At 49.9% G+C, this 70,357-nt stretch overlaps 2 protein-coding genes across 2 annotated transcripts; both read left to right on the forward strand.

The window, feature by feature from the left end:
* Positions 1 to 1,501: 1,501 nt before the first annotated feature.
* On the forward strand, positions 1,502 to 19,709 carry EXOC3L4 (exocyst complex component 3 like 4). Its single transcript, XM_035551479.1, has 11 exons — positions 1,502 to 1,853; positions 5,429 to 6,074; positions 8,516 to 8,633; positions 9,954 to 10,079; positions 11,155 to 11,255; positions 12,839 to 12,934; positions 14,787 to 14,901; positions 16,226 to 16,348; positions 16,977 to 17,129; positions 17,733 to 17,854; positions 19,544 to 19,709. The coding sequence occupies exons 1-11, from the start codon at positions 1,502 to 1,504 to the stop codon at positions 19,707 to 19,709; spliced, it is 2,118 nt and encodes a 705-aa protein (XP_035407372.1).
* A 10,444-nt stretch (positions 19,710 to 30,153) lies between these two features.
* On the forward strand, positions 30,154 to 50,739 carry TNFAIP2 (TNF alpha induced protein 2). Its single transcript, XM_035551369.1, has 12 exons — positions 30,154 to 33,359; positions 38,442 to 38,793; positions 40,939 to 41,566; positions 43,057 to 43,171; positions 44,432 to 44,557; positions 45,035 to 45,135; positions 45,223 to 45,321; positions 45,506 to 45,629; positions 46,754 to 46,876; positions 47,642 to 47,797; positions 48,394 to 48,515; positions 49,020 to 50,739. The coding sequence occupies exons 1-12, from the start codon at positions 33,078 to 33,080 to the stop codon at positions 49,159 to 49,161; spliced, it is 2,370 nt and encodes a 789-aa protein (XP_035407262.1). The 5' UTR covers positions 30,154 to 33,077; the 3' UTR covers positions 49,162 to 50,739.
* The last annotated feature ends 19,618 nt before the right edge of the window (positions 50,740 to 70,357 follow it).

The raw sequence follows: 70,357 nt of genomic DNA on the forward strand, positions 1-70,357 counted from the left end.
AGGGTGTGTATCTCTCCCTTCCCTTGCCCATGGGTTTGCTCTAGGTCCTGCTGCCCTGTCTCCCTGCCCCTTCCACTGCTGCTAGTCCACGACGCAGGGTGTGAGCCAGGAATTCAGTTCCCTTCCCGCTGAACCCCTGGGAACGGGGTACACCCCCTCCCGCCCTTCTTCCCTCCCCTGACCAAACATTTCCTCCAAAGGAGGATCAAGGCAGGGTCCGAGCCCTGCTGTGCCAGGAGCTCAGCCCACCCACGGGAAGATGCAGACCTTGCAGCTCATAACCTGGGCAATAATTGCGCACAAGGGAGTGGAAATCTGGCCATGCTAGGATCAGGAAGGGCTGAGAAGTATTTTCAGAGTCCCAGCAGGTCTGTTCTCTGTAATCGTATTTCAATCTCTGGCTCCTGTGAGCTTGACAGACCTGGGACAGGCCAAGGTGACCTCAAAGCATAGCTGCTTCTAATGATTTAAACTGATTGCTTGAGTCTGCTCTGGGGGAACGTGGCATTTCCCATCCTCAGACCTGCAGTGCACAACGTTCCCGTGGCCTGGCCGTGCTGGCTGGTGACCTGGTGGCAGACGGGGATGGAAAGGAGGACACAGCCTCTCCCACCGCCCCTTCCCAGGCAGCCCTCAGAGGGCAGAGAGGAGCTGGTCTGTCTGCTGCGGGGTGGGAGCCAAGCAAGTGCAGGGGTGCCACTGCTGCCCAGGAGCACTTGCAAGGGTATTTCTGCTGAGATCTGGATGCTCTGGGCTCCTGGAGGCACAGCACCCCAGATCACCCTCCTCAGCTCAAGCAGGAGCTCGGTTGAGATACCCAGCCTCAGCACCACACGAGGCAGATGAGTGATGTGAACCTTCAGGGCATCGTACAGCCTCCTGTGCTGTAACCATGACGATTTGGGGAGGCGAGCTTGCGGTGGTTGGGATGGAAGGGGCAGGAGCGGAGAGGGGAGATCTACTCAGCCCCCTTCCCCAGGGCAGCGCATCGCCCTGGGCACCCCCAGAAGCAGCCAGCTGGGGCTCCAGCAGGGCAGGAGCAGCTGCACGGCCCACACTTGCCACATCCACGTCGGCAAGTGGGAATACCCCACTGAGACACAGCCTACGGCGCTGGAAATCCACCTGGAAGAGGGGAAGTGAAAACACGCCTTGTTACCAGCTGAAATGGTATGCCTAGCAGCTTTCAGCATCCTTGGCATTCAGTGATTGCTTGGTGCTGGAGGAATAGCTGCCGCGTGCCTGATCTAAGGAGTTAGCTGGAGCCTTGCAGGGCTACAAGCAGGCCAGCACATGCACAATGTGGGTAGAGAGACTGTTTTGGTGGTGACAGGCTAGAACCACTTTCCATGTCCTTGAATTAGGTACGGACCAGATTTTCCAGTCCAGGAAAACGCCACTAAGCCGCTAGGCCGCTAGGATCCTCTTCTCTCACTCTGTGGTTTTGTGTATTTCAGTGAATACTGCCTACTTTTTGGAAAACCTGTTGTTGAAAGACAAGATGAGTATAAAAATGAAATTGAGTCCAACAACAGTAGCTTCAGAACCAGCCTCTCCAACAAAGAGTGAAGGGAACGAGATGGAGGTCGCTCCAGAACTGGGCAGCCCGACTTTGCATGACGAGAACATAGGACTCTTTGAAAGAGGTCTTAAAACAATGCTAAGCATCCGGAAATCCAAACGAAACATGAAGAAAGAGAAAGAACAGGAAGGCACCGGCACTTTGAGGAAAAAAAGACTTTCTTTTCTGTCCTCCAAGAGCTATGAAGAGAACAAAACCACGGTCCCTAACGATTTGGAGGAGGTCATTGATACAATAGAAACGGAGCCCATTGAAGGAAAGCCTCTTTCAGGTAAGAAGCAAAATATATGTAACCTTCAAGCAACTTACACTTTGCAAGTCTTGGGCCCTACAGAGATGTTAAAGAAAGAGGTACCCCATTATGGGGTAGGGATAACCATTGCCCCTTGCACAAACTCATCGGGGCAGGTCACCTGCAGCCTCCACTGTGCTGTGATAACCTTACCAACCACCTTTGTAGGATCAGTGCACCAACCCGTTGGTTCATGTGTCAGTGGCCATAGCACACACCACACATATCAGTCACCAATCTGCTGAGCACGGTTTGGGAACTGCTTGTCTGACAGCATCTACAAGCACAGTGTGGGCTCTTCCTACACTGTTGCCTGCGTTGCACTTTTGGGTAATTTCTGCTCAGCAGCTCTCAGACTGATGATCCCCAGCCTGCACTCAATTGGTTACTGCAAGGCTTTGATAAATAGTCCCATTAAGTAAAGTCCTAAAATAAAATATTTGGATGAGAGGCAGATGTGGCTGGCCATGAGAAATGCAGTGAGTCAGCCACATTCGCAGACCCCAGATTTTCCACTCTCGCTGAATGCAGAGCACTTCAGCAATAAGTGCAGTTGGTTAGTCCGGTTGGGGCTGGGAAGAAAGGCTCCTTCCTCCGTGGTGGGAGAAAAGATGGTTTGGATGTGGTCTGGGCTGGCACCTCCACCTTGGTTCTCAATCTTGCAGCCTTGCAAAGGGACTTCCACAGAGGTTTTTGCTCCGTTATGCTGGCTTTCCATCTATTCTCACAACTGTGGCACTGCAAGCGTGTGCTTGTTTTGTTTTCCCCAGGCTGGTTTCTCTTACGCATTTTGTCAGCATTACATAGACAGGTCTTGGTCAAATTTTGATTCCCGGAGTGTGGATAGACTGCAATGACTTTTATCTTTTGCACTGTTCTCTTCCACGTTTCTGAGGCAGAGATACAGCAGCACATCCAGAAGATAGACTGCAGTGGGTCAACGCAGGTTGACCTTTCCTCAGCCTAAATTTCTAGAAATAAATTCTTGTTCTACCACATCAGATGCCATGGGTATCAGACAGAAGGGCTGCAGTTGTCTCACTGCTATAGCGTGCTCTGCAGTGCCATGGAGTTATTTACTGCTTTGCTCTGATACATTGTGAGGCTGGTGAGCTGGATCCAGGCCCAATCTCATAAGCTGCGCCAGTCTGTTCCTAAAGGGTCACAGAGGAGGTGTTACAGGAAATGTTACCCCACTAAAACCCTTTCAAGTCCTGCAATCCACACGTTGAGGAATTGCACAAGTAAGACCCGTCCTGTGCCCAATAACTCGTGATTGGCCTGGACTAGGGCAGCTCTGTCAGAAACGCATCCCATCCTGAGATAAATATGGCAAGTGATGAAGACTCCACCATGTGCACCATTAAGCTGCATAATGGTTAATTGCCTTTCTATTGTCTTCCTCCAATTACCAGCTGGCTGATCTTGTACTGCTAAATTAAAGATCCATTTAGCACCCAACATCACCTCCCTGAATAATTATCCTAGATGGTGATTAAATGGTGTTTTCTCACTTTGATAAACAGAACAAAATGTATTCCTCTAGTCTCTCTCTGCAAGAACTTGTGCAAACACAGGTTTTATATTAATTTATATAGAAGAAACTAAGTTAATTGGCACAATCTTCCTTCCGAGTCCAGAAGCAGCAGCAGCTCCATACAGGCACTCAAAGCTCCATGTACTGTAAGCAGCAGCTGGGTTATTCGGTGTGTTCTGTCTTCATGCAGATAGCTCCACACTGTGCAGGTTATTTGGTGCATTTGGTATAAAATCTGTGTGCAGAAAGGCCCTGGGGTGTAAATTATGGATTATGAGCCAGTCCTTCATCTCTTCTTTGAGTGCTCTTCAATTTCTCCATCTCACTTTATACGTGTGCACAGCAAAAGCAGTGGCCACACATGCCTAAATAACAGCATTTCCTTCCTCCTCTCTCAAATTTGCCTTGTGCCCAGTATCTCGGTGGGATCTCCTGTGCAGAGCACCTGTTACGATGTTGGAGGTGGTGGGGGCTTCCCATGGCCTCTCAGCAGTGCTCTTGGATCTCCCCAGCCCACGGCCAGCACCTCTTGCATTGCTGGCAGATGGGTCGTGGCTCTTGCTCAGGTAAGCTTTTCAAAAATAAATGGAAAACCCAAAAGCCCTCAGGCACTTTGGGGCAACCAGTATTTGATGTTTTTCCTCCAGCCTCAGCCAACACCAGCCAGCACTGGTAGCAGCTTCCAAAGCCACGGAGATATGGAAAAACCTGAGCTGCAGGAGGACGTACCCACACGCTGGGATGCCCCTCTCAAAGCACACAGCCTCCCCAGGCCACCCGGGGACAGCAGTGCTCACCTCCAGGGAAACAAACGCTGCTGGTGGGAGGCAGAGGAGATCTATCCCTGGCCAGGTCCCCCCTGCACTGCTCCAGGAAGGCAATCTCTGCATACCAGGCATACTCCGCTGTTTCTCATCTCCTCCCGCTGGCTCCCCTGGAGCTGCATTCCTGCCACTCCTCGGGCTTCCTGGGGCACAGGCTGCCTTTCTATTCCCACATCTTCCTCCTTCCCAAGCCCTCCCATGGCCCCTTTATGCCATGCTCACTGTTGCAGGGAGGTGCCTGGGCACCATCCCAGCGACCCTTCTCCCTCCCTGCTCAGAGGGTTATTGCAGATTGCAAAAAACATACAGCTGAGATTGTGGCTTCTGGCCCTCTGATCCCATTTTTTTTTTGAGTGGCTGAAGACCACAGGTATTGACAGAATATCTAAATGTCTGGAAAGGGTAAGGGGCATCTCTCAGAAGCCATCTGCTGTGTAATGCACAGGCTGGAAAAGGCAGCGAGCCGCAGATGGGCCGGTCTCTGGCTTGTTACCTCGGTCCCTGTGTCTCAAGGAGTCCTCGCAATGCAAATCACGAGCGACAAGCTCTGCAGGATGTGTTAGCATTTTGCTCAGCTCTCAGAAATGCAGGAGGCAGTTTAGCCATGATGTCAGTCGGGGTTGTCTCTCAGGAAAACCTAGATATTGTGAAAGACACAAAATCAGGACAGGAGGGGAGCCCAGGGTTAGCCCAAGGTTACATCTTAACTGAGATATTCGCAAAATATCAGGAGCTTCCCCCAGGACAGGGTCTTGATATGCTGGGAAACAAGAGTGCCTCTGCTAGCAGGATTGCTGGGAGGGTGTATCAAGAACTGCCCCCACTGCCAGTCCCACTTTGGCTCCAAATCAGCAGAGGGGCAGAGCCCGAGGTGGTCTTATACACCCCGAGATTGCAGTGCCCCCTGTGCAGCCTTGATAGCCACTACTTGGGGTTCTCCTGCAGGGCTATGATGAGGTTTTTTGGCATTTCCCATGTCTGAAAACAGTGGTTTAGAGATATTTGACTGACTTCGCAATCGCTGTGAAGTGATTCTTTCCTCTAGCGGAGGGAGCAGTCCCACGTGCACCGCTGGGATCTGGTTCCCCAGAGCAGTCCTGCACGTCTTCCTCTGGGATATCCCTTTTTGCTGGTCGCCTGTCCATCGCCTAACACCTGCTTCATCCTGACCCCTTTCCCCCTTCTTTCTGCAGTAATGGAGATAAACGAGCTTATTCAGAAGCAGAAACTTCTGGAAGCATTTGCAAGCATCAAGTACATGGAAGACGAGACGATAGCCGAGCGGGATGCAGACAAATACAAGGACAACCCCCAGGAGTTTGTGAGGAAAACCAAGGATGTGGATTTGCTTTACAACTCCATCAAGAGCATGATCCAGTCCATCGTGGTGGGAACACTGGAGCATCCCACTGTTGAAGAGGCCACGCTGGCCTCCCTGGTGACTTTAATTGCCCGTGAAGAGGCAGCGCACCCCAACGTGGGCAGCGCTCCTGGGTTGGACTTGCTCGGCTCCCCCAGAAGGTGGAGGGAGGAGTGGAGGGAAGCTATCAATGAGAGCGCCAGAAAGAGAGTCCTGAGGGTACCCATGGCCTCTAAGGAAGAAGAGAGCTCCTGGCTTGACCTCCACTTGTGTTTCCTCCAGAAACACCTGAGCGAAGACTTGCTGAAGATCAAGTTGTCGGTAAAAAAGTGCTATCCAGAGGAGTACCAGGTGTGTGACACCTACGTGGAGGCTTTCCACAAGGCCATTGCCTCACACTTGCAGGATCTCTCCCAGCGGGTGCTGGAGTCCAACGAGCTCTACTCCTTGCTCGACTGGGTGGCCAACACCTACCGCAGGTAAGCTACTGCCATCACCCCTGCCTCAGCCTCCCCGGAGAGCAGCAGGGCAGCGGGGCTGCTTCAAAACCACATAGCTGTTTTCGGTTTCCTGAGCAAGCAGAGAGATAATTGCTTGTACAGTAGAACCAGATAACTGATCTACCAAATACGGGGACAAAGGTTTGTGGATAAAACGCTCGCTGCTCTTCACAGAGCTCTGTTTCCCTGCTTCCCCCTCCCTCTCCAAGTCGCTGGTCTCACAGAGCAGGAAGCTCCCCCTTGCAGCTCTGATAAACCTCCTCCCTTTCTGGAAACGTTTTGCCACGTCCAGCAGCTGCTCGGTGACTTTTCCAGGCACAGGGAGGGACCTGCAGGGGAGCTCTGCCTTCTTCCTGTTTAATTAAAACCGTGATGCTTTTGGAAGCAATCCACCTCACCCCTATGCTCAGGGGTCATGTTCGTCTTGAGGAGGTGCCAAGATATCACTGTGTGTAATTAGACACATTCAAACAAAGGCTGTGGCTCAGATGTGTCCACTAGTTGGATGGGAGGCCCATGATTTGGGGACCTCTTAAAGGTCCCTGTACCTCAGGGGTGACTAAAATATTCTGGGAGCTGCATAGACATATCAAACACCATCCTTAGGGCACCCTGGGTTTGTGGGGTAAAGGCAGGAATTCTTTACAAGAGCAGTAAAAGCTGTGCTGTTGGACATTGCCGCCTTTTAAAGCCGGAGGAGATATCTAGGACAGGTACCCACAGAAGTTCACGGCATTGCATGTCCTCAGTTGTTCACTGGCCCAGATCACAGGCCATCACCCCAGGCTCAAAGAGTCACCAACACCCCAGTGTCCGCTTCCAGCTGGTCACCAGGAATGGCCGTAACCAGGTGCCTGGGGATGGGACAAGCACAAACCAATGGGCACACCTCAAACAAGTGAAAAGGGGAGTAAAGGCAGGACCACTGCCTTTTTATGTCAGTGAACAAAACTGGACAGTGAGGGAAGAGAGGTGGAGCAGGGCAAGCAGCAGTGGCACTTAGCCAGAGCACCCCTACCCTACAGGAGGTTTTGTCTCAGGAACATTTGCACTGCAGGTGGTCTTTGCTTTGAATAGCCCTCAGCAGATTTCTTTTCCGAACTTTTCCATTTGCTCCTAAAACCCCATTTATGATGTGTGACCCCTTCAGCAGCAGGGCACTGGCTGAGCAGCACTATGGCAGGATCACTATGGGAACGACCCTTGCAGGAGTGGGGGAAGACAAGAGCATCAGCAGCCAGGTTCTGCACCCCAGAAAAGTGCCCTCCTCATATTTTTCCATCTTGCTGTGAAAAGGCTTGTTGAGAGCTTGCAGAAGATTTGGGCACTGCTTGCAGTCACTTTGCTGTGTTGGATAGTTTCCATTTACTTTCTCATTCTAAAGGAACTCCATCCTCTTTTGGGGCCCGTCCCAAAACAGGAGAAATTGCCTGGCCCAAGCTCATTATCGTTGCTACAGTTCAAATAAATGGAAAAAAAGAAAGAAGGCTGTGGGAACCCTTTCTGGTGGTCAAGCAAGTAACAGGCAGTGTATAGGGCGCTGCCTTTGCACCTCTCTTACTTGTTAAACAGGTGACTGCTTGCAATTTATGCCCCACATTAATCGAGTTCCTGAATATTTTCTTCCTTCTCCCCACATTCATCACGGTGAAAGATGCAAAGCCTCTGTGGTCTGCTGGCAGGTCTCAGGGGCAGCACATTCAGCTGTAGGGGCTCATAGCAGGCTTCTTGCCATGCAGGCAGGAAGGCAGGCACTGCCTCCTGCTCATCAGCTGGCCCTGCTGATGCCAATCCAGATGAAAGCGAGCGGCCAAGCCACGTGCCAGCTGGGCACACTTTGGACTCAGAAACCATAGCTCAATGTCCACCCACCGCCGCCTTATGCGGAGGACACATGGTACCGAGATTGCCCACATCCTGGGCATGCGAGGGCTTTCCAGAGGCTGCCCTTTGCCACCAGCCCTGCTCTGCCACCTCTCCTTGGTTTTGGTCACATACGGGGAAAAATGACAGGCTGGCATCTGCTGTGATGGGACACTGGGGACATCAGCTGCAGCACACAGCACGCTGCTGCAGGAATCACCCCAAAAGGCACTGCACAAGCTCATAGTCAAATGAATCAGCTTCGTGTTGTTTATTTAAAAAAAAATAAATTCTCATAGCACTGTTCGTGTCCAAACAACTCAGAAGTCTCATGATTTCTAAGGTGGGCTGGAACCTTAGATCATTTTGATTTTGAATAATTAGGATTTTGAATAGTGAGGAAAGATTTTCTTGTTAAAGCTTGAAAACAAGCATCACAATTTAAGCTCTAAGTATATTTCTCACGGCTTAATAACTATGCAGCTCATGCCCCATGAATATTCCATTGGTTTACTCATGCTCTGAGGCAGCGTCATTTGTTCATTTAATCTTTCCAGTGAACTCTTTCTTGGTCACCCTGATCTCAAACCAGAAGTTAAGACAGAAAACCTGTCCCTGCTGCTCACACCGGCGGATTGGGACAGACTGAAAAATGACTACATCACTTCTGTGAAGGTAGGATTTGAGACCTTGTCCTCATGGGCCTCTCAGGAGGGGATGGGGACTCCGGCCTCCCAGGCAGATGTTTCTCCTTGCTGTATGATGGTGTTGTGTCCCCTCAGCACCACACAGAAAAACCTTTAATAAAAAGCAAAAAAGTCCTTAAGACCAATGCCAGGACCAAAGCAAGCCACCTAAATGTTAGGGCAGAGCCTGGATGATGGCAGGCACATAGGTCCAGCGTGATGGTACCAGTGGTACCAGACCCACAGAGCATGGTGGGGGCACACCGCAAATTCATGGCTGTGCTTCATCAGATGGAAAGCATTGCCAAGCCAGACGTACAGAAATGTCGGCTGCTACTTTTACAGCATGTGAGTTCCCCCAGCACAGCTGAACCACAAGGGGTGCTACAGGCAACTCTGGGCATGTTGCCCCCAGGAGATGTCCCTGTGGTCCAGCACCTTCTAGGAAGCTCCTTGGTGGGCTCAGACATTTTCTTGCAAACCATTTTTAAAACGGTTTTCGTTCCAGAAGTTTCTCCAGGTGAGCTCAAGGTACCCAGATAAATAAGATCAATATTGTTCCACCGTGCTGGCAAGGACTGTTTTGTTTCACCAGCAACAACACTGAGTTATCGGCCAGGGCTGACCACTTACACAAGTGCTGTGCAGCCAGAAAGGACCGGTCTGATCGTTCATCCTGACCTTGTGCACAGCACATGCTGGAGGAGGACTTTGAACGAGCTGTAAAACAGCTGACTGAGCTGCAGCTATGGCAGGCAGTCTGTGTTTGGTCAAGAAAATACCGCTGCCCTAAGTAAATGATCTGGAGGATCACATACCTTTCCTGCAGAGGAATAGCATGCATTTCCCTGCCAGGGGAGCTGTTGCCTGTCAGTTTGGAAGTACCCTGTGCCCAGGGTTTTTCTTCTCAGTTTTTCCAGAGCACATTGACAGGATCTGGAGCAAGACCTTTGAGTCCGCTTATCTTTTTGCCCTGCACGTGTGCATCTCACGTGTGCCAGCTAAGCAAAACGTCATTATGCCAGCTCTGCGCTTGCAGCTTTGGGTGAGAAAAGGTGCCGGGGGCCCTTGTTTGCCTCCTGCAAAAGCAGTCATGGGGGGAGCCCAGAGGGAGGGAGAAGCCCTGGGGGAGCACAGGGCTCGGGACAGCCTTGCACTACATCTATCCCCTCCATCACCAGTGCCCTGGTGGGGGACGAGGTCCTGTGAGCCCCCAGCTCTGCCCATCCCCACATCCCCACCGGCTGCTTCACCCGTGCTTGCCTTTATCCCCTGAGCTGCGTGCTTCCTTCCTACGTTTAACATTTAGGGGAAAATCAAGAGCTATTTTGGAAACATCCTGAGACTGGAGGTGACGGAGAAGTGGGAGAAGGAGGTTCACCCAGAGGTGGAGGACAACCTGTACCACTCCTCGCTCTCCTTCGACATACAAACGGTACTTGGCGAGCTCGGGCAGGGTGCTGGGTGCTCCGGGGCTCCCGGGGGAAAAGAGCCAGTGCCTCCCAGCACTGCCTCCTGCCGTAACATGTGCGAGTCACGCGCCCGCAGAACGCATTGCAGCCGAAAACGCCACTTTTTACAACTTTTAGCTCTACGGCTTGCCTCCTAGCTGCAAATTAAACCCGCTGTCAATTGTGTCAGCAGCATAATAGGCAGCTGATTTGAAAGTTCTTAAACCTCTTTGATTGGAAAGAAGAAAGAGGGGGCAAAGAAAGGTGGAAAGAAAAGGGTTGGTAGAAAAGCCCCTGCACTGAAAGGGTGACTTTGTCCCGGGGCTGCGGCAGCCGCGCAGGGGCCGTAGGCAGTGACAGCCACTCCAATTTAAACAGCACGAGAAAACAAAAGCTCCTGCTAGCGTTAGGGACCACGGGGTAATAAATCCAGGAGGGGCTGGGATTCATTCTCCTCACTTTTCAAAGGGTTGAGTCATTTCAATTAAATAATACCTTAAAATAAAGAGAGAGTGAAAGAGAGAGAACGAAAGCCAGCAAGAAAATGAAAGACTTTTGCCTGCTGCCGTGACTCATTTCCACGGCAGACTGCTGCACGCTGTTCGGTCACCGGGAAGGCAGCTCTGAGCTGGATCAGAGGGGAAAAAATGATCAGAAAGCACCCGAGCAGGGCCACAGCCCAGCTCCAGCGAGGCAGGCGAAGCCGGTGCAGTGGGAATTAGGAAGGGCTGGAGCAGCGAGTGGGCACGGCCTGGCTCCCCTGGGTGCTGTGCTGGGGTTTGGTCCCTGCTGCAAACCCCCCTAAAGGATCCAGGTGGCACTGGGGAGCTGCAGCCCGCACACAAAAACCTGTTTGTGCCTCTCGGCACAAACTTATGGATTATTATTTTTGAAACTGCAAGGGGATAATGAGAACTGCCTGGCATCAATTCGGCTGCTTTCCCCTCTGTTACGCTAGCTGTTAACATTTTTATTAACCAAAGCTGCACGAGATCCTTGCAAAGGATGTCCCTTCCGTGCCTGTGCCATTCACTGGAACTTCTTCTTGCCCTTTTCTAGATCATTGGGGAGCACATGAAGATTTCTGGAGCCATCAGCAAAAGCCTGAGAGCAAAAACACTTGAGCTGTGCCTGGCTGAATTGCACGAATTCATACCAAGGTCATCACCACTCTGGGCAGTGCATTCCTTCCAAATGAGTGCCAGATTGGTAAAAATAAATAAAAATTAAAAAAAAAAAGTCCATGCACTGGGCCAAATGCTGGCACAGAGCAGGCACGGGCCTGTTCCTAGGAGAAACAGAGATCACAATAAGCCCGGTAATGAGCAAGCTGCAAAACAACTGGGAGGGGAGTCACAAACAGACCAAGATGGGACTCTTGTGAGTCCCAAAATCCGAGGCAAGAGCTTCAGCCTGGAAAGGGAGCGTGGTCCCACCTACCCAGGACCCTTGCCACATTAGACATGAGCGTAGTCCCCAAGTTATGGCCCTGGGGATGCTCCCAGGGAAGGTTTTTGCTGGCAGATGAAGCCACCCCATCCCCTCGGCACAGCTGTGCCTGCCCCTCTGCACTGGGGGGGAGGGGGGGGGGTGTTTTTGGGGGGCTACAGCCGCTCACCGGCGCGGAGAAGAAAGGACGTTCGGCATGAATCAACTCCAAGCGAGCCTAAAAATAATTTTGCATTAACCTTTGGAGTTTCACACCTCCAGCAGGCGCTGAGTGGGTAGTTTGCTAATAGACGCTTTGCCGGAGCGCGTGTGGGGGAGACCAAGCGCTGCCTGCTTCAATCGTGAACCTGGGGCATGGCAAGCTTTCAAAATATGCTAAAGGCAAGGCTTTCCCTTTTAAACCCTCATCCCCCAGCCATCTCAACTTGTCTCTGGTACCTTGAGTGAGCAGGGCAGTTCAAACCAGCTGTTTGGCTTTGAAGTCTGCCTGCTTTTTTAGAAGAAACGCAGTGCTTACTGATGTTCCTTTCTTTTTACTTTATTTTTTTTTTCTTTTTAACAAAATTGATGTAAAGTGCAAGCTGGGGCAGCAAAGGCTCCCAGATGAAAGTTTTAGGTCACTAAAACTGAAGCTTTTCCTTAAACAAATGCAAGCAGCAAGTGCTGAGGCTGCTCCGAGCAGGTTGCTTTGGACTGCCAAAGAAATGAAGATGTGGAGAGCCCGCACGAATCCTGCCCCAGCCCCCTGCGTGTTATGGGGACCTGGCTGTGGACGGGCTGCCAAAGCCCTAACAGCTGCGGGGTGCAGAAAACAGATCCCCAGCACAGCATGCTGAGAGTAAAGGGGGGCAATGCAGGTGTGCTGCCTCGTTCATGTTCAGCTCCTGTTGGAAAGGGTGCTTAGGAGGGCATGATTTACACTGCCCCAAAGGATGGAGAAAGGATGGGGCAGATCGACCTGCATATCCCAGCTGCAGAGAATCCTTCAGAAGGAAAAGTCAGGAATTTCACCCAGGAGCTCTCATGTGCAGAGATCCTTGGAATCGCTCCAAATCTGCACTGCTTACGCATTCAGGCAAGCGCACCCCAAACCAGTAATTATCTGCTATGTATTCCCCTCTCATGCACTTGCATGTTAAGACAACCGAACAAAAAATGTCCGCATACGCAGAGGAAAGAGATGGGGCCAGCAAGGAGCGTGTGTTGACACCCTGTGCACACCCGGCACGCGTACTCCTCGCCTGGCTCAGCCCCGTTCCCACCGAGGATAGCATCCCTTGTGTTTCTCCTGCAGGTTCGGGGAGGAGTTCATGGAGTGGAACGCAGCCCGCGACAGCCCCGTGTTCGTGCCCTACTTGGCTGCCTACATCAACAGCTTCCACCACCTGGTGTAAGTCCTCTGTCCCCCCATCATGTAGCCAGGGCAACCTAGGGTGATGAAGGACCAAGAGGTGCCCCCCAAGGGATGGGGTCAGCGGAAAAGGGTGTCCTTGGGTATCGCAGGGTCAGGCTGGAGCTACAGCAGGGGTGCAGGTGGATCGGGGGGACGTGCCCGCACCTTGGCTAAGAGCAGGGCAGAGCTCCTTTGTCAGCCTTCATGCAGCCGGGGTGCCTCGGGGTGCTCCAGCTTTATGACCCCGCTGGCCAGCCCCATCAGCACGGGGTGCAGTGCCTCTCGCCCTTCCTTCACCTCACGGGGGGGATGTTCCCTAAGAGATGCAGGCACAGCTCCTTCGGGCAGGAGAGGCAGAGCGTGGATACCCGATGCTTGCCTATTCGGCTCATTTTCAGCATTTTATCCTCAGAGGAGGATGGCGGGGAGGAGGTTGGCTTTGATTTTGTTTTAATTCTTGCGTTAAGCAGCCTAACCCCAGCAAGGCACCCTGAGGCTGGAGGAACCCCCCCAGCAGCCCGCAGTACGGCCGGCCGGCTCCAGGCGGCGCCCAGCCTCCAGCCCTGCCTCCCCCGGCCCCCGAGCTGGGAAAGGATGGGATGGGATGGGATGGGATGGGAGATGTGGGGTTCGGGGCCGGCAGGTGACGGGCTGGCTTCGTGCCTGCATCGGGGGCAGTGCCGGTGAGGAGACACCGGGCAGAGCTTGGCTGTAGGGAGGATATAAAATTCAGGCGCTTAGCTTTCGTTATGGAGCTGAGCCCCCAGCTTGGGGAGAGGGGTTTGCTGTTAAGTCTTTTGTAGTCGACTTTTCAGCTGGGAGAGGGCCAGGCCATTTCGCTGCAGGGTGGGAACAGACGTGAGTGTGCAAACACCCCTCGTCTGCACGGTGCTTCCCAGTGAAATGCTCTCTCATCATCAACTTTTCCTTTTCCTCAGGAAAGGTGATACAGGGTAGGGGTTTCCCGACAAAGCCCTTCTATATCTGTTTCTCAAACCCCAAAGCTTCATGGAGAAGCATTAGTGGGAGTGCCACCGGGAAGGACCCCTGGAAGCACAAGCTCCAGCCCGGGCTGCCTGGGCCCCAGCACAGCAAGAACCAGGGGCACAAATGCTCGGCCTCTGGGTCCTCAGAGAAGGGGGCTCCCACCCCCTCAATTCGGCTGGTTTTCCATGCAAACTCATGATCCAATGCAGGGGATCACGAGCAGTTTTTCAGGGCCGCCTCAGTTCCCATAGAGTGTGTCACAGCAGGGCAATGATGTAAAGCGAGGAGAAAGGCAGGGGCTCACCATGCCCCCGGAGCCAACACATATCATTGAAGATCTCATTTACCTCTCAGAACTTGTGCCTTCTTCCTCATTAGACAGCGTGAAACCTCCCAGAATGACACACTTTCCCTCGAAACCTCCGCAGGTTTCGCCCCCTGTAATTCCCTGTCCCAGTCCCTGCTGGCAGTCGCGGCGTGGGGTGAGTCAGCCTGGCCCTGCACGGGGAGCTCAGCCGCTCTTCCACCGGGACCCTCGGCGCTTGCTCAGGTGGCTGGAGATTATTTATCAGAAGTGTTGCTCAAGTGAAAAGGAAAAGGCCCGAGCGATGGCTCCGCATGTTTGAACAGCTCTCATCTGATGAGGAAATAGGTGATTTTGAGTACAGTTAACCATTTGTGATTAATTTTCAGATTGTGCAAAAAGATCCATTATTCTGACCCATTAAGTGTTTCCAAGAGGAAGTGCAGGAGTTACGAAAGTTAAAAAAATGCTGAAGATGCTGATCTGACTAAAAGGCTTAAGGCAATGTAATGGGTTATACTTTAACATTAAAGCCCTGGTGTTTCTCATTCTCTTTAGGTCAGGCTTGGAAACAGTGTTTAAAGTCAACACTGAAGAACTGCAAAAGATTTTGGTGTCTCTGACAAGGAACTTCAGAAACATGTTTCTAAATAAATTGAGAACAAAAACACAGGTAAGAGGATCTCGGCCACACTATTCCCCCTACATAAAGAGTATGTGCAGAAGCTGAGGGCCTTTGCCCTTTCATTGTTTGTCCAACTGGACCTCATTGTGCAGTAAATGATGCTACGGTCTCTCCAAAGTGTGTCATGCCTGACTTGGACAAATCCTCCTTTACACAGAGCAACCCTTCCAGTATCCTGGAAGCTTTTCACTATGACTATATATATTTGTTCAATACAAGAGCAACCAAAAGAAAAGGGTGTTTAGTGGCTTTCAGCTTTTGGGACAAAGCAGAGTGGGAACTTTACCCATAGTGAAGCACCGGGGAAGTCAGCTGGGCAACACCAACAGGGCATTTTTCCTTCTATCAGGACATCTGGATTTGTCAGGACTTTGTCTTACACTTATTTATTCATAGATCTGTTATCATGGTCTGTTATCAACCTCTGCCTAAAAGATGTATCACAGCCCCTTCAGACAGGACAGGATAATTTCTGGTTGGCGTGATTTTTCCAGTCTGTTTCCATGGTGAAGAAAAAAATGATTCTTTCATCATGAAGGTGATGGAGCTCTGGTTTCTGCTGCTCTGGGCTAACTTGTGTTAAGAGGCCTAAAAGGCAAGGTGCTGCGATGCAGTTTGTGCTTCCCGGGTGCTGTAGATGGGGCTTTCTGCTCTCAGCTAGTCGGGGGTCCACTGGCTCTAGCTGGAGTAACAAGAGAGATTGCGGAAATTAAGCCTTTAGTGCCACCACTTCCCACTCATCTTAATTCACTTTCCAAATCACCACGCGTAACTTTCAGAAACCAAGGCAGTCACACATCAAGAGCCCTCCTCCAACTGAAGATAAGCCTGTCTGGCCAAGGGGACTTTCCAGTGACTGCAGGGTTTATGTTGGAGCCCTAGGGACAGGCGAGGAAGGAGACAAGCCAAGGCATTGAGCAAGAGAGCTCAAATGAGAGCTCAAATTTGCTCTCTCAAAAGAGAGCAAATGCTGTGAGAACTGAGAGTGCCAGAGCACAGCAGTTCTGAGCAGCCTTTCAGCACGCTGGGAGCACAGCAGGAGGGCACGAGTCAGGAAATAATTGGGAAGAAGATTGCCAGCAGGAAGTCTGAAGACAGAGATCCTGAGAGCTAAGTGGAGAAAAGCACAAAGGGGATGTGCCAGGGAAGGGGTATTTTGAACTTGGCCCATTGGGGACTTTCTGGGTACCACCAGAAGCCACTAGCAGCCATGGTTCACTGTGGAGGCACGTTAACTCTAGGGCAGGAGCATCATCATGCATCAGCTAGTCTGCATATTCCTAGTGACATCAGCGAGCTGATTTTCTTTCAGCCACTCCTCAAGAAAATCCTGACCAAGGACTGGATTTTGGCAACGGAAAAGCCGGACTCACTGGCTGCAGCGGTCTCGCAGTTCTCCAAGCACCTGCAGCATACGAGGCAGCCCCTGGGGCAGGTACTGGCTCATCCCACACTGGGCACAGCAAAGCTGGGGAGTCCTGCTTTCTCTTGCAGGCTGTAGTCCGACCTGCAGCCTTCTTCCCAGCCGCGGGGGCTGCTTAGAGCCATGGGAACTGCTGATACGGGGCACTTTGGCAATCAACATTCGTGTGAGAATGTGCAATATCTTTCCTTTCTATGGTTTAAATGCGGGAACTGATTTCTTTAAAGAGGAACAAAAAACATTGGTGAATATTAGCACTGACCACTGTAACTCCATGGCTTATATGCCTTCATATGTTCCTTTCACATCTGTGCAGTTGTGAAATAAATGTAACAACAGTTCTACATTTAAAATCTGCAAGCATCATCCAAAACTACTTTTAAAACAATCCTAAATATCTCCCATTGCTACAGAGGAGCCAAATTGCCAACATATAACCATGGTCATTTCAGAGTGAAGAGTATTTCCATGGCATTCCCATGGGCACTGCCTTAGCTTTCAGCCAAGGGCAGGGCTGTGAGCATCTTCTGTATCCCCTCAGCTGCTGCTGAAGACCCAGGGGTTCCCCTGCCTTCCCTCATTGCCATGACCTTGCACAGGAACCACGGAAAAAACATGAGGTTTGCATTTTTTTAAACAGGAGCTTCTACGTCATGTTCATAAGTATGTGGTGAGGGAATACATTGTTCAGGTGATCAAACCCAGGAGGAAGATGAACAGGGAGACACGGCAGCAAGTAAGCGAAAGGATGAACCAGGAAGCCAAAATCCTTAATAACGTGCTCGTCGACCAGGTACATCAGCTCTCTCCTGGCATCCCCTGCCTACCCGTTTCCCAGAGGCACCATGTCCCTGCTTGCCCCCAGGGGACCAAGAGACCAAGACACCAAGGCATCAGGCTCTCATGGAGGGCAAGCCCCACGAAATGTAAAAGAGCTTAAACCAGAGCAAACAAGGTGGTCGCTGCAGGTCAGCACTGTGGACTTCCATCCTGGAGGTGACTCTGAGCTTAGCTCGCAGATCTCAAAGCTTTGCACAGGCTGGTTCTCATGCTGTAGGACCACACTCATCCTGTGGCACCTTGTTCGTGTTCCCTTAGCCATGGGGTGCCACTTGGGTAGCTCATTGGGGATGACACCAGCGAGAGTCCATCCCAGCACAGCCTGCATATGGGAGAGTGATAGAGAGAAATTTGTGGCTCTTTGCAAGGTTTGTGGCTAAGCAACATCAGGCTGGGATTTTCAGGGAAACCAAAGTTGAATTCATTGGGTTCTGCAGAAAGTCTGGTGTCTGGGGCTGTTAAATCCCACTGGGGTGGTTTCCTGGCCAAGGCAGGTCCCTCTCAGTGGTGACAAAGACGTTCCCACCAATGTCCCCTTGCACCTCTTTACTTACAGGGCTCTGACTCCGACTGGCTCCTTCCTGCCATACATCACATCGCCAATATCGTTGGGGAGAAGAAAAAAGACAGGATCAAGGAGTATGTCAAGGAACTGAGTCAGGATTACCCGGACATCAGGTAGGAGAAATGGTAGCAGCCAGAGCTGCACACAGCAGCCAAGAGCTGGGCTCCATCCCAAATAGTGGCTGCTCACCCCATACCTTGGCAAAGCTCCTCAGCATCTCTCTCCTGCTGTAGAACTAATTAGAAACCAAGCTGCCAGCAAAAGGGGGAGCCACACATTTTTCTTTCTGGTGGCTGTATCCCTTCTCTTCTTTCCCCTGTCTGATAGATCTTATAACACACACAAGTTCCCTCAACGCCTTTTCATTTTACTGCCCCAAGCGAATCTTGTTGCACTCTAAATCTCCAGGTTGCTTTTGGCAGCATTTGTGCAGCTTGCCAATTTGCTGCAAACGGTTTGTCTCCTGTTCCCAGACCTCCAAGTGATCTAGACATTGACACAGTTCATCTGCAGGTCCTGAAAGGGGCTCAACGCAACCACTAAGTTTTGGAATAAACCGCAAATTCTTTCTTTTGTACTTTCCATTTGCTGTTCCAAAGCAGCATCTGCAAAATTTAATACTTCTGGAAAAGATTACAAACTCACTAGCACTGTGCATGGATGGGCAGCGGCATATCAGAAGTTACCTCCTCTTCCACAGCAATTTTAGCAGCCATTGAGAAGGATTGTTACAGCTAGAAAGAAAATCCATTTCAACAGAGTCATTTCAGAAAAAGAGCCAAAGTGCTTGTACTGGGTTACACTGTTCCTGCTGGATAATGTTTACGCAATCAGTTTAAACCATAAATTTAACAGATTGCTCAAAACACTGAAGTGGGCCCTCAAATATTCAGAAAAAAAAATGACATTACATTTATTTCACTCTCCCCAAAACTGAGGGTCAACATTTTTCATAGACAAATTCGACCTGAATGGATCAGGTATGCCTGGAGCTTATCTGAGTGGGCTTATTCAGGGAGAGGACTTGAAACAGAAACCTGTTCCTAAGTAATTTCTGTGATGAACACACCTGTTCTACAAAGAGATGCCTTAATGCCAGTGGACAGAGTATGCTGACAAAGCAGGCAGTGCCTGTTCTGGGAAGGATGGGGAGGTAAATGAGGGCTGGTCAGAATTAGCTATTTGAAAATAATTTTCCAGGTAGAAAAGCCATTTACAGGCTTATGATTTGTGGTACTTTTTCATCATTAGCTTTAGAGCCATGACAGGTTTTAAGGCTCGTCCTCTTGGTTGATTTATTTCCTGGCTTTCCATTATTGAGCAATATTATTTGTAAAAATGAAATTTGGAAAACTGGGCAGAACCAGCCAGACCTTCCTTTCTGTGCCTTTGTTAATTCTTCCCCTGAGCTCTTGAAAAGGTTTCTGATTCTGTGTATACTGAGCTTACTGGAACAGGGTATGTTTCCAGACTCACTTTCCTAGCTGTAATCTAATTAATGCTTGTCAGCTTCCTAAATATTAGCACTTCTATTGCGTAACTCAAAATAATGATTAAATAAAAGGTCTGCAGCCTCCTGGGAATGCTTTCAAAAGATGTCACATGTGGGAGGAGACAGAGGGGGAAATTCCCCTGAGCACCAGAGGATGCAGACCTCATCCTGGGGGTCCTGGTGGCACCATGCTCGGTCCCCCAGCATGGCGAGGGGACACCTCCCCGGCACTTTGCTGTGGCACGGTGGTCACTGACCTCTGAGGTGGCTTTGGTCCTTAGGGCTGAGAGGCTTTGCTTGATTTCTGCAGGAAGGAGCACATCCTGGCCATCCTCCTGCTGCGGGGCCTGGGGTACACCAGGAGAGCGGCAATTTTTCGGCAGAGCTTTCACTGCGCACCTGAGTGCCCCAACGGCAGGGGTGAAAACACACTCTTCGATGAAATCGATGTGTCCACAGTCATCAGCTGCTTCTGAAACATGACCAGCACAGCAGCTAGCATCCTCCCTCCTCCTACGCTGCCTCTCCAGTGTGATCCCAAAGCTGCTACCCCTCCTTGCTCCGCAAACACGTTTGAACCACTGTGGGAAAAGGGCCCTGGGTTCAGAAACCAGAAGCCATGGATGCTCCAAGAGCCTGACCTCCTGCAAGGGCCCCTGGCAGCACTGTCCACCCAGCACTCAATATATGGATTTTACCACTAGGAGGCTTGTTTGGTCCAAGTTTGGGTCTCTTTTTGGAGAAGAGGAGAGAACCAAAAGGAGTTCACGCAGGGCTATATTAAGGCTTGGCCTGTGTGATGCCTAATTACACAGCAGCGCAAGAGCAACAGCCTCCTTTGTAATTAGTGTCCCTGAGCAACCCGGGAGCAGAGCTTGGGCAGGGATGTGGTAGCACCCAAACCTTACATCCTGCCCCGTGAACAAGCTGCCCACGCTAGCATGACGCGAGGTGGGTGACGTTGTGACCTGACACCACACACCACCACCTGCCTGAGGAGCACAGCCTTGGAGGGTGACCAGACCCCGCTGCTGAGACACACAGTGTGTGGAGCACCGCGCTCCAGGATGGGCCCCGTGTCCCTTGTCCCTTCTGGTGTTTCGGCAGATTCTCCTCACTGCAAATCTCGTGTCGGACCCAAGACATGTTCATGCCATCACTCCCTCTCTGTGTGGGCAGATGTGCCCGGTCAAACATGCCACATGGAGCGAGGCTGCGTGTCCTCCTTTCCCCGGGGTAAAAAGGGCCACCCTGCCTGTAGTCTGTTTTCTTGCATGTACAAATGTATTTTATCAAATCTGGTACAATCTGACTGTGGTATGAGCTTCACGTGAGGTGAACAGGAATAGTGTTACAGACAGGATCCTTCCTGGCATGGACCAGCATCACCCCTCTGAGCAGGGTGCACCGACACCGATTTATTCTGCGAAGGACTCAAAGCATTACACGCAGCGTCTGCAGGGCAGAATGAAAGAGACAGCCAGAAGCCTACAGCCGTACAAATCTGATTTTATTTAATCCAATTTGTCCTTTAGGTTGCCTTCTGCAGGACTTAATCCAAGACTCTGTACGGAGACATGTTTATGATCTATCAATTAATGTGATAAATGTGGACAGGGCATAGCCTTGAGCGCTAATTTGTCTGTTGCGGACACTGGGAGATTAGATCACCAGCACTGAGCCTCTTTCTTTTCCCTTGCTCCTGTTTTCACCTGAATCAACTTCAGCCCATGCGAGCAGCAGGCCTGGTAACAGGCCAAGGGATGTGCTTTGATGGATAAGAGATTCAGAGTGCACCTTTAATTGCAGTCATCACTTGAAAAAAAAAATCCAAGGCAGACTTGCTAACTTTGCAGGAAAGATGAGGTGTTTTTCTAAAGATGGCTTTGAAAATTGGGTATAAATTGTGAATCTGAGGCAGGAAATCCTGGGAGGAAGTTTCTGCCCTTCATCATTTTTTTACATAGCTCATAGCAATTCCCGCAAATCCTCAGCTTTGGGACTCTCTGTTTGCTATGGAGGAGGAGAACTGATATATCATTTGTAGAAGTGATATATCATATCCTGGAAGATGTGCAGAGCTCTTCTGTGGGCAAGTGTCAGCTGTCCATAGCTTCAGAGAAAATCTTCCTTTATTTGCACATTTACTTGCCCAGTAGGAAAGCTACAGTTCAGAAAGCATCTCCTTGGAGAGAAAGAGGCTTGACTGAGCCCTCTGCGTGTGGGTCACAAGGGAGCAAGCCAGGGAAGAAAGCCCTTTGCAGAGGACATCTAGAGGGGTTTTGCCCACCAGAAATTTCCCTCTGCCCCATGTGCCTCTCTGGTCCAAGCACCTCGGGCAAGGCAGCTGTGGCACAGAAACTTTCTCAAGGACGTTGGGTGTATACAAGATTTTCAACCTTCTTATTTTACTGGAGGTCTTTCCACAAAGCTGTTGCCTTTCTCAGAATCCAGCTGCTGGCCCTGGGATTAGCTCAGGAACTCGTCTCTCATTTTCTAATAAAGGCAAGTTGCAACCCTAAAGTCTCAGAGGAAAGCCAGGCACTGTGACTTTGTCACTGCCTCTCCCGGGACGCTTCTGATGAGCAAGCCGCAGGAGCACAGCCTGCTTCCTCCATGCATTAAACCTGCCAAAGGCTAAATGTTGTTGGGGTGAGCCCATGGTTTGGTATGGTTTGATTCTGCCCTGTCCCCAAGAGGAGAGGGAGCTGCTGGGTGGGGGGTGGGGGGGGTGGGATATCCAGGCAGAAGGATGCTCGGTCTGGTCTACGCTTTCTGAAATAAGCTGCTGCTATCCAGCCCTGTTCTGCAAAGCATCCCTTTTTCATTAGGACCATATTTCACATTCCAATAAAACAGAAGAAAGGCCTCCTGGAGCTTTTATTGGGAAATACACTGCTCTTGTATGAAAATGCCAAGGAGCTCAGTTGTTACCCTGCTAAATCCCTCTGTTTGTGGTTGCCCTGTGTTTTCCCTGTCAGTCCTCTCCTCACCCCAGTAGGCAGCTGCATTCCCTGCCCTGGGGAGACACGGCTCGCTCCAGCCCTGCATGTGCCAAAGGTGAATAAGACTTCCTCAGAAGCATCAGAAGAGACAATCTCTGTCCAGGTTTAGCTTCTCAGGATCTAATGCAGCATTTCAGGCAGAGATCTGGCACACTCACAGCCCTGTGTGGGTGGTGACATATATTTTTGTTTGGGAGCTCTTTGCTCTTTTGTAATACTGTTTGTTTCTAGTTTGGGATGAAAAGAGGTGCCTTCAGTCCTCTCTGTCCGAGGCACCAGAGCCGGCAGCTGGGGTGGCCATCAGGCTGTGGTTTATCACAGGCCAGCCTCTGTGAGGCCAGGCTGGGAAAATCCGGCTCCTGCCAAGCAAGGAGGGAATAAACCAAGATAACATGGTGAAAGGTAACGCCTCGACATATTCCAGCAACGCCCTTCAGCGCAGCAGCACCGTGATGTTTGGCTCCCCGCAGTGTGGTGGTGCCTTTTGGCAAGGAGCTCAGCCGGGTTAATATATTCAGGATGAGCATTGAGAGGTGGATTGCCATATCACACCCACTTCATATGCAGGGAAATGGAACCCAACACCACCCAGCAAGCATGACTGGGAAGAAAGCATTATTATATCAGGGGTAACTGAAAAGTAAAGTTGTATTAGTTTTAGGCTTAATGACTGGAAATTCTGTATCTCGGTTCTCCAAAGTGCTGGTGTTCAGCAAATATTTATCCTGTGTGTTTTGTAAATTTCTCCAGGAAATCTTGTCATGGATGGAGTCACTGCTGCTAAGCCAGTCACCTGGGTTCCCTGTGTGCTGGTGTGACTGAACAACACAGTCTGGGCAGGCTCAGCAGCACCCTGCTCAGCACCACTGTGCACTTCCATCCCTCAGGACATTTTCAGGCAAGGCTGCTAACGATGACACAAAATTAGCGCTGGGACTGGCACACCTCTCCCCCCAAAAGTGCCAGAAATCAGTCAGATCTCTGCTTTAAATGCTGTAGCATTTAAAGTACTTACTTTAATAATTACGAGACAGTATTGGGAAAAAGTCAAGACTGATGTAAACCAATGTGTGGTAAAATGAGTTATGTTTTAAGGAATAATGACAACAAGTCATAAAGAAAAAAATCCTCTAATCCCATGGCCACATGACTGTGACTACTTGCCGAAGGATACAGAAAAAATGTGAGCTTTCACTGCCTATATTAAACTCTGTCAAAGAGAGCACTGCAAATACCCTCTGATAGGCTTCCAGTGCAGTACCAGATGTTTATATTCATAAATTCATGTGAATTCATTCAAATGTGTTATCCCAGAAAATGAATTAAAAGAAAAAAACGCAGGAAACCCCCAGAAAAAAAAAAAAATCTGGTGTAGTATTTTTGCCAGCTGGATACATGGCAATTCTCTGGGAGTGGGGAGCTGCCATGAGCTCCATCACAGGATGAGGGGTCATGCCTGGGTTCCCAGGACTGCAGGGAGGCTGGCATGGAGTGAGAAAAAACTGCCTTTGTGTGAACAGCATTACACGATTACAGATAGAGCAAATCAAGCCTGAAGGCAGAAGAGGGTATTTATGTGACACGCCGAGCCACCCCCCGGCTGCTTCCAGCCCCTGGAAGGGCTTTGGCTGGGAGAAAGATGCTGATCATGAGCAGAAAGCCAAGAAAACTGCATCTGCAGGGAAACACGGGGTTGCTTAACACTTGGAGAGCAGGGGACTTCAACTTTTATCAGTCTATGGACTAAAAAAGTGTTTCCAGGGAAGGCAGAGAGGACAAACACAGTAATCTTCCAATCAGTTAAAAAATGACTGCAAAAGGGAAGGAAGAAGCTGCCTCCATTTTCTGTGGGGATCAGGCATGGGGAAAGGACTTTCTGCTACAGCAAAGGAGATCCAGGTTAGAGGCACCAAAAGCGTTGCTGAGAGGCTGAGGCCAGTGTGGCATCTCTGGAATTGGTGGCACTTAGCAGCCATCAAGGCAGGTGTCTGAGAGAAGAGCCCAATCCCCACCTTGCTATAGCCTCCTTTAAGGCAATTGTAAAGTACAGTAAGGTCTGCCCTGAGCCTCCTCCAGACTAAACAACCCCGGTTCCCTCAGCCGCTCCTCACAGGACTTGTGGTCCAGGCCCTTCACCAGCCTCGTAGCCCTGCTCTGAGCACGTTCCAGGGCCTCGATGTCCTTCTTGTAGTGAGGGCCCAAAACTGAACCCAATACTCGAGATGCGGCTTCATCGTTGGTCGTAGCACACGGTGAGCAAAAGCAAGGTAGGGGAGTTTGTCTCGCATGTATGCATCAAGCAGTTTTTTCTGCTGAAGTTCATCATGGGTAATCTAAGGAAAAACAAAGTTGCCAGAACAGTCTGGCGTCCTGAGCAAGGGACAAAATGATGGGGATCATCTCCGGAGGGAGGAAGCTCATGATTTTTATAATACTTTTTCTGAAACCTGGGAAAAATTACTTCCCGAAGGAGCTGTGCTGTGAACAGAAGGCGCCTGAGTAGATAAGTCATGGAATTAATCATCAGGAGGAGCAAGGCCAAAAAAAAAAGTGGCTTTTGTCTCCAAAAGCACGTCACTTACGCAAATAGACCATCCGCTTCCCTGAGTACAGTGCAAGAACATCTTACACGTGCTTTCATCTGGAGAGCCCTTCAAACCAACAGGCCTTGGGCCCTTCAAAGCACAAGCAAAAGCCCTCGATGCCTCCTTCCCTCGGTGATCTCAAGGCTGAATCCACACGGTGTTCTTGCTAAGCAGCCGTTAGTCACCCTGCAAAACAAAGACCGTCCCCGGGATGATGTGTGTGCTGCCTTCAGCGAGACGCATGGGGAGTAGGAACAGTCCAAGGGCCAGGCTCGATTTGTCTGCAATAAGAAGTATTTTTTTTTTTCCCAGCGAGCTCCATCAAGTAGCAACAGCTCCTACAGATTTGGAAGCCTGTGGCTACCCTGGCCCTACAACTGGATGCACAGCCTGGTGGCATTACATCCCTGCAGCTCTGTTTTACTTGGAAAAAAGAAATCTCTTTTCCTTTTTTTTTTTTTTTTTTTTAAACCAAGTTACTTTTTCTCATTTATTCACTACCGTGGTGACATAGCCCCCACCGCGCAGTCCTACCATGGTGTTTCAGGGGAAGGGAGCTGCTGCTTGCCTCCCCGCCTTGAATCTGAACTCTCAGCTTTTGGCCCTGACCCTCAGTTCTGGTGTTCCTGATTTCCATGTAAACGCCTTTTACGAACGATTATATACTGAAACAACTCAAGGTTGTGTTTCTTGAGCAGAGTAATTAAAAAAAAAAAAAACAAAAAACAACTTGTTTTGCTCACAACAGGGCCAGAATACTTGAATAGGTGCCTAGTTTTGCTCTGTTAAACTATAGCAGGAGAAAATCTTGAGTTAACAAAACTGTTTACAGATAGGCAGAAAAACTCACAGCAATTTCATTCAGTTTGCCAGAGTTATTTGCAACCCATTACAAATGACAGCTGCTATTTCACCACAATCAGTTAGCCTTGGGCCACAGTATATAGATTCAAATTCCATTGTTTTAGTCATGACACGAAAAAATGAATTGCATTGTTGCTTTTACAGCTCTGTTTCTGGGAAAATGCTTGCATGGGAGGTACTGAGCAGAATCCTCTAAGGAACATTCTTTTCCATAGTAAAAATAAAATAAAATTAAAAAAAAATAAATGTTTCTTTAACACTATAAGTAACAGCCCTATTAAGCTCCCATAAGTGAAGCTGCTTCTTCATACTGCAGACAGAAGCCTGAAAGAGTTAAAAGTGCACACATGGAGGATACACTTCAATATTGCATCCAAAATACTGCTCTTGCATAGGCATTGGAATATTATTTTCCTTACCCTTCTCTAATATTTGCTAATTTTATAGCACTGGGGAGTGTTAGAAGTACTATGACAACCCCGGCCAGTGCCAAGGTGGTTTAGGAAAGATCCAGGTCTGGCCTCTGCACTGCTGGGACAACTCCCACAAGAGCAAATATGCACAAAGCACCCTACCCACTGCAGCAGCACGGGCTCCTCCAGGCACATGGGGGTGAAGAAAACCATTATCATCCTGAAGATCTAGCAGTGTTCTTCAGATGTTTCCTGAGGAAACAGGAGTATTTTTTGAAAAGTCGTTGGGAATTTCAGTCCTCAGGAGATGTGCAGACCTCACTCAGGAATATGCCTGTATTTATGAAGAGATGAAGAGCCTTTCTGCCAGTAAACTGGATAGCAAAAACTGTCGATTTCAACAGTGCAGGATTTATTCCTCACTGACTCAGAGGGTTTGAAATGCCAGCTGCTGAGTCCTCACAGCCATTTGGATTTCCCCCAGAAACTTCCCTCTGTGCTACTTGCCAAGCCTGAATTGGCTTGGACATGAGAGGATATCCCAGCAGGAGAGCGCGCCTGGGAATAGAAACGGGCAAGGTTTGGGGACACGACAGGAAGCTTGAAACAGAAGAACTCCTTGGTGTCTTCCCTTCAAGACCTCAAAAAGAGGTACTGCTGTTGCAGTTTCTCACGTGTTTCCCCCCCTGTACTTTCCCCCTCGGGGAGACTTTGTGCAAAAAGAGGACCCAAGGCAGCAAGTGATGGGGAGGACAGGCAGCTGGGCTGGGGACACCCTGCTCAGTCCTACCAGGCCCAAACACGGTGCTGCCACCACCGGAACGGCCAGGCAGGATCTGGCGCCACCCAGTGACCTTTGGGATCAGTGTTCAGTCTCCAACCTAAAATTAGGCACAGCTCTCAGCATCTGGGGAAGAGCAAGGGGCTGAGTGCTTGTGAGGACAAATTTCAACACGAGTGGAAGCATTTCCCCCAAAGCCGCCGGCAGCAGGTACTCGAGCAGCTCCGCTGGCATGGCTGAAGGAGCTCTGGCTGCTGCAGAGAGGTTTTGGCACTGCTGCTGAGAAAAACAACGTGCATCTTGCAAGCACACACACACCATCTACAGAGAGCTGATCACTGTGCGTTATGCTGCTGTCCGTATTCACCGTGGGCATTCAGAAGGTGTCAATAGAGAAGCAGTGTGACATAAAGGAGGAAGTGCGAGCTAGGTAAAAATAAAGAACTGTGGGGTAGGAAGTGCTTGCGTACATTAAAAATGGGCTGATAAAAAACACAGTGCTTTTCTCTCAGAGGACCTGAAGCTTCCCCAAAGCAGCGGTGTGTCCCACCTTGTCGGTGGTACCAGCAGAGGTGACCCTGGGCTCCTGCAAGCGCCTCGCTGAGCCCATCGCAGACATGAACCTGCGGCTGTGCCCCACAGTGTGCCATGCATCCCCTGAGTGGTGCTGGGCAGCAGGAAACATGTGTTCCCTTTCTGTGCGGAGATGACTGGGCTTCCACAACAGGGAAAGGCACTTCCAGTTTCCTTCAGCCTTCACGCTGGTGAAGGGAAGGAGCTACACCCTTCCTCACTGCCCGCTGCTGCTCACCAGGTCACCACAGCACGTGCGTTAATGGTGCCAGCCGGTCTGACAGCAGCTCCTTGCACGGGGATTTGCATTTGTCCCAGGCCGAGAGGACAGGGACAGCAGACAGGGAATGTGTGGCTGGCAGGCATGTCACGGCGAGCAGGCCCCGCTCCAGCACACTGCTGTGTGCTGTGAGCATGTCAGGGACAACTGGGCCCTGAAACCTCAGGCACGGACCCCTCCTGCAGCCCCCAGTCAGGGCAGGGAGGCAGGACAACCCCAGAAATGCACACCTGCCCCCCACAGACATTGGGGAAGGTCCCAGGGCAGCCTCGGACACAGATGCCTCCCCTGACAGAAATATCACGGCCAAGGTGTCATCGGCCTCAGCTACAGACCGCTCCTCGAGCAGAAATATCAGGGTGGGGACGCAGACCACACTGCATGTAAGCCCCTCCTTCAACAAAGATTTAGGGCATTCCTGTCAGATTTGAATTCCTGGTCCATGACTCAGACATGTAGGATTTTTGGCGCCAGTAGAAACCAAAATCAGGAAAGCTCTGTACAGCTGGTTCAATTCAAACGTGGCTGGAGACGGCAGAACTACCAGCTTGTGAGGCTTGTGTCAGCCGTAACAAAGTTCTCAAAAGGGAGTCACACCTCTATAGCTGCCAAATCATAGCCCTTCAGTACTTCAAAACTACTTTTATTTATTTATTTATTTTAACATTCAGGTGTTGAGTTCAGGTGTTACCTTTTAACAGTAAGATATTTTTACTAGGATTAGCCAACTTGACAGTCTCCTTTAAGTTCAGACTGAGCTATTAGAGCTGTAAGGGAAGAGTCTGCTTCTTGCCTACTGCAAAATATAACCCCCACAAGGAGTTCTTCAGAGAAGGCCACAAGCAAGCTTCAAAGGTAGCAGGAGCCCACCCCTTAGCGTGTTTCTGTGATAATTTTGAAAGAGAAGGAGTGTTATACTTAATTATCAAAAAATATCAATTTTGAGCTCAATCCAAAAATTAGATGTTTCTCTGAATACTGAAGTGAACTTACTGCTGACTTCTGCTCACTGTGCAAAACCCTTTCCCACAGCTGCCATGGTTAGACAGTGTCCCAAACTGGCTGGAAACACCAGTCTTATCAGCCTGAAAGCCTTCGGGCTGGTGCTGAAACAGGACTCTCCTCACCTGGAGGTACTCTCCACTCATGGAAGCTGGCCCCTGGGACATCTAGGTGTCCAGATGGCTGCAGCCAAGGAGGATCTCAGTTCACTGACACACAGAGGAGCCACAAGAGGAAGGAAAACTTCATCCCAAATGATCTCATGAATATGTCTGGGAGGAGAAGTCCTGGGCCCACTGTCTTTGCTTACCAATGCTTATGTCTTTTACAGGAAGCGTTATCGCCTACCACAGGACATTTTCTCACAGCAGTTAGCAGTCTGAGACAACCTGCTTTGTTACCCTCACCTCTCAGTTCCTTTGCTGTGTTTCTGCCCTCACAATCTCGCCATCCCTGTGCTCCAAGTGGTATTTGGGCATATCACTGCAGATCTTCTGAGCTTGGTTGCTGATGGAGAAAAAGCTTGTTTCCATTACTTGCAGTCATCAGTACTGGAGAGAAAGGCACTCCAGTCAATCAGAAGCAACATATTTTGGCGAGCACATCATCCAAACAATCCTTTTATGATCTGAGTGGTCTAAGTTAAAATACGCATCAGTCTTCAGAGCTGGAAAAATCTCCTCCAGACCTCCCTCTGCTTACCAGCTGCTTTGCCTCAGATGTTGAGCAGACACCGCCTTTAGAGCCAAAAAGCGCCTCCACAGCTTGCTGACCCCCCATGTCCCTCCACTCAGGGCAAGGAGCTGGGGCTCCAGATCTGAGCAAGTCTTCAGAATTCAGACTTTCAGCCCTTTGCTGATCCCAAGCCATATGAACTCCTGAACTGAGCTGGATAGATATGGCCAGTGTGATCTCTTGGCCTTTCACACCACAGTTTAAATAGCATTCCAAATTCTCTCCTGTTAATCCCATCTGCACATGCACCACTTCTATCAAAAGATCCCAGAGGGAGCAGAACCAGAAAAGGTATTTCTGACTCACCCAGGTGACACCCACCTGTATCCAGCCCTCTTGCTACCTTAATATTGAAGCGTGCACAGCTGGATTTACTTGGGACAAATTAGCTCAGCAGATGGGAAATCCCAAAAGGAAATTAATAGTTTTCCTGTATGGTAATAAAAGTAATTAAAACAAGCTTGAACAAAACTCTCCAATACCATTCATTGTCTAAGTGCATTGAATTAACAGGTTCCAGGAAGAAAACCTTTACCCTAGTAATGATCTGCTTCTTGACACACCTTTAGCTGGCACAGAAGGATATTGGCTTTCCAGCATGCAGAAAGAGGAAATTCAAACTTCTCTTCAGAATAATGTCCTTATCAATACTTCTTGTTTATATTCTCTTCATTTTCATAGGCAGAACAAATTATTCATTCTCTAGTGCAAAGGATTCACAGCATTTTTTATTTTTTTTTTGGTAGACATCCCTTTTGTAGTCTTCTGCCCATCTAAATTTGGGTGTTACGATTGCTAGTAAGAAAGGCTTTAATGCTCAACAGGGAAGAGGTGAATGATCCCATGTGAGTTCAGTGTTCAAACTTGTGGAAGCAACTGGAAAATGAAATTACAAATCTCTGAAGCACCTCTTGCTTTTAAGAATAGGTTACAGCTGAGAAATTTGTCATACATATTAATGAAGAGACTGCAAAAGCCAGGAATTCTCAAAACCACAGACTTAAGATAACTTCTTCAATAGCATAAACTATAAATACAGAAAGTGTAGCCCTATGCAATGCATTCTGAGTAGTAGTTACAGAACACATAAAAATTTCCATGCAGTACCAAAATATGTGCAGCCTGGTATAACTTGGTTAGCCATTAGACAACTTCATATACATCAATACAAGATGCCTGTCTTGGGAAGCAGACTACACAGACAAGCAATGCAATGATCCTGCTGATCAGCAGGGGGTTGAAGTGATAGATTTCTTTTGGGTAAATGCAGCATCTGAAGAATGACACCTAAGCTCTGAGTTGTTAATTTAAGGCCCAATTACAAGATGCTTCCTGTTCCCCTGCATGCTGGCAGAATTACCCTGGCCCCACTGAAGTTAATTTACAGTAGCGAAAGATGAGGCCCAGCAACAGACCCCATGATGTGAATCTACTTTGTAGCTCACATAAATTGTTCTGTACAGACATTTATCCAAGAAAACCAAGGGTGCCTGCAGATTTGCAGCAGCTACATTTGCTAACGCAAGCTGAGCATCAGACTCCCTTGGTCTGTCCCATGTTGCTCGCTGCAGGAGTCTCCTGTGTTAAGCTGGGGGTGAGATACTGGTCTCAGAAGTCAGTAGTGAAGCTTCTGAGCCAGAAGGACGCCCCCGAATATTTAAAGAGAGGTTTTAGCAGGCCTGAGACATGTCACTGAGTCTCCACTGCAAATCTGCTGCGTAACTGGGGACAGACACCTATGTGTCCTGCAAAGATCACACAACCAAGGGCAGGGAAAGCAACGCAGCCCTGGGGTTCTGCTGTGTGCAGAAGAGCATCCTCTGCCTGCAGACAGCCAGGAGCACCACCTGCACAGCCGTGCCCCGAGCCAGGGGTGTGTGCAACCCTCAGGAACCACATCCTCTGGCCTCCTGCACAAAAGGGTCAGCAGATGCAGCACCAAGCTTGCCTCCAGCTGCACCGTGCTGCCCTGAAAACCAGCTGTAACAGCACATTGCCATCACACACGCAAAGTCACTGCTCTTCAGGACCAAATTTTGCACTGTTTCATCTTTCTACGATTTTCAATCTGACACGCAAGCCTGTGTTTTGGTCCCATGACAATGCCACAGACTGTCAGGCAGGTGACCCAGGCTCAGGCAATTGCCCTCAGAGGGGATCCCTCTGGCCAGCGCAGCCCGCAGGCTGCCCTGAGATGAATCAGTGTTTCCCAGTGACCGGAGATCATGGGTCTGAGTGTGCCCCCTGCTTCTGCTTCTTGTTTTGGTGGATATTGTGGGGATTGATTTTCTTTTCCTGTTACTGTGCTTGTTTAGGGGAGGCAGTCCCAGAGATGAAGGCAGCAGCCCCAGAGGGTGGGATGCCAAAGTGGCACAGACCAGGAGAAGCATCTGTTGTTTGACACCATGCCCGCTCAGCCCAGGGCTTCCTTCCAGCACAAACATCAGTCCTCAGCTACATCTTCCACCAGGGTATGCCCCCACACTGGGTTTCCATAGTTGTCCCCCCTTTACCCCCCTGAGACTGAGTGTGAGTGTCAGCAGCCAGGCTGCTGGGACCGAGGGGAGAGCTACAGCAACACCATGCAAGCTCATGGCTCACACTCAGCTTTAAGTCTCTGTACCGTTTTTGGCACTTTGCATTAGACCACAGCTGTACATAAACCAGAAATCATCCCAGGTGCAGTAACCAGGTGCTGAGTCTGCTGGCTGCCCTACAGCAGCTTCCCAGGAGACGAGGGAGGTGACATCAGTAATCCAGCAGTGAGATCAGCCTCTGCAAGAGGCCTATATTTTGATTTGCTGCCTGCAGGGCAGCTGCTTCAGCCAAGGTCTCCCCTAGGTGGATGTAGAAGATGCTCCATGTTGAGGTGGGGGACAGCATGGGCTTTCTGGGTCATCTGCAGTGACTCCCCACAGCCACCCCGCAGCTATGGCAGCATACATGTTTTCCCAGTGCAACAGGCTCACCACACCTCCATGGCCAGGGATGTGGGCTCCTATGAATTCAGGAAGAAAAACCAGGAAAGCGAATGTCTCTTCTGCAAGCAGCAGGTACAGGTGGGGTGTGGAAGGAGGTCCACATCTCCCATTCATAGAATCATAGAATGGTTTGGGTTGGAAGGGACCTGAAAGATCATCTGATTACACCCCCCCCTTCCATGGGCAGGGACACCTCCCACCAGCCCAGGTTGCTCAAAGCCCCATCCAGCCTGGCCTTGAACACCTCCAGGGATGGGGCATCCACAGCTTCTCTGGGCAGCCTGTGCCTTCACCCTCTGAGTGAAGAATTTCTTCCTTATATCTAATCTAAACCTACCCTGGCCCTGCAGGGACTTGCCCCACCACACCGAAGGATCTTAGTAGTTGGTGTCCCGGGCAGGAGGCACTTTGCCGTGTGCGTGATGCAGGTCCCGATGTGCCCAGCTGTGCGTTCCCCTGAGCACCTCATCCTGCCAGCCCACCCAGGGCGATGCCCTGCTGCGGGAGCAGGGATTTCGGAGTAACCTGCCTGCTCCATTCCTAACGCTGAGCTGGGGACCAGCCACGACACATTTACAGCCCCGGTGCCCCATTCCATCGGGATGCGACATTACACGGTCCCGACATGGGACAGATGCCATCACCGCCGACCACCTCTCCTGGCCGGCCGGCCCGCTCCCCCGGCGGGGACTTCTTCCCCAGCCGAGGGGATTTCTCGTTTCCCTTTGGCCCGAGCCCGTTTGGGGAGCGGAGGCTGCGGGCGGAGTTTCCCCGGCTCGGGGCTCCCTGCGAGGCCGGGTCTCCGCCTCCGCGCCCTCCCCTTATAGCCGGGCTGCCCCGGGGCTCCGCAGCCAGCGCCACCGCCGCCCTCGTCGTCCTCGCCGTGGTGCCCGGGAGCCGCAGCAGAGTAAGTCCCCGGGGCCCTCCGTGCCTCCTTCCCCCTGCGGGGCCGCTCCCGCTCCTCCCTCCTGCCTCGCTCCGTGCGGGGCTGGCGGGCGCACGGGCTCTGGCTTGTGCCTGGGGCAGGGTGAGAGTTGAGTGGAAGGTGCTAAAGGGGGGGTTCCTCGACGAGGTCACAGGTTTCGGCCCCATCTCGTGATGGCCAGAACGGGGATAAGGTCACACCGCTGTCCCAGTGAGGACGGCAGCTCCAGATGCATCCCGGGGCTGGGGAGCGCAGGACTGCGTGTCTGGTGATTGCGTCCTGACAGCTGGGTCCGATTTCTGTTGCTCATCCTCCAGACTTCAGGGCATGAACACAGGCAGCGAGCAGCGACTCCTTTTAACCTCCTCTCCCCAAAATCCAGACATGGATCTTGGGCGCCAAAGCATCCTCAACCCCGATCAGGCATCAGGCTCCATATTCAGCGAGGGACTTCCCATCCCTCCTGCGTTCCTTTCTTTTTAGAAGGATGTGGTTTCCTTCCATATCACAGGAAAATGATTGGATTATGATTTATTCATCCCAGCTGCACTGGAAAAAAATCCTTTCCGGTGTCTGGATTGTGTTTGGTCCCAGGCAGCCCTCGTGCCCTGCTCCCTGCTGGGGTGATGTGCCAAGTTGGCACACTTCTGCATGGGCATGCTCGCAGCTTTGGGACTAGAAGTGCAAGTCAGGGAAGTGCCAGTGCTCTTAGGACCCACCTTTCCCCTGGGCACTGAAGAGCCAGCCTGAAATTCCCTTTTTTCCTTGGGCAGCCGCCCCACATCACTGCCCCAGCCCCGAGGTAAAGGCTGGGTTCAACCTCAGGGCTAGGATCCTCGGCGCACTTAGTGTAGGACTTCCTCGGGCTGCTGCGAAGTGAGGACGAGGCTTTCTGTGACTGGAGCATGTGGCTGAACTAGAAGGCACGGTCCCTTGCCATCACACCCAAGTTCAGAGCCAAAAACATGAAGAAACAGTCGTTCTCCAAAGTATCCAACTGCCTGCCCCAGCCAAGGGACTTTGGGGTTTGCCACTTCTGATGCAGGGGATGAAACAGGCAGAGCCCTTTGGAGAAACTGGGTTTGGTTTCGCTAATGCTTCAGTGGCTCTTTCTGTAAAAAGAGGTCTGGAAAGCCAAAGAGTCTGAAAATGATGGTAAAAGGGGGTGTTCCAGGAGCTGTCAGTCTGGCCCTGGAGACTTTGTGTGTCCTCTTGGTCTGTTTATCTCTACCAGCAAACCTGGCAAGATCCAAGCGTGGGTGCAGGATTTGGCTTCAGGAATAGCAATATGAAAACAAAATCCTGGACAGCAGCAGCTGGTTTGTCTTTCAGCCACAGCAGTTTAAAATTATACTGCTGGCATTTGAAGTGAGGAGTAAAAGGAGCAGATAACACTTTCTGGAGCTCAAACCCTCCGTTAGAAGTGCCTGAGTAGCTCTGTGTGGCTCTCCCTGTGCTGCTCCCAGGACAGGCGATGGTTTAAAGGCAGTTTAAGGCACTTCACGCCAGGTTTGATGCCCTGCAACCCTCTGTCTGGTCTGCCACTGCTGTACCTCTAGTTTCCTGGGTACCTTGTCACCCCCAGCTCCCCGGGGGCATTGGTGTCTTGGCTCACCTACAGGTAGTGATTTCCCAGGCAAAACCAAGTGGAAGTCCCCAGCTTCACAGTGTCTCTGTTCAGTATCAATACAGCCAACAAAAATTGGTAGAAAAAAAATTCCTATGAAGTCTTCCCAATTTGCAAAGACTGAGGCTGGCGACTCAGTAGACTCTTTGCTTTGATTTTTTGGCAGCTTATTTAGGTGTCATTGCACAGTCTGAGTACACCCCAGCAGCCACCCAGCCGCCACACTGCAAGGGAAGGTCTGGTCTGCTGCGACTTTCTTGTGTAGGCAGCAGCAATCCCACTTCCAGGGGGAGCAGGGGAGGGAAGGAACGGCTGATGGAAACACAGAGAACAAACTCTGCTAAATAACTTTGGAGAGGCTGCGGGAGCATGGGGCTTTCCACTGAAACCAAACATAAATCCCTCTGACCAAGAATGTCAGCAGACAGGAAAGGACTAAAAATCCAAACAGATGCCTGTTCATATGGCAGCAGCTCAGGAAAAAAGCAGTTGAGAAAGAGATCAGTAAAAATTTTGGAATTGCGTTAATTAGCAGATCTCTGCTGGCATGCCGTGAGCCGCCCCTCGCCAATGAACTCATCCAAAGTGCAGGGCTTCTGCAGAGGCTGTTTAGTTTGAGGATGGAAATGAGAAAATGGGAACCCGTTGTGCCCAGAGTCCAGATTTTGTCCTTGTGCTTCGTAGCACTGCTCCGGGTGCTGCCTTGGCACCTGCTCATCTCGCTGGCCCTTGCTGCCCCCCCTTGATCTGGGGTAGCACAGGATGCTGCGCAGGCTGTGCTGATCTTCTGGTTAGGAACTGTAAAGCTGAATATGCTGTGTCAGAGATAATTGGTGCTGGAAACTCTCCTGCCTCAAACCATAGTGCTACAGAACAATAATGATGATGATGATAAAATCTCTTAATAGTAAATTAACAGTAATGACGAGTTGGGATCTATGTAGAGACAGGATCATAAACCACTAAATTTCCCAAGACACAATTATGAGCATTGTGCCTAGAAAATGATTCAGCACTTCCCAAAGTACTAGCTGCTAAAATGATTAGGAGACGGCTGCGGTTTTGCCAGGCTTTGGTTTGTGAGCGGAATGTAAGGGTGCAAGAGCAGCCTCGGCCACCTGAGCCACGGCTGAGCCCACGGTGTGGTCTGCTGTGGTGGCCCAGGGAGGATGCTGCTGGAGGGGTGCAAGGAGCAACAGACAGAAGGATGTGTAAAACAGCAGCAGCAGCAAACTGATAAACTCTGGATGAGCACTCGAGATGGACAAATCTTAGTGCTATTGCATTTACAGCCTTCCTCAGATGCTTAGCTACTTCAGCATTCATTAGCTCAAGTGGAAAAAGCACACCCTGAGACGCAAATATTACCAGCAGTTCTCTCGGTGCCAATGTGCAGCCCCTGGCTGAACACACTGGAGCTGTTTTATCTTTCTCCTAATTCGGCTGTGGGACTGGGAGCAGCGATGTGCCACCACAGCACGCCCTGAGCCACCTGCCTCGCTCCGAGCATCACCACGTCCCCGTGCCCAGCCCCTGCAGAGCCCGAATGGGACAAAGTTCTGCTGGCCATTAAAAACCAAGCTGTTAACAAGCTTGATCTTTCCTCCCAAAGACTCTTTTATGTGTACTCTCATTTATGTGGTTTTCTAAGACAAATGGCATTCCTCTTTGTATCCAAGAAGCAGCAAAACTGTCCTGAAATCCATCTTTATGATCATCATTCATCAAAACAAAAGGCAGAAGTCACTGCTCCCTGAAAGTCACCTTCTGCTATACGAAAGGGAGAGGTACTTCATTTGTTTAGAAAAACAAAAAGTGCTTTGTTTGGAATAATAAGGGCTCAGTTGATTTTTGTGCTTGCACAAACAGGAAGGAAGGAATTTGGCAGGATGAATCTAAACACAGCGTGGTATTGGGAAACGCAGGCTAGGAAAATAGCCTTACAAGAATTAGAAAAGTCCCGAACACTTAAATAGAATCCCTGTGACCATGAGGGAATTTTAAGATCACCCCATTGTGGCCTTAAAACTGAAGTCATTTTTCCCTATATTTACATCCCAATTCCTCTGCTTTTACTCAGTAAGTGTAAGCCAAAATTTGCCTGACGTTTCTTCATGCAGAATTGCTCTGGTTTCCCAGAAAGCCACTTAGAAAAAGTGTTGTTGGAATGTGGGCTGGAGACTCTCAGTCACTTTATTTATTCATAATCAATGCTAATACTAATAAATCTTGTTATAATTTAACCGTGATGTAAACAAATCTAGAGCAGCATACTAAATGTTAGAGGTAAATAAAGCAATGAAATATAAGTATTTAGAAGACACTGTTACAATAACTGATGCATCTGTTGCTAAATTATTTGCAGTGCAGGAGCACCCAGGATCTTGGTGCTGGAGCAGGACTGTGGCAGGAGAGCGTGCTTACACCAGGCTCAGCCACCCCGACCCTGTGTCCCGTTCCTCTTCCCCCTCAGCTGGGAGAGGACTGCTCTGGTCTTTCATTTCACTGGCACTAGCTTCATGTAACAGCTGTGGAAAAAGTCCAAACTCATTAGTCCCTAGTGTCAGAAACTGACCACCACCACAATTTCTTTCCGCACAAGCCACGGCTCGTGCTGCACCTCCATGCTTCCACATAACAGATGGGACAGAATTGCTCCCAGGTGTCTGGAGAAACCCAACAAGTTGTGCTGAAGTTGCACTGTTTTGGGACGCTGTAGTCACCCCGAGAGCATTCTGAGTATGAGATCACACAGACAGCGAGCGGGTTTGAAGGGCCTGGATGCATCCCTGAGCTTGCATCTGTCGCTGTAGGGCTGGGGGTGGCAAGCGGAGTGTTGAAGCCGTACTTCTGGCTGGGATTTTGGGGCTTACAATAATAATCCTAGTTATGCTCATATCAGGAGGCATTGCTTTACTTTCACTGTGCTGTTGTTCTTCCCATGTTTTTTCACATCCTGTGTTTTTTCATGACCCCGACACTTCTGAACTCTTGGACAGCTTCTCAGGGAAAAGGCTTCTCAGGAAAGCTAAGAATTTTCTTACTTAAGTGGGAAAAGTGTTAAACCAGCAGAAGTTTGGCACAGGAGGACTAATTCCCCAGCAAAGGCAGCTGTGTACCACGCTTGGTAGGCTTCATCTCATTTTCATGCTGTACTTGCAAACTCCATGTGCAAGTAGCTACACGGGGGCTTCCACAACCAGACCTGCAGCCAGATGAGCAGGGACCAGCACAAACAGGCCCTGAGAAAGGCTGAAATTGATCCCATTCCTGTATAAATGTAAGAGGGGGTTGAGTTGCTTTGAACAAGCACAAGACACGAGTCCCGTTCCACCACACAGCCCAGAAACTCTTTTCTTTTGATGGGAATACATCTTGACATGGTAGTTTTTTATGCAAACTGTTATAATCTGACCAGTTCTTTCTGAAATTTGCAGGCTAGAAGGAAAATGATGAAAATGTTACCTTTTTTCCAAAGTGGTCCCATTGGAATACGCAATGGATCAGCAGGTTGCATCAAGGTAAATGGGCAGCTGGAAAACCCTGCAACATCAGTAGCTGAGCAAGTCCCTGCCTGTCCTGGACCCTCTGGAGACGAGATCTGGTCCAGGAACCAGGAGAAGATGAGTGAAAGGCCAGAGGCAGCCGGCAGAACTTCGCGAGCATCTTCCATCACGAGCACCGGGAGCTGCACCTCTGCTGGGGACAGTCTGGAGAAGGGGAAGAAAGGAATCAAGGGAATGTTTACGACTGCATTTAAGAAGATGATAAAGACCAGGACACCCAGCAGTAAGTGCTCACCCTGCCTCCCCATCACCAACCACCCTGTGAAATCTCTTTTTCCCCAGGACAGCAGCGAGCAGCTGCTGTGGGTCTTCCCGGGGTGGTACCTGGGCGTACAAGTCCCCCAGGCCCAGGCTCCAGCCCTGCAGGGTGGTTAGAGAGTCAGGAAATACCTGCTCAGAGAAACCCAGGACTGCAAAGAACTTGGCACTTCCAACCTCACCTGCTAGCTCAGGTGATGTGTCACATTACCTGCTCCATAAACTGAGCCACCTGCACTTTAAAATGAGTCACTGAAGCCAACGTTTTAGTCCTACCTCCTTTACTGGAGGGGTTCTTCCAAAGTCTCACCATTTTAGAGCAAATTAGCTCATATCTAGGCAAACCTTTTCCGTGTTAATTCATGTCTATTTATTCATGTGTCAGCTGTTTTCCATAACTGGTGGTTTTCCTTCTCAGCCTCGAACTTGCTCAGCTAAATAAGCATAGCTTACTGGAAACAGGCCCTTCATAGCTTTGGTCTTAGCTCTGCACTGCCCCATTTCCAATGTCTTTTGAAATAAATGAGTCAGAATTGCAGAAAATACTCCAGCTGAGATACCACCAATGCCTGGTACAACACATTCCCATTTTTCTGTCCTCGATGGAAAATCCTCACCAGATACATCCTGGGATCGGGTCTGACATTTTCACCATTATCTCATAGCAGCAATTTACTTAAATTCTTCCGGCAACTCTCTTCCTCCTCCATTTCAAGCTGATGCACATGCAACTTGCAGCAGAAAATCCTATTTGTTGCTAAGTAACTTTTGTTCTATTAGATTTGTATCCTATACCTTGTGCTATTAAGCTTCAGCCCATTCACTGCTGAAGTTATCCCGTTGTTCCTGTATCATGCACCAAGCCCTCAGTTTCAGTAATGTCTCTGACCTTTGTGTAATCAGCAGATGCCAACAGGGCACTCCCAGCTTTTGTGCTCTAATTGAAATGAGGTTCATGAATAATGTAAGCTTTCTCCACCCAAAGTTTTTAATACAAACCTTACACACCTAACAGAACTTATTTTGGGATACAACTTCCTCAGTTTAATAATTTCCCAGATTGCACCACATCAAGTAAGTGGCTGTAGCTCAGATAGGATATCTCAATTGTGCTTATTTTGCCCACTAAATATGTCATCCAAAAAATTTCACAGGTCAGATCGTGCCAGCCTATTTCTGGAAAACCCACGTGGTATTTCCTCTAGCACTTCTTATTTAGCTACATCTTTCCGTCTACATTTTTTCTAAAGCCATGCTCCTTACTTAAGGTCATATTAATTAAGGGGAGGAACTGGGTGGATGTCAGAAATATAACTAAAGAAGATAAGGCTAATTTTTAATCTGTGCTCACAACTGCAACGTTACACTGCAGAGTTTATCAGTGCTAACCAGCTATTTCTCTACTTATAACCCAACAAAACAGACTTCTGTGGCAAAATTGCACTTAGAAAACCCTAAGGAATTTGACTTTCCTTTCAGGATTAGACACCCATATGCCAGTCCTTGTAGCTGTTTTGCCCTGATTTCCTTGCTTTGGTCCCAGACCACAACAGTCCCTTGGTCTACACATCCAGTCCATGTGCTGACCAACCGTGTTGTGCAGAAAAGGAAAAAATGCAGGTAGCATCTCTAGTGCCAGGTCATGTTCCTTTGAGACTCTTCCTCTCCATCAGCTCCTCTCCAAGGAACAATTATATATTTACATATATACATCTTGTTCTCCCCATTTCTTATTCTGTCTTGGGAAACCTGTAAAATATCTTAAGGGCTATTAAAAAAACTCAAAAGACTCTCAGAGCCTTGCTTGGCAACCCAAGCAAAGGGATAACAAACACAAACAGATAAAAACAAACAAACAAACAAAAAAACACAATTCTAAATTTGGAAAAAATCATGGTTAGCACAGGAATTAGCCTTATAACATTCAGTGGCAGAATAGAATAATCTGATCTTTAAATAAATAGATTTTCTCTGTGGTAAAGGAACCTAAGAGCTAGAATTATAGAAATAAAACTGTTTTAAAAATAGTGTTCCAGAGCCATCTTTTTGTACAAAGTAGAAATTAAAATTTTTGCCATTGGGTAAAGGAAGGGTGTTCTTTTTTCCTTAGTCAAACAAATCATGGATCTCCTTGAAAAGCACAAGCTTTGTGATGCTGCCCAACTTCTGATTGCCCTGGAGAAGAGCATATCCAGCAAAAGCGAGGAGGGACTAAGCACCAGGCAACAAGACATCGAGTCCATCAGCGAAATCCTGAAACACAAAGTCTTCAGCATCTTGAAAGACTCTGTACTTCTAGCAAGAACAAACCCAGAACTGCTGCAGCAAGCAGTAGAGGTACTGAAAGAACAGGAGAAAGAAGATCAGAATTGCCTGTCGGAGAATTCGCCTGACCAAAATGTGCAATTTAGACCCAGAAAATGGAAAGAGCTTTGGATGGCTACAGTGAAGGAGTCAGTAGAGACTCGAATGAAAGACACAAGTCATACTCCCAGAACTGAGAACCTCTCTTCAGTTGGCCAAAACCTCCTGCACATGGGGAAGACGATGAAAGAAGATTTGACAGTAGTTGCAAAATGCATTAGACAGCTTTATCCCCCTGAGTTTAACGTGTTCAGTACATATGCAGAACTCTATCACCATCATTTTGCCTCCGAGGCAAAGAAAGCTGCTGAGTCCCAGCTGGAAGACAAGGATGTCTACCTTCTCCTCTCATGGGTGCACAACATTTACCCAAAGTAAGTGACGCTTTTGCTTTTACACGTGTTTGGTACTGGAGACCATCAGGCTCCCTGGCTGCCAAACCAGAGATTTGCTGGATTTATGTATTGTTGTCACTGCGACTGCAGTCTGATCCATGGCTAGGTTTTGGTGTCACTGGCATTGTGCTGATTTATACCACCTGGCCAGGACAGCCTGAAGGCAATTCCACAGGGCTGCTGCTCTGTAACCAGTCTCATTATACCCCACAGGCCTCTAGGCAACACGTCTACACAGATATTTAGGACTTCACTTGAGGCATAAACTGGGCAGGCCCGTTGCCCTGATCTCTACTCCAGTTGCAGACTTGAACTAATTCTTGGAAAATTTGGGAACTCCAGCCTTCTGGCCTGCTGGAGCAGAGGGCAGCCAGTAAATGGAACAGCCTGGGATGCAATTATCCTGGGCACGGAGGGTGTTGCCTAGGCATTGCCCACAGTCTGTGATCTCCTCTGGGTTAGGAGACCAAAGGGTAAACCCCTGTGAGAGCACATCATGAGCCAAGGGTCACTCTTCAGCCTCACAAGCCCTGTATGTTATAAAACTGAAAATATTCCCTCTTGTGGCTTATTGTACTGGGTGGGGAATTGAGGGTTCTCATTTCTTGGGTGAAAAACAGTGAATTTTCAAGCAATGTTTCTTCTGCTAGACTAAAACTATTCCACCTTCACCTCTTTTCTTGGTTCTCCCCTTGACGGAATATAATGAGTCACTGTTGATCCTGGAAGCTTTCCACAGCTGCTGCTGTGCTCTAGGTCAGGACATGCAGCCTGAACTACTGCATGTTTGGAAATCAGCAGCTGTGAGGAGCAGGACCCAGAAAAAGCAGTGCAGCCGGGTGGTGGGGATGGTGCTGGCCAGGGCAGCAGCCGCTTGGCAGGGTGTTCTCTTCATGAGCAGGAGCACAGGGAACAGGGAGAAAAAGGGAAGGGCCTGGCTGCATAAAAAACAGGTCTGAGGTTCCAGCATCATATCATAAGCAGCCCGTGTGTGGGAAGCACAGCAACATACTCACGTGGAGTTGGGCCTAACGCTAACGTGGGAACCAGGCGATGCTTACCATTGAGCTCTACAGCAGGCCCCCAGGCTGGCAGGTCCCTGCCGGGTGGCTCCGTGCCACCGTGTCCCTCCGCAGCTGCTCAGCATCACCTGGCTCAGCCGGTACGTGGCAGGGAAATAACAGGAGGCATTGAACATCCTCCTCCGCTCCCACAAACCAGCCATGAAACACCAGCTCTTCATCAGATCGCCTTGCTGTATCGATGGCAAGAGGCCATATGCCAGAGCTAGTCCCTCCTGCTGCTTTGGGACCCCATCCCCATCAGTGCAGTGGCCTGCACTAAGGGTTGTGCACATCTACATCTGGTTTCGCACTGGTGGCCTCAAGGAGTGTTAGTGATTTGCATCAACACCTGTCTTGAATTACACTGACCTTGCAAAATGTGATTGTTTGGCTTTTTCATTCCAGAGATATGAGGAAAGATCCTGTTTTAGCAGAGGAGCTGGAAAAAGTTAAGCTTGGAAGCCTTTTGCCATCAAGCCTGAGCAAAGAGCTTGAAAGGAAATACCTTGATAGTGAAGAGGTGAGAGTCTGCTCAGTCCCTCCTCAGCCCTGTACCGCTCCAGCATGACTTCTTGGAGGAGCTCTGACTTGTCCTGAATGCTCCCTTCCCAGCCATCCATGTAAGCCACACATCCTTCAAGAGAGACACAAAAGCGGGAAAGCTTTTGTTGCTCCTTGCAGGACAGGTGGGCCTGCTGCTGGTTGGGACATGCAGAGCAAACTTCCTGCTGCCTTCTGGTTAACCCAGCCCTCTGCCCTGGGAGCCAGCACAAAATTACCACTCTGCTGTTGCAAAACTGGTGTAAGGAAGGTGGGAAAAAGTCCAACTACAGATCTTCATGGGTAACTTTCCAGTTGCGTGTTAAATCCCCAGAAGGAGGATCTTACACTCCCACTTGCAGGTGGTGCTTTCAGCCTTAGTCTGGTCCCTGCAGCAGCGCCAGACCTTGGGTGAGCACAAAGCACACAGGTCTGGTCTTGAAAAGTCTGCCTCTTTGACGGAGAACCATGTGATCTGCGGGAAATTACAGTTGCTCTGATTTTTGGATGACTCTTGCCTTAGCAGACACAAGCAGCAACTTTCACAGCCCTCCCATAGCTCAGTGCTTTTGGCACTTTGGGCTGGAGTTCCTGGAAAATGAGTAGATAAGTTCCAGGTTTAGCTGCAGTCCGTGATGGCTTGCAGATGGGCTGCGAGGTGCACGAAGAGGGCAGAGAGCAGAGACGTACGCCAGCCCCTGTGCCGACCATCTCAAACACCTTGCTGCACAGCGTGCACCAAGGGGGGTCGGGGCAGGGAAAAGCTGGGAACATCCTGATTCATGCCAGAGCTCATAAGACGTCAGAAGTGCTTATGAAAAAGGATTGCAAAACGGCCCTAGCACGGGTAGTAGTGAGTGTTACACGCCAACAACACGTGGCTCAGGGACCCGGGGCTCCAGCATGTGGAGCTGCCTGTGACCTCCCTACACCCCGCTACCGTCCCCCCGCCCCAGACGTCACTGCTGGCGTATCGAGATGGTGGGTCCTGATCTTGGTGCCTCCAGTTCCTTCTCTGGAATATTCCACTCCCTACTGAATAGGTGGATGCTGTGAGGGAGTTGTCCTTGCTGCCGTGAAGTGGTGTGTGAGGTGTCTCATAACAAAGAGCCTTTATTTCTCAGCCAGGGAAGAGGACAAAGTCTGCCGAGCCAGACAAAGGGTGAGGAGAGCTGCACCAGCGCAAGGCAGCAGACATTACAGACGCTTTGTGGTTTCAGACGCTCTTTGTTTCCTACAGGCGACCATCAAAAATTCGCTGAACAAATGTTTAGAAAAGGAAATCGAAAGATGGAAAGAAGACAAAGAGCCAGAGAAACTAAATGGGCATTTTCAGAGTGAACTACTAGCAATATTCGTTATCCAGGTACTACAGATACATGTTTAAAAATAAACAATAGCATCCTTCATGTATTTAAGACTTGAGACCAGCTATAGTTAGTTCAGGAAGCCAAAAGGCCAAGTCCCATGTGTAGGGCTGTAGCAGAAGCGGGTGGCACAAGGGAGCCAAAACCCATGCTCTGGTGTGGTCGTGGTCCAGCAGGTGCTGAGGACAATCCTGCTCACATTCAGCAAAAAAAGCAAAAAAAAAAAAAGGCAAGAAAAAAGGCCTTTTCCCACTTCCTCAGCAGCTTTATAGGCTTGCTGTGTCTATAATGCTCCTTTCTTCTCCACCTCATCTGAAAGTGGAGAGGTGGCCACTTTATTCTTTTGACCGAACAAAAATCAAAAGAATACAAAGAAGGAGTTGCTGGCTTTTTAACCAGAGAACCTGGCCTTTTTGGATCAAGCAGCACTTGAAACCAGTTTTTTTTTTGCTTTGTTTTTTTTTTTTTTTTACTAGAGCATCTATAATGGCCATAAGCGAGCCAAGGAGATCAGCGCGGCGCTGGGTGACGAGCTGTCGCTTCGCCTGTCGAGGGAGCTGGCTGCCCTCCTGAGAAGGTGCGGTAAGGCTCTGGCGGGCAGTGCGTGCTTCGAGGGCAGCCTGCTGCAGCCACTCATCCGCCTCTCTTCCCATCTCCCCTCCAGCGTCAAGGACGCTTTTGAAGACTTTAAGGAGAAAGGCAAGAAGCACAGACACTACAGGCCGATTCTGATTGCAAACATTAACAATTGCGGGAATTTCAGGTAAGGGTTTCTTCCTCTGCCAGCAGCGGGTAATAGGGTCTATAGTAAGGGTCTATAGTGAGACACATTAGGTCTTCCCCAAAGAGGAAGGTCTGTCTGCCATCAGGGAAAGGCTTGGGGACCTCCAAACTTCTCCCCCTCTCTTTTGGGGACAAGTTCTGACCTTGACGATGTTTCCTTTCAGAGACTACGCAGAGAAAAACATGGCAGAAAAGGACGACAACAAAGACAGGATCCTGAGCACCCTCGGGGACATCGAGACCAGCGGCTATGACGTCCTGCTTCAGCAGCTGTTTGTCCAGCTGAAGGTACGGCACCAGCGGGTTGGTTTCACTGGGTGGGAAACGGCGACATGTCCCTGTGCCATCCGAATCTGTGACTCAGACACAGTGAAGTTCAGAAGGGCTCTGGGCCACCTCAGCATCACTCCTGACTTGGGCTGCTGCCAGAAAACCCATCGTGACCTCTCCACGAGCGGGTCCTCAAGGCAAAGCAAGCAGGCCTGCCTGGGCACAGGGAAACGAAAAGTGCTGACCACATCCGAGATAAGTGCTGCAGAGGGGGGAGTCTGAACCTGCACATGTTTACACTGCAGGCAGTAGGAAGCAAGCACAAATGGTGACATGAACTGCAATTGCACTGCTTTTGGCTTCTCCATAAAGGTGTCCTGAAAAGCACTTTTGGTTTCTTTTCTCTTTTCTCTTTTCTCTTTTCTCTTTTCTCTTTTCTCTTTTCTCTTTTCTCTTTTCTCTTTTCTCTTTTCTCTTTTCTCTTTTCTCTTTTCTCTTTTCTCTTTTCTCTTTTCTCTTTTCTCTTTTCTCTTTTTTCTCTTTCCTCTTTCCTCTTTCCTCTTTTCTCTTTTTCCTTTTTTTCTTTTTTTTTCTTTTTCTTTTTTTTTTCTTTTTCTTTTTTCCTTTCCTTTCCTCTTCTGTTCTTTTCTGTTCTTTTTTCTGTTCTGTTCTGCTTTGTAAATTAAGAAAGTGTGGTGGAGGGGAAGGCACAACAGCCAGGAATGTCAGCCACAATCTCTCCTGCTTTTTGAAAGCTATCTGACAGAGCCTTTATTTTCATATTGATTTACTGTGGCCAACATGTGATTGAAAACATCTCATAACAATTCATCTTTCCTTCCCTGATGATGCCGTCATTCTCTCATCAGACAAGATGTGATGGACAATACACTGAAAATATGGAAACAAAAAAAGCATCTTTGATGCAAGCCCCTCAAGCCCTCTGTCTCCTTCATCATGAGGAACCAAGAAGGGGGCACAGACCCAACAGAGCCCCTCCACCCCTCTCCCCATCGGTCATCTTTACACTTCCCTGAACAGGACCACACACCTCACTGTCACTATATAGGATGCTGTACATATAGGAATGCTAAATATATACATGCATAGAAACTAAGCAGATTTTCCTTCTTTTTTTACAGCCAATTTATAAGAAGTTTACAGAAAACAAGTGGGACTGCAGCAATAAAATTATGAATGAGATCATTAAAACCACCAGCAACCACATTTCGGAGTTACGGACCCTGAAGGACCCTTTTTACAACGTAAGTCAAAGAGAACAAGCGGAGGGGTTCTGGGGTGCCAAGGCTGGGCTTTGCCTGCGATTCAAGCTGCCCTGACCTGCCATGATCTGGCAAGCTGCCACGACATCAGCAGCACAGGTCTGATGGAGGAAGTGCCAGCTCTAGGGACCACCCAAAATATGGCTTTGGTCATGGGTGGGCTTGGTTTATCAGCCCTGCTGCGATGCGCGGTGTTGTCTCCTGGCTCCCTTGATCGCCTCGAGGACTGGAGGAGATGTGTGCAGCTGGGACAGATCCCAAAGAAGTGAGAGCCACAACCACATGCTCAGTGCTGCTGGAGTATATATGAAACATCACTATATAAAAAAAATCTTTTATTTCCTGCCTTTGTCTTATTAGTAGTTTAAAAAAATCATGATGTTTTCTTTATTCGAGAGAGGAACAAGAGGAGCAGGGTGAATTCCTGTTTCCCTGTAGCACTGCTCTCTCTTCTCCAACACGCAGAGACCTTTTATAAGCATTGAACTCTGCCCAGAAGGAAGGAACACTTGGAAATTCCCACACCTCATTAGTTTAAGTACGAATGGATTCTCAGCATCTAGGATGTGGCGTTGCAGGCTGCGGGGAGGTTGGCAGTCAGCACGGCTCCTCGGGTGCGAGCAGCAGCAGGCACGTGGTGGGGCATGCTTGGTAGCACCCAAGATGTTTGTCCCCCATCCACACACACGGTTTGTTGTGTCCCTAAGCAAAAGACAGATGGCTGATGCCTCCTCTCCTTCCCAACAGGTCATCGTTGAGAAGATCCATGTCCGCTTGGTGAGAGATTACATCGTGAGGCTGCTGAAGAGGAAGGTCAGCCTGAAAAGTGCAGCGCAACAGCAAAACCTGGCCCAAAGCATCTCCAAGAACGCTGCCGAACTGGAAGACTTCTGCACCAAAAATGTACGTGAGCACTCGCTGCATCTGTGCCAGCACAGAGCACGGGCACGCTGAGAAACGGGAGCATGCCCTTCCTGCGGCCCCTTGTCAGCCTTTCCACTGCAGCTTACTGTTCTGGAAAGACCTGAGGCAGGGAGAGCTTTCCAAGTGCCAGCTTGCCCTCCCCAGATGGAGAACACTGATTTCACCCTCCTTTGTACTGCAAGCAATGGTTTCCTTTTGAAGACTTATATCAACAGGGTCTAAATATTGAGCTAAACACTGAGCTTCTCTGGCTGCAGTACGGCTTGCATGGAGTCTGATTTCCCTCACTCCCCTGCCATCGGGTGAGGCGGGGGCTGGCAGGGGGTCTGGTGCACAAGGGCTCCCACCGAGAGATGCTCAGGCTTTCACAGCCAAATTTCTGCATGGCCGAAACACCCTTCTGCATCCTCTGGGGTCACCTCCTTCTTTTCACATCTCTGCATTTGCAGGGATTTGGGCAGTTCCTGGAGGAGTTAGAGGCAGGGCTGCTCACAGCTCACCGGGGGGCACGGTGGGGCGGTCTGGGCTGGGGTCTGCCATCAGCCACGCACTGCTGACCGCTTCCCTCTCTGCAGGGGTCTCAAGCCACCTGGCTGAATTCGGCACTCCCAAAACTGGCTGAAATCATCCGGCTTCAGGATATAGGTGCTATTAAAATTGAAGTTGCGACGCTTGCCACGGCATACCCAGATATCCGGTAAGAGAAACTGAAACAGATTTGCAGATGTGCATACGGAATTTTAATTGAGCCATGAAGCAGCCAAATGTTAGCGTGGGTGAGGCTGATGTTCCCCAGGTTGTATTGACCCCTATCAGATAAATAATCCAGGTAAATGGTGCCCGGTTAGCTGGATACATCTCCTTTCATCTAGCCTGAACTGCATTTTCCCTAGATATTCCTTGCCCGAATTTACAAAAACCTTAACTTGCCCAGGGCAGAGTGGGTGGGAGGCTGCTGCCAGGTTGTGGCCACCCCAGTGCCATCAGACAAAAAAGTAATCTATTAAAAAAGGCCTATTTATATATTCCAAATTCTGGCGTGGTTTCCTCCTTTACCTTGGATATTTCTCAAGCCTCCCTGGTGGTGCTGGGTCCCATGTAGGATCCAAGCTGCCATCATCCAGGGGGGGCTGACCGTGGGCTGGGGCTGCATCCTGGTGCAGAGCTGCAGAGATGACACCTGCCTGTTTCTCTTCCACAGCAGAAGGCATCTGGAAGCTTTCCTGTATATCAAGGCCAATTTATCACGGGGAGAACTCAGAAGCATCCTGGGCTACTTGGCAGACAGCACGGTGTCCACGCCGCCCAGCAACCCGCTCTTCTCCAGCATAAACCTGTCCTAGGCTGGGGCACCCCTCAGCACCCCGTGTGCCGAGCTGTGGGCAAAGCCAGGGACTGTCCCTTGCAGCAGTGCTCTGCACGGCGCCGCCTTCTCCTACGGCAAGTACTTTGTCCTGGTCTGGTGCTCAGCGTCTCTATGGGAAGCACCATCCACCATGCATGGCCATGGAAGGAAAGGTGCCCAAAAAAAACCAGGGATGCTCCTCGCACCAGACACGGACATTCTCTGAGGTCTCCTTGGTGTCACCATGTTCTCTGCCCAGACGCTGCCCTGGTGCTCTGACCTCTGCCTACCTCACCGGGCGCCGTGAAGGCCACGTCGCTGACTTCCTGTACTGAGCAGGCGCCTCCTATGTAGCTTCTTGTCTGCTAAAGAAAGGGAAGGAAATGAAATTTGAAGCTAAAATGTAGAGATGTTGGAAAAGCCCCATGAGAGCACACTTCCCCCCAGTCTGTGATTCCTGATGTCCCACCATGCTGCAGCACCCCCAGAGGTTTGGGCTGGCCCCATGGAGCCGTGTTACCTGGCGGCATTGGGGTTTCCAAACCAGTCCCAGGAGCCCCAGCTGCCCCCACAGCAGCAGTCTGGCCCGGGCTTCGTTCACCTCCATGAGGTGGGAGCACCTGAACCCTCTGGCAGCCACCCAGTGGCCCCATCCAGCGCATCTCCGCTGGGGTGGCACCCCCCTAACAGAGGCTTGGGATCAAACTGCATTGCAGTAGAACTTGTAGGCTGAGTCCCACCTTCTAGTAAAGCACTTTAGATATTGCTTTAGCCCTCCCTATGGAGGAAAGGACTTTTCCAGACCCTGTTAACATTGTGAGCTTTGAGTGGGTGGTGGATCTGGACTCGAATGCCATCAAAATGTCTTGAGGTCCCCACCTGCATCACCATGCGCTCACTTGCTCTTTCCCCTCTTGCTGTAGGGTAGGTTAGATGTGCAAACACAAGCGTGTCCATTGTGAAACTACGCGCTGTTTTTACAGCCCGTTTTTGGGGGGGAAATGAATCACTTGCCAAAACAACACGTGTTTCGTTGAAGACCTTTCCCTTCTGTTCTTCTTTATTTCAACTTCTGTATCAGCCTGTAGAAAGTCAGTCTGGAAGGAAGACACATAATGACTGTGCAAACCATGCAATGTATTTATATGCATATACAGTATACCATTGGTGTATTTTTGCAACCAATTTTATTTTTTTCTCAGTTAGAGATATGCATTTGCAATGTTTATATTTAAACAGTATTCAAATACGCTAGGAGAGTGACTCACTTATTCTGTCTCTGGCTGTTGTTTACCGTGTTGCCTCATATAGACCTACATACTCCTCCAAAGGGCCAGCTCTTCCACTGCCCCCAGCCTGCTCCGGTGAGCATTACCTGCTGCTGCCAGGTCGGGAGGGCAGGGGCACCCTGTGTTTGTGGTGCCTGTTGGTCCCATAGCCTGTCTCTCCTTACTCTCTGAAGCCAGGACTGCCATATGTGCTGCGTCTGTGGTATCTGGTACAACGAGGTCCAAAACATCAGCCCTGAGGCGCTGCCACGGCCTCAATGTTGAATAATAAAAAGATTTGTATTTGAGATGTTTCTTGTCCTTACTGCTTCCTCTATTTCTGTTTCTCCTCCTGTTGGCATGAGACTTTAGGAAAGACAGGGTTTGGCCCCAGCTGGCACTGCTGGCCCACGTCTGCTCTCTTAGCACTTGCTATTTATATATCGTTTAAAACAGCACTTGGGTTTCAGTCTGCTGTCGGACCTTCTGTTGTGGTACACAACAATCTCAAAGTTTATTACACATTACTTAAACACCTATCCCAGCTACAACTTAAAGCCAATGCCAAAGTAACTTCTAACAGTGCTGAGCACTCATGACAACTGTCACCCATTGTGCAACATTTTCTTTCCCAATTAGTGAAAGGTCATGTTATTGCTATAAATAATTACATTTTGATTTAGAGAACTATTGAGGGCCTAGACAAATGCATCATACAAGTGATTACATTGGCCTTTAAAAAAAATAATTCAACTAAGTACTCAAAGGAAAATAGTAAACCTATTTATATATCATAATTAGGATGGGTAGGAGAAAATGGTTTTCATACACATTTCATAAGCCATATGGAACCACGTTGTGCAATTCCCTTCATCCTGCTACAAAACCCTTAGCTTTCAGCTCTAATGAGCCCAGGAAGCCAATTTATTTACCTTCCTGTATGACTCGACATTTACAATGGCATTTATTCATACGCGGCATATTACACATAGCCAGGTACTTTCAGAGGGTTGCAGGAACGTCTTCCGATGACAGTGCTAGGTTAATACTGATAAATAGCACTCCTGTGAACTGAATAATTAAAATTGTCTGTGGTCAGTGTGGCTGGATTTTATCATGCAGCCTCTGCTGATGTTGTTCTGCCCCTCTTTAGAGGCAGAGCAAATAGGCAGGACGAAACAAATAAAATCAGCTTTATGAAACAGCTACAACAGCTGGTTCCTCGGCAGAGTTGCTGTGGCAGTCCCAGCTCAGTGACTCGGTTGTTATCAGTGCCATGCAGGACAGCAGCCTGCAGCAGCTACTGCAGCAGGCAGGGACACACACTGCCTCCTTGCTCCCTGCCCATCCACCCCAGCAGGCACTTCCATCACCTGGCAGCAGGCTTGCAATTTGCAGCACTAAAGACCCAGGGATGCTCACCACAGCGTACCAAAGGGTGGGCCAAGTCATTGCTCCTCCTCTACATCTGCAGTATGCAAGGTCCCCGATGGCACTTGGGAAACCATCGGCCGTCCTGCAGGGAAGCCAAAACAGCCAAAAAGCTCCTGCCCCTCTGGCATGGGGTGGGGGAAAGCTTCCTTCAGCCCTCAGCATCACCCACCGCTGCAGCAAGCACCAGCCTGGCACTGAGGGGCTGTCTGGAACCCCGTTAGGGCACCAGCCAGCCTTGGCCTTTCTCGAAGGGAAAGCAAAGAGGAGTGGGAGTGTGCAACCAAGCAGGCAGTGCTGACATAGTGAAAAAAAGCAGAAAGCTTCTGCTAGAGCCAGCCAAGAAGCTTTGAGGGCTACAGACCTGGAGAGAGTTAAGAAACCAGAAAGCCTGCGATTCCTCCCCTCAGAGCTGGATCTTCTCACCACGGTCCCCTGAAAGGTGACAGCACTGGACTGAAGGCTGTAGGATGCACTGACCCACAGGTCTGAAGAGAGACACTAGACCCAAGTGCCTGATGGTAACTGGTCATTGCCAGAGTAACAGCGTAATCCATAAAACAGGAGGAGTAAGTGCAATTACAAAGGATCTGGCAGCAATTCGTCAACCTCCATTTAAAATCCTTGTATTTAGTTTAGCTGGTATGAACTTTAATTGGAATAAAACTGGGAATGGCAATCCACTGGGAATAGACTGAGGAGGCTGGCAATGCACAGAGCTTCCTGAAGGCGAGGAGCTGCTGCAGTAAGCAGCCGAGCATCCTTCCCTGGGTGAATTTGGGCACATAGGCTGCAGGCTCCAGCACGTCCCAGCACAGCTGCCCATCACCCTGTCTCTGCTTCATGCAGCTTGGGTCGAAAGCTAGTACTGGGGAGCAAACGGGAAAGAACCAGTATCAGAAAGCACCGAGGAGGAAGGACATTTGAGGAGCAGGCTGGATGCTGGTAAACCTGGGTGTGACACTAGCAGAACCCTGCTTGCATAAAGTGCTGTCACGCTGTAAGTTGAAACCCATGAGAATAATTGCTGCCTTCCTGCATGACTTAAAAGAGGATGTGGCCACAACACCCACACTGATACCTTAAAAACACAAAATAGCTCTCATATAGCCACATGAATTGAGAGCAGCTTATGTCAGGAGGATTTTATGAATTACTCAACAGTGCAGCAGCCACAGATTTCCCCTTTAGCAAAGGTGCAACCCCACATGGCCCCAGAGACCAGCACATCTCACCTGCAGGAAAACCAGAGCAAATGCACTGGAGCAGCTACATGCATCAGGCTGTCCAGGTGCACCTCACTGGAGGAGGGTTAATTGAAGATTTTAAGGTAATATGTTACTGCGAAGTGTTCCCACCTGCTGGACGCTATTTCTGCTTGCTATCCGGGTCTTCCTCCTCTAGAAATCGGGTTTAAAAATTCCTTTTGAACTGACCAGCTTAAAGCCTTCGCAACAAAACCATTTTTCATCTCTGCTCCATGTCTTGTCCCCTTGGAGGTTTTCATTTACTTCTTTTACCACTCCACGAGTTTCAGATGTTCACCCCAGCTCCCCTCCAAATGCTGCCTGGTACCATGTCCTCCTAACATTTCAGCCCTTAATTCAGCAGCTGGGACCCAGCAGGGCATGTCAAGTAACAGCACCCAGAAAGGCCATCATTTTAGAAGGAGGAATGCATAGTTATTTATCTAAGTAGTTTTCATCCAAACAGGACAGAGCACTTGAACTGTAATAACTCTCCTAATGGACTAATAAAAAAGGAAAAGTTATAATTTAGCAGAAAAGCTGAGCCCTCAAAAGTATTCATTAATGTTGGAACAGCTGTGATGGGGAGAGATTAACTCTGAAAGGGAGGAGGTGATAACAAACTCTCGGGTACAACAATATTGGTCCTGGAGTCTTCAAGAGCTTTTGAGTCCTATCCCAAAGGCTGGAGGCCAACCCCTAAGCCCCCCTGGCAAGAGCAGTGCAGCCTGAGAGTTAAGCCATGTGTACAGATTAGATAAACTGTCAGGATAAGGGTAACAGTGCAATGTCCTAGTTAATGTAGGGTTGTTTCTGCCCTTTGGTTTTGTTACCATCCTCTGCCCTACACAGAATCACAGAATCGTCTAGGTTGGAAGAGACCTCCAAGATCACCTAGTCCAACCTCTGACCTAACACTAACAAGTCCTCCCCTAAACCATATCACTAAGCTCTACATCTAAACGTCTTTTAAAGACCTCCAGGGATGGTGACTCAACCACTTCCCTGGGCAGCCCATTCCAATACCTAACAACCCTTTTGGTAAAGAAGTTTTTCCTAATATCCAACCTAAACCTCCCCTGGCGCAACTTTAGTCCATTCCCCCTCGTCCTGTCACCAGGCACGTGGGAGAATAGACCAACCCCCACCTCGCTACAGCCTCCTTTAAGGTACCTGTAGAGAGCGATAAGGTCGCCCCTGAGCCTCCTCTTCTCCAGGCTGAACAAGCCCAGCTCCCTCAGCCGCTCCTCGTAAGACTTGTTCTCCAGACCCCTCACCAGCTTCGTTGCCCTTCTCTGGACTCTCTCGAGCACCTCCATGTCCTTCTTGTAGCAAGGGGCCCAAAACTGAACACAGTACTCGAGGTGCGGCCTCACCAGAGCCAAGTACAGGGGGACAATCACCTCCCTAGACCTGCTGGCCACGCTGCTTCTTATACAAGCCAGGATGCTGTTGGCCTTCTTGGCCACCTGAGCACACTGCTGGCTCATATTCAGCCGACTATCAACCAGTACTCCCAAGTCCTTCTCTGCCAGGCAGCTTTCCAGCCACTCATCTCCCAGCCTGTAGCTCTGCTTGGGGCTGTTGCGCCCCAGGTGCAGGACCCGGCACCCCACACCATGGCCACAAGAAGCAGTGACAGCCCCCTGAGATGTGGGACAGGGACTGTCACCTTCACTCACCTCTTGTTCATGACAAGGTCCCAGCCCCAACGTTATGTGTTGCCACACAGCTCCTTCAGTAACTTTTGTAGGAATATGCAGACCCTCAAAGGTCAGCTACAGCTTCCCACTCCCTGTGTTCAACATGCGGGGAGCGACAGAGAGACAGATCTGAGCAGCCCAGGGTGCTCAATAAGGGGCATCCCGCTCTACCTCCAAGGAATCAGAGGGCTCAGGGTAACTCAAGAGAGGCAGGCAGGACCCACAGACTGGTCCTGAGATTTCACGGGAGCAAAGAGACCCATAAATGTCATTGAAAATAGGGAGCAACTGAACTAGGGTAACTCTTGCATACTCTGGGAGGGTTAGACCTGCTCCTGGAGGAACCTTGGCAGCTTTCAAAGATCTCATGGGTAAATCCATTAATCCTGGAGCTGGCAAAACACAGCCAGCACAAGCAGCAATCCAGATAACCTTTTCTGTATAGCAGTAAGGAAAACATAGGTGGTGCCCTAGAGAAACAAGGCTGCAGAAATAGAGAACGTGAAGATGGGAGAGGAGCCTTCAAGTACCTGCCATGTCTCTAGCTGTGCTCAAAAGTCTTTTGTTAGCCTTTGTTTCACTGTCCGGCTCAGGATCCCCTTCTGATCCATTAAATTATCATAAAGACTAAAGTATTAGTGTGGAATGCATGAACTACCCATGTTCCCGTTTTTGTTTGATTTGGTTTCTCTATAAAGCCTCTCTCAAGGAGCTCAGATTGCATTTACTTGGGGAACATTTTGTCAGATCAGCATGTAGAGCATGAAATCAATAGCAGCTTTTAAAGATAGACAAGATTCATCTGTCATCCAGAACAAACTCTTAAACCACCTTTTCTTGGGTAGAAACTGCTGTTTAATAAAGAAAATTTTCCACCCTTCTTCCACCTACCTCAAAACCTCACTGTCCATGTCCACTGTGGGCAACAGGCAATAGCTCACCTCTCTGTGTAACACTATTTCTGTCCAGAAAAACTACTTCTGTATGAAATAGCACTGTTTCTGTCCAGGTATGATGTTCTTCTTTCCAGTGTGAGTTTCTGCTGTCTCATAAGAACAACTTAACTCGTATGAACACTAAACTGGGAAGAGCTGTTGACTATCTCAATGGTGCAGAGGCCTGGCAGAGAGACCTTGACAAATTAGAGGGCTGGGCAATCACCAACAATATGATATTTAACAAAAGCAAGTGCTGGATTCTGCACCTGGAAAGGGGCACCCCTGGATATCTGTACAGACTGGGGTACCAGAGGCTGGAGAGCAGCCCCGTGAAAAGAGGTCTGGGGGTTCTGGTCGACAGCAAGTTGAACGTGAGCCAGCAGCGTGCCCTGGCAGCCAGAAGGGCCAACTGTACCCTGGGGTGCATCAGGCACGGCACTGCTGGCCAGGCAAGGGGAGGGACTGGCCTGCTCTGAGCTGGTGCGGCATCACCTCCAGCACTGTGGGCAGTCTGGGGCACCACAAAATATAAAATAAGACACAAAACTATTAGAGAGTGCCCAAAGGGGGGCTACAGAGATGGTGAAGGGTCTGGAGGGGAGGGTGTATGAGGAGCAGCTGAGGTCCCTCGGTTGTTCAGCCCCAAGCAGAGCAGGCCGAGGGGAGGCCTCATGGCGGCCTGCAGCTCCCTCACGAGGGGAGTGGAGGGGCAGGCGCTGAGCTCTGCTCTCTGGGGACAGCGACAGGACCCGAGGGAACTGCATGGAGCTGGGACAGGGGAGGGTCAGGCTGGTTGTTAGGAAAGGTTCTTCACACAGTGCCCCCACACATGCTACTACCACAACAGCTGTTGTTCTTACAGACACTCAGTATCCAGCCTTTTGCACGGTTTCAGCCCTTCAAAGCACACTGTCTTCTGGAAATTCAACATTTTTTCTCCATGGAAAGGGGCCAAATCAGGGTATTTAGTTTGGCAAAGTCACAGCTTGCGGGATCTGAGAATTGGTCATATTGAAGTGTAAAACCTCCTTCCTCTTTCCATGTTCTGCCACAGCGTGTGCTTAGATGAGTGTCAGTACGGGTTTTGGTCATTGTTCCTTCTGGTAACTTTCTATTTAATGAAAACATCAGAAATTAAAGGCCATTCATGTTGATAGTGCTGTAGGAGCATTGACATGTTATGAAACAAACACAAATAATATCTAGAGGACTTCTCTATCTTCTGCAGGTTTGTGAGACTTCAGTCATACAATTCTCACCTAATGCACAAAATAATTTAATAACCACAAAATAAGGTGTAATTTTACAATCTTACCTCTATTTCCACCATTCTGGACTGGAATTTTGGAGTCCCAAAATTCTGAATTCCCTGAATTCTAAACTTTTGTTAGACAAGGTGTATGCCCTAAAGGACAAGGGTGGTCATCAGCCCCCAGGGGTTGGTATGATTGGTCTCAGGGCCAGTGACAAGCTATATGCAGCTGTTGGGTTTTGGTGTTTCACTAGGGTTTCACCTCTCCTGGCAGCCCTGTGCCATTTATCAGGCAGTCGCTGCAGGAGGTGAATCTTTGTCTTTGTATGTAAGGATGGGGAACATTTATTGTTGCAGTCAAGCGGATGGTCTACCTTGTGGTTCCCAGGTGGAAGACGACACCTGCCTACATGTCTTGAGACGATGTCAGAGGACGATGGTTGTACTGTGGGAGGGGAGGGTGGTCTGATATCAGCACCAGAAGGAGAGACCCCAACCTGGTCTCTAAGCAAAGGTCTTCAAATGTTCCTGCAGATGAGTCTCTGCTGGAGGCTCCCAACAGAGCACAGGAGTGGGAAGAGGCAGGGAGCGGTGCTGGTGTTGCGTTAGTGCAAGCAGAGACTCTTACACATCTTTCATCGTGCTTGTGCTCTTACTTTAACCTGGCCTAGAGTAACTGCTGTGTGAGGTGACTGGGCAGCAATTGGCCACCCTGACAGACCACAGCACTCCTCCTCCAAAAACGGCAATTCCACAAACCGGAGCTAAGACACCATAACAGGGCTCCCCCAAACAATTCCAGCCGCAAGCACTCACAGGCAAGGACAGCAGAGGCCTCTTCCAGGGACCCAGTGGCCTCAAGGGCTCTCTAGTTCATAGCACAAGCCTGGCGCAAGCACTTGGACACAGGATGGACATCACAGCTGCATCTGAAAGCCCATGAGACACAGCCTTCAAGGTCAGATGACGACTGGCTTTGTACGTCTGCCTCTGTATTCGTCAGTGACACAATTAGCTAGAGGCAAATATTCATTTTCCATTGATCTGTAGGCAGGGCAACCGTTGCCAAAGGTAACATTAGCACCGTCAATGATAAATGATACGTTGTGGAGGTTCAACTATCTGAATCTCCTGTGTTTCCACATAGTCAACAGTTCTTAATGCAGTTTCACTTCTCGCTTGGGAAAAAAAAAAAAATGAGCAGAGAATGGATAATTTCCCTTTCACTGTATAGTACCAAGCATGCCAAGGAATGTTTCGGTATTTCCACCACCTGAGGGAAAAAAAAAAAAAAAAAAGAAAGAAAAAAGCACCACAGAGAAAAAAAAAAAAGCACTCTTTCCAGCTATAATTTCTTTCTCAATCTGTGAAGCTTTGGTGCTGTCTGAGGCCAAAACACCTTCAGGAGTGAAGCTTTCAGCAGTGGACTATGTCAAGCCAAAATTTAGCTAAACAGCCATGCTACCCTGGCAGGGGGGGTACCCTGCCCTCTCCTGCCCCAGAGCATCAGGGACCACAGCCCTGCAGATGCACCTTGACCAATCTGTAAGACCAGTCTCACACGCACCAGCAACTTGTCCTAAACTCAACCCTGTATTCAGACAGCTTCCAGGAAACAGAGGCCCTTCCTGAGCTGCATGGCCAGAGCTCTTTCCTAGCCCTGATTTCAGCTGCCAGCTGCCCAGATCGAGGCACTGTTTTTTTGCAGAGGAGTGTGCTGCTTAGCTTGTGTCTGCCCTCCTTCATCCGGCAGGACTCAAGAAATGCCATTAATGAATGTCATCAAACATCACTCGTTGTCTTCTATAGACAGGCTAAATACTGAGTATCACACAGATCAGTCAAGGGGAGGGTAGGGAGGATGGGGAGCTGACCACAAAACACAAGAGCACTCACATGCATTGCACAATGCTGGAGCCAAGGGACAGAAGTGCCCCTGACTTGCACCAGGCCAGGAACGCACTGAGCTGGGGCCAGCTGGGCGTTGATCCGTGGACTGGCCATCAGGCTTGTGCAGCACCAGCTGATGGAGCCACGGGCAGCTACTTTTATCCCCACCCAGCCCTGGTGGACACAGCTGTGACCCTTACCTCAAGCAAATACCTGCTGAGCCAGGAAGGAAAAGAAAATGGGCATGGCAAGCTGCCCATGGGGAGCTCAGGGTTCTTCTCACCGAGATTTGAGATGATGCTGAAGGCCTCACTACATAAAGAAGATATTTGCACTTAGCAAGAAGAAGACATTTGCACAAAGCTGTCTGCTGAAGTTAGGCGTCAAGGAAATGGCATCAGGCTCAGAGGAGATGCGGTAGGTCTGGAAAGCAGACTGGTCTTTTCTCGCTTATCACCTGGAGGAGACAGGTAATTTATCAGCAGCGTGTGAGCTTTTGACATCCCCAGTGTGGCTGCTCGCTGTGAAGAGGAGGAAACCCCTGTGGCTGTATGCCAGGTCGCACCTTTGGCTCTTAACCCACCACAGCGCAAGCCTCTGCACTGCAGCAGATCCAGCCGTTGCTGTGCGACACTGCCCTGTTATTCCTGAAGGAGTGCCGGGAATTTGATGGGGAACAAAGCCAGCGTTTTGTCTCTGGGTGCTGAGGGCTGACTGCAGCCACCTCTGCCACCAGCAATATAAAAACTGCAGGAGTACAGACGCCAGACAGATGGCAATTTCATCAGCCCAGGAATGCGCATAGCCTGTGCCCTCAGTCTCATATTTCCTCTGCCCTCTGCTCTCTTCTCTTCCCTGTCCAACACAGGTTTCAGCCTGTAACTCTTTGGGGAAGAGATGACCGTGTGCAAGGCTAGCTGGGTGCCTAGTGAGACCCGCTTTTCAAATATAAGTGGAGCAGCCAAGTGTCTCCAGCAGCACAGCAGAGCCGTGCACACAGACTTCACCATGCCACTGTCCTGCTAACACAGCCACAGTGTGCGTCCACAGGGTCAGCCTGCTTTGAGCAAAAAAATAAGGGCACGAGGAGTTACTTTTATTGGCCCTCCTCCACGCAGTTGAATTATGTTTGCTTTGTTTTGTGTTTGTTTGCTTTAATTTCTCCCTCATTACTGGAAAGTATTGGCAAGAGAACTTTCGGCCATCTCAAGTCTCATTGGGCAAACAATGGCTGGGAGAAATCAGCCCCAAACAGCCTGCATAGTTCAGTCAAAATAACACAGTCCACATTGCTACACCTATACGGAGCTGTAACCATGGAAGTGATTTTTGAGTTGTGTTCTTCTGCATGGATGTAAGCATATAGATAAACTGGATGGGACTGGGACTAGAAGCCTTTCCTACAGCACAGAGTCTGCTTTATATCACCAGGCATAATACAAGGCACTTCCCTGCAGCCATTAAAGTGTGCTTCAGTTCAAAATGTTTGTGGAATTGAGCCAAGCCAAAAAATTCTTGAAGAAATAAATGGTTTGCAGTTTTTTTTTCAGGCCAGGCCAGATGCTTAGCAATACCACTGTAGATATCCCATTATGCTTCACTGGGGGAAGAGGTATTTGGCCCTGTTCCTCCTTGGAACAGACATCTATTTGGATGGCCCCTTGTGTCCAGGATCGCAGCCCAGCGCTGAGTATTTATTCCCTCTGCATGCCAGGGAAAAGAGCCGTGCTGCCTTTTACAGAGCAGATGTGACCTGTCCCCGGGCACACATGGTGAGCTTGCAGCAGGACAGTGATGAGCCCAGCCCCAAAGGACACTGTGCATATTTCAGCCACCGGACCAGCCTTGATTTTCAACCAGGCTAAGGCAGGGAGATTGGAAATGGAAAATTTGTTTGCAGCAGTGGTTGGCTTTTTTTCTTTCTTTACCTGCTGCAAAACTTGCCTGCAAGAATATCAGTGTGCATGCGGAATGGATCCCTCCTGAATGATACAAACTTGTTTATTCACAGACTTCAGGGATGGATCCAGTGGCACCACCTCTATCATCGTCTGTGACCAGATGCACATTGGGGTCTGCATGCAAAATGGAGAGTCAACCTGAAGGCACAGCCCATGCTCTAGCATGGTCAACTACACTCCACTTGCCTTGCAGAAGGACCCACATACAGCAATCTCCTCCTGCACTTGCTGCCCTTCACCCCTGGCCCTCCTGCAGGCTCCCTGCCTGCAGGCTCCTGAAGAGCCATGCTTCACCCTTGGAAACAGCCATGTCCAGGGAGTAATGGAAACTAGGGACACAGACATCAGATGGCACACAGAGATCTTGTAGTATCGTGTTCCTGCAGCGGGTCCATAGCTCTACTGCAATGGCTCACTTCCCTGGTACTTTCCCTGTGTCACTGTCACTGACTGCATGGCAGATCTGAGTTTCCCTATTTTCTGCCTTGACCCATTTCACTTTTTTCACTTCTTTATCTGAAATCTTGAACAAAACCAGTGAGCTAATAACACAGCATTCAACAGCAAGTTTCCTATTTTCCCTAGCCATGTCTGTTCTTCCCCTTGCTCCTCACATTGAGCAAGGATGTCTGCAACACACACACCCATCTCAGCTCAAACTGGTTTCCCTCACATGTTCTGTCTCTCCAGAGTCTCAGTCTCACTGATTTTGCAGAAATATAGGTTCCTGAGGGCTGGGTTTTCAAACTTCGTCGGTACATATATGCACAAGCAGGTACCAAAGAGAATTTGTCCTCTGATTGCCTTTTGAGACTGAAACACAGAAGACCAGGAAGCCCATGAAAGAATTCAGTACTCCTTCGCCAGATACCCAGGTCCCCAAATGCTCGAACACCAGAGAACCCATATGGGCCAGAGTGCAAAGTAACTTCTAAATGGGGAAGAGCTGGCACTTCGGCCCTTTGGGTGCTTTCTGGAGCTCGGCATGGAGGTCTTCCCCCAGCAGAGCCTTTGGTGCCGGCGTCCCTGTGCCACCGGGCTGGAGGGTCATGGCAGCTGGACCGAGGATGAGGCAGAGAGGGTGCTTCTGTCTGTAGGCCATTAGGTCTCAAAACACTCTTTTTCCTCAGGAAGTTGGCATCAGCCAGTTAATGTGTTTCGGGGCAGAATTTTCCTTCTGGAGCACTTTGGTGTATTCTAGTAAGGGGTCACTGTGGTTGAGGATTGGATAGCAAGGAAAGGGCAGAGAAAAGTCAGTGTCTCCTCAGCCAAGGAAAACACATCAGCCAAGCCATGATGGGCAGCCTGAGGGGAAGAGCCCGAGCTGCACCCCACATCTACCCAGGCCCCAGGGACCCAACTGAAGAAACTCTGCCATTTGGGGGCAATTTTGCCTCTCGGGGATTAAGGCAATCTGACATTTTAAATCACTTTCCTGGACCAAAGCTGACCACGCCTTGTCCTGCAGGGTCCCCCAGGCCTGTGGGCTCTGCCGTGCTGTGAGCAGCAGCTCCCAGAGGTCATCCTCACGTGGGGCACAGCAGCAGAGGCTGACTGCCATATGAGTGGCATCCCCGGCCATGTGCACCTCCTCCCACTCACAGTTGGGCCATTTCCCCATAGAAACCAGAACAACTGTTTTCACCATGAAGCAACTCCAGAAGAGCATCTGAGTTTTTTGCGTGGTTGCCACTTATGTGTCCCATCCACAGACGTGCCTCCTGACTGCCTTGGTTTCTTGTGAAGCAAAACTCATACCCTTGGAGAAAACAAGGAGGATCCCCACACCCTGAAATCCAGTGGTCCAGTGTAGTGTGGGAATGGAGAAAGCCCCGTGTCCTCTGGCGGTGAGGCTGGTGCTGGAGGGACAATGACTGCAGTGTCTGACACACAGGACATGCAGGACAGCCTCCAACCACTTCTGCCACATGAATGTCATGGCCTAGAAATACCATTCGTGCTGGAAAACAAGGAAATGAGCAGTCTTGTGAATGGGACGTGCACAGACAGACCTCCCAGAGGTTTCGGGAGCCTTGTCTGTCCCCACGCTGACCGCCCTTGTCAATGCACATCAGCTGGGGCCATGTCCTCTCCCTTGGGTGGTGCTGGCACCTGGCAGGAGCCTTTGTCCCGGGCTGCCTCCTCCACTCTTGGTCATGCACCCAGGGAATGAACACCAGAGATGGAGCTAGTGGACATAGAGATAGCGGTGATGCACCAAGAAAAGTCGGCCCTGCTTCGTAGGGAGCAGCAGATCCTCACAGGGACAAGCAACAGAGCAAAGAGAGGAAATAAGGAGCATTTTCACACTGGGGTTGTGCTGGGATCTCTGCAGGAACCTGTACGGGGGCGGACAGGCAGGTGACAGCACCGCAGGTGATACCAGCTGATTCTTGGCAGGTGGCCTTATGAGCCTGAGCGAGCAGGTGTTCAAATGGCAGGTGACAGAGGAGATCCAGGCAACGGGATGCAAAATCCTTATTTTACATACAAAACAGGGCAGCTGAATGACATCCTGGGCAGACAGCTCTGTGGAAATGATACCTAACGCAAGGAAGTGAGCAGAAACCTTAAATTAAATGGTAGGAGCTGCTAACAGAGGAAAAAGTGAACATATCAGGAACAAGAAATTGTGCCACAACACAAAGGCAGGGCAGCCCCAGCTGAAGGGCTGTGTGCAGTTTGGGTCCCTCCATCTCAAAGAGGTGGCAGCAGAAGTGGAAAAGGTCCAGAGCAGAGGCGTGGGGTTAGCAGAGGGATGGCAGAGCTCTGGACAGGATCGTCTAGGCTGGAAATGGGACAAATGAGAATGGAGGTCTGCAAAATAACCGAGGACTAGAGAGGGTGGAAAGAGAAAAACTGTCTCTTCCTACACACGAAGTATCAGATGAAGGTAGTAGGCGCAAGACCCAAAGCCAGAAAAAATGAAGTGTTTTCTCACAGAGTGTGTAATTAGACTGCAGCAGCTCCCCAGTGTAGGATGCTGTGGTTGCTAAAAGCTGAGCTATACTCAGAAAGCAACCAGACAGCGATGGAGAGGGAGCAACAGGAACAAAACAACATCAAGTGCTTTTAAATACAAACACCGCTATTTAAATACAGACCCTGCCAAACCTCAATTACACTCAGCTGCGAGCTCAAAAGAAGTCTGGGAAGTCAGATTGGTAAATCAGTCCCCTCATAGCTCTTCCCAAAAATTATCTTCTGTGCTCTTTCTTCTTGTCACCCCGTGGAAAAACAAAACATGGCTGATACTATCTTAAATATAGAAAATATTTACAAGAAAGGAACTTCTACGCATTCAAGTCAACTATAGCTCACTCAGATCTTTTCACTGTGGCGTTCTGGTTTCATGCGAGCCTGGAGCCTGCCTCATGTCCCTGTTTGCAGCTAGGACATGTGTTTATGCTCCAGCCCTGTCAACAAGAACAAACAACCCGAGCAAGCATCTCTTCTTGGTTCGATGCCCTCAGAAACCAGGGCCTTGTGGGAAATTCCACCCTTGCCACAGGCTCTTGGGAGGCCTCGCTTCCCACTAAGTCATACAAAAATGTGGGTCCTTGACACCAACAGGCTTCAGAGTGGGAAGGGCCATCCAGTGGCACAAGGAAATTCCTGTCCTTCTCTGGTCCCTGGCTGCGACTTTGGCTGTCCCTTCTGGTCCCATCCCACCATGGTGTGTGGTGAAGAAAACCAAATCGTGACTGTAAGGAGTTGCAAACCTCTCTGGTCTACTCTTATTTATGTTTTCCCTCTCTTTGCCCTTTCTCTTAGTGCAATAGGTCAATGTTTACAATGTAGGGAAGGATAAGAGTGTTTTTGACCCCGTCTCAGCTCCATCAACCCCCCTGTTGCTTCATGCTTGGGAAAACAATGCCACAGACAAAGACCACAGAGCCTTCTCCTCCCGCTTCTTTCCAGGTGGGTGAGAAGCGATGGTACTTTACACATCAGCCCTCAGACAAGCTCTAAGTGAGCTCTGCCTGGCCAAAGAGTTTGCAGGACGATGGCACCACTGGAAGGTAGCTCTGGGGCCTTCCAGTCCCCCTTCACATTCAGTGCAGGACCATCTGCAGTACAAGCTCAGGTCAGCCCATGGTTTTGTCTAGCAAAACTTTGAAAACCTCCAAGTGGAGAGTCCCCCACCTCTCTGGGCTGTGTGACCTCCTAGGGAGGCTTTCATGCCCTAATTTTGAACGGGAACTTTCCACCTAACCTGTGCCCATTCCCCCTAGGTATACCACCTGCTGCTACTGAGGAGTGTTTAGCTCTGTCACCATTGCAAGCACTCTCCACACAAGTTGCTGTCAAGTTGTCCTTTATCCTCCTCTGCCAGGATAAGCAAGACCAGCTTCTGCAACCTCTGTTCATCGCCATATGCTCCGGACCCCTCCACGGGACCATCTCGCTGGCAATATGTCCGTTACTGGGACAACTCTCTCCTGCATGTGTTGTCAGCAAATGAGACATGAAGGACTTTGGTGGGGATCCTTCTGGCCAGCAGCTGTGGTTTTCCAGGAGGACAGGGTGCTGCCCCTGCCTCCAAGCCCCCTGACAGCTCGCAGCACAGCCTGGGGGCATCAGTCCAGGGTAGAGGACAGCTTTTGCCCTGGGTGTTTTTAGAGAGCCCTTCGCCTCTCAGAAGCAAAAGGGAGCTGCATCATGGTGCAGCAGGAGATGTTGTAACACTTGGAGAAGAAGGCTGCTGCCATTGACCTGCAGTGACTCTTCACTAACAGGAAAAGTTATAAACAGAGGTTCTCACAGCCTCAGCCAGAGCCCGTCTTCTTCAAACAACAGCTGCTCTTCAAGGCAAGCCACATGTGACCGAAAGTGCTTGTGCCCCTTACTCACACGCATGGGGCTGGCTTTGGCCTGCAGCTGCTCCTCAGTCAACCCTGCAGATGTGCAGCCTTGTCCAAGCCAAGAGGCCAGCTGTGAGCTTGCTCTCCAGCTGCCTCCTCCGCAGAAGAATAAGGTGGGTGGCTCCTGCATGGTGGCCATACCTGGAAAAAGTGCTGAAAATCCTGCTGGAAGATCTCCAAGGGCTGCCAGGCTCACACGTGAGGATCCTGATGCTGAGGGGCAAGGCACAGCCACGCCACCACTGGTTGGCCTGCAGGACATGAAGCTTCTTCTGCAACACTGGGAGCTGAGCTACCCAAAAACAGACAACAGAAAAGGACTGGGCAATCCCTTCTGACTGCTTCGTTTGGTGAGAAATTCCCTCTGCACAGCAGAAGGAGCTCAGCGGCTCGGAGGCGTAGCAGCCCCAGGGAACCTGGGCCAGCCATGGAGCTCATCCTCAGTCTCACTTATGGCCAAGAGGGGGGTAGCGAGCTGAAGCATTTCTGGGTTGAAAAGAGAATTTCAGCGATGCCAAAACCTTAGGAATCCAATATTGTGCAAAACATCAGAGGCTAACATAAACATCTCTGCATTTACACAGAAGGAAAATCAGGCAGTGTCTGAGTGAAACCAGAGCGCTGTTCCCCACAGGCAGCTGTCTGTCATTTCTCCGTGGATGGAGGCTCTCCCTGGGGAAGGGCACGACTTTTCCAAATAAATGAACTCTGACATAATCTGCCTTCTGCAGTAGCTACAGCCTTCACACGGTCCCCTAAAGCATGCAGAAATCTGAGGTTGCATCATGGCTGGCAGCGTTGATTGTTTCCAAAAGCGTGAGGGGACCACGTGGTTTCCCAGAACTGCTGCTTTTCCTGTAGCCTTCCAGCCCCAGCAGCCCTTAAATCCATCTTAGGGCTTTCTGCTGAGGCTGGAGAGGGAAAACCCTAAGCACACACCTCAGCGCAAATGGGTCTGGCAGCTCAGCCTCCACTGAAGACCAGGCTAGACAGCAATTTGGGTTTACCTGCATGGCCTTACAGCAAGGCAGCACAGACACCACCCCTGCAGCTTTCTACTGCTTGGACAAGCAGGACAAGATGTGGCAGGGCACGGAGCAGCAGGGCCACAGCTGTAAGATGGAAGCAGCAGTAGTGCTGCCCTCCAGCAGTTCTTCCCAGGGTCACGCGTGCCAAGCCAGCCACCAGCCTTCTCGAGCATCCTGCAGACTTCTCAACCCAAAGCTCAGCCGCCAAAGGGATTTATCTGAAGTTCACCCGCTCAGGGTGGCTCCCATTCCCCAAACAGCCCTGTGCTGCCCACACCTCACCTCATCTGCAGCCTCCAGCCTCTCCTTCCCCTTTCTTGTGCCCCCCCACATGGAGGAGCCACGTGCCTCAGGCAGCCTGTTTGCCCTCCAACTATGGGTTCTCCTCCTTCTCAGATCTCTTTTTACACCCCAGCTCACCTTTGTGGAGACTCCCTCTGCCTTTCCCTCCAGCCCCGCCTCATCTGGAGCCCCCCTTCCATAGAGGCTTGTCCATGGACAGTTAGGATGTGCTCCTCACCCCTGCACAGAGCACACAGGGCTCAGCACCCTCTTCCTGACCCTCTTCTTGACCAGCTGCCAGGGACGGGGTGAAGGTGAGATGATGGATGGTGCGTTAGGGACCAGGATGGGAAAAGCTCCTCAGGACAGGAGGAGCTGGGAAAAATGAAGACAGCGGGGGTAGGTTTCAGCAGGTACAGATGAGACACCCCGGGGCAGGTCAGTCTAAGGAGAAAGTGGAATTTGGAGGAGCTGGCAGCTCCTCAGGAAATAATATTGAAGGCATGAAGAAATCTCCCAGTGCAGCAGAGGGATGTGGAGTGTGATGGGAATTCAGCTGACTCATAAATTCCTTAATCCCCTGAACTTTAAGAGGGAATTAAAGAAAAAAAAACAACAGTTATTTAAATTCCAGTGGATTCACGTCAAACTGAGGCACAAGCATCTGGGGAGCAACTGGAAACCAAGTGCAGATGCCATTACCAAGGGATGGAAAAGCACCACGGGACACAGCTGTAAGTGCTCAGAGGTGCATCTGCTCCAGCAGCAGCTGTGGTTTAAGCAGGCTGTGCCCCCCCAGCCCCGCTGCCCCCTCCTCAGCCCCCTGCAGTACACACAGCCCTGTGCTCTGCCCCCATGGCTGCTCCAGCACAGGGAGGGGAGAAGAGAGGGCTGCTTATGCCAGCTACACTGCCAAAAAGTAAGTGAAATAAGATAATGCTAACAAACTGTGCATCCAACTGCAGCCTAAATAAACTGGAGGCTTCCAGAGAAGGAAAACTGGGACTTCCATGCCAACACAAACCTGGATGGAGACTCACAGTCAGAGAGCAAAACAGTACGGAGGTGTTGAGTGTGGCGCCACAGGAGTCTGCTCCGAGCCAAGTTTGTTCAGCATTTGGGTGCCAAAATGCAGAGGATGCTCAAGAGAACTTCAGGGACTGCAAGCAGATGACGGGGGATAGGGGACAGGATTTGATCTTGCAGTTATCTAGGAAAAGAAAAATCAATAGGATACAATTCAACCAGAACAAGCACTGCTCAGTACAATGACACAGACGTAAACAACTGCACAAGTAAGGGGAGGAAATTGCCTGTTCTGCAAAAATCCAAACACTCTGGAGTAATAAAGGGTCATGAATGGGTTGTGTCAACACATTGCTGTGAAAAAAGGAAATCTCTAGCTGGGACTTGCAAAAACAAGTTGACACCTTCACAGCATGGAAAGTAACTCTCCTGCTCTGGCTGTCATCATCGAGGATGAGCTACTGTACAGTGTCCGGTCTGGGCAATCCACCTCCAGAGTCTAAAGGAAAATAGAGAGGAAAACTGACTGTCCAGAAACAGTGATGCCTGAGAAAACATTGAAAGAAACAACATAGCTTAACTGAGGAAATATGGGGGACAGGAGACGAGATGTTGGCCCTCAAGCAGGTAAAAAAATGCATCTAGGAGGGAATGCAATAGGCTGAGGTACAGGGAAAACAAGGCAAGGCAGGGAAAGGAATCAGGTGGGATGGATTGGGGTCTTTGGAAATATTTAATATCAGGCTATAAAAATATTTCACGAAGAGAATTGATCCTGTGTTGCATCAGGGAGAAACTTCATCATTTCTGAAGATCCCTTCTGGGTCCATCGCTTCGGTCCCTGCTGTTTAGCAGTCCCACGTAGCTATGCACACCAGCCAGTACAAGCAAATACCCACACATTTCCAGCACCCCACGTGTCACACCTACAGCCCAGACATGCAGCTCTCCCCAGCAGGGCTGTGGCTGCCACACCAACAGCTCTCACCTCCGCTCCTGGTGTTCAGCTCACACGGGGCAGGAGCAACCCCAGAGCCCACCTCGCAGGGGGACTCAGCGCCAGGGGTCTGTTGGGTGGGTCCTGCTGTGGAAGGGAGATGTGGATCTTCATGTCCTGAGGATGAGGACACTTCACCCCTGGGAGGGAGATGTGGATCCTCATGTCCTGAGGATGTGGACACTTCACTCCTGCAGGCGCTGTTGCCCAAACTCACCTTCCTCCCTGCAAAGTGTTGGATGGCCGTAAACTGCATGCACAGAACTATCCTGGCCCACATGGTCATCGTGCAGCCTTGGGGAAAAGATCTCCCAGAAATATTTTTTAATTTTGTAGCCTGAATGTCTCTCTGTGCTTGTTTTGTTTAATAACATGTTGAGAAGGAGCCACTGACCGGGCTGGCTCGTCATATTAGCATCATATTAATGACCATGTGGGGCATAAAGCAGAAGAGAAAGCTCCCCGTTACATCCCTAATGGCCAGGGACAGCTGTCTAATAAAGAAACTGTTGTGGGTTAGGGCTTTGGCTCACTGCAGCGTGTTTCACATGGCACTTCTCCCCTTGGCCCCCCAGGGCTGAAGCACCAGCAGCAAGCAGCACCCTAATGCCCTCGCTGGAGACGTGGGCATCATTCCTGCGGGTGCACAAAAAGAGAATTTACCCTTGCAATGAGTCCAGCCTCGCTGGGCTGAGATTTTAAGGTGGGAGAGCGTGGGACTGGGTCAAGAATGACAGATGCCGGTTAGCAGAGGGATGAGGGTTTCTCTGCCGGAAGGAAGAAGCCCTAAATGCCTTACACGGGGAATTAAGGGGCAGGCAGGGAGGCAGCCCCAGCCCGCCGGGCTCCGCGGGTTCCCGCAGGTCTTACCCCCACCTAGCGGCTGCTCCCGGCCTCGCCGCGACACCGGGGGGACAGCAGAGCACCCGGCTTCGGGGGGGACATCCCGGTAGGTGGCCCCACCTGGGGGGACATCCCGCATCAAACGTCTCCCCTGCTCCCTGCCAGCACCCGGGCAAAGCTGTCCCCGCTCCAGCCCTCCGGACGGTGAGGGGGTTTTGAGCTGCGGAGACCTGGGGGTTTTCTAAACGACGTTTTTGCACAGAGGAAGGAACACCACCGCCACCACCCCCTGTGCTGTGCTTCCCTTCGCACCACACACCCCGCGCTGCAAGCAGCCTCCTCCAGGTGTTATCCCCACTTTTTATCCTCCCCAAAACAGGAACCGCAGCAGCTGGAAATGGAGATTCGAATCTTTCTCAACACTGGGCAGGCCGGTGGGGAAGAAAATGACATCATTTGGCAT

This window comes from Cygnus atratus, chromosome 5 (assembly GCF_013377495.2).
Source record: "Cygnus atratus isolate AKBS03 ecotype Queensland, Australia chromosome 5, CAtr_DNAZoo_HiC_assembly, whole genome shotgun sequence".
Classification (NCBI taxonomy): domain Eukaryota; kingdom Metazoa; phylum Chordata; class Aves; order Anseriformes; family Anatidae; genus Cygnus; species Cygnus atratus.

Excerpts from the sequence above, each read along its gene's own strand:
- EXOC3L4 (XM_035551479.1), top strand. The coding sequence starts at position 1,502 with ATGAGTATAAAAATGAAATTGAGTCCAACAACAGTAGCTTCAGAACCA. Across the intron at positions 1,854-5,428 it reads TGAAGGAAAGCCTCTTTCAG|TAATGGAGATAAACGAGCTT; the intron begins GTAAGAAGCAAA and ends TTCTTTCTGCAG. Across the intron at positions 17,855-19,543 it reads CAGGATTACCCGGACATCAG|GAAGGAGCACATCCTGGCCA; the intron begins GTAGGAGAAATG and ends TGATTTCTGCAG.
- TNFAIP2 (XM_035551369.1), top strand. The coding sequence starts at position 33,078 with ATGGGACAGATGCCATCACCGCCGACCACCTCTCCTGGCCGGCCGGCC. Across the intron at positions 38,794-40,938 it reads AAAGACCAGGACACCCAGCA|TCAAACAAATCATGGATCTC; the intron begins GTAAGTGCTCAC and ends TTTTTTCCTTAG. Across the intron at positions 46,877-47,641 it reads TGAAGGACCCTTTTTACAAC|GTCATCGTTGAGAAGATCCA; the intron begins GTAAGTCAAAGA and ends CCTTCCCAACAG.